Source organism: Aegilops tauschii, chromosome 7 (genome assembly GCF_002575655.3).
Source record: "Aegilops tauschii subsp. strangulata cultivar AL8/78 chromosome 7, Aet v6.0, whole genome shotgun sequence".
Taxonomy (NCBI): domain Eukaryota; kingdom Viridiplantae; phylum Streptophyta; class Magnoliopsida; order Poales; family Poaceae; genus Aegilops; species Aegilops tauschii.
In genome coordinates this window covers 61,909,228-61,980,135 of record NC_053041.3, presented here as the reverse complement: position 1 = coordinate 61,980,135, position 70,908 = coordinate 61,909,228, and the positions used below count along the sequence as shown (strand labels likewise).

General features: G+C 46.0%; 5 protein-coding genes and 1 long non-coding RNA gene across 11 annotated transcripts; 2 read left to right on the top strand and 4 right to left on the bottom strand.

The window, feature by feature from the left end:
- Positions 1-37,000: 37,000 nt before the first annotated feature.
- On the bottom strand, positions 37,001-37,558 carry LOC141026815 (uncharacterized). Its single transcript, XM_073503669.1, has one exon. It carries the CDS (start codon positions 37,556-37,558, stop codon positions 37,001-37,003), a length of 558 nt encoding a protein of 185 aa, XP_073359770.1.
- Positions 37,559-40,759: 3,201 nt separating this feature from the next.
- Positions 40,760-44,494, bottom strand: LOC109765550 (nucleosome assembly protein 1;1). Of its 2 annotated transcripts, XM_020324332.3 has the most exons (12): positions 44,281-44,494; positions 44,159-44,202; positions 43,911-44,006; positions 42,729-42,821; positions 42,532-42,622; positions 42,401-42,462; positions 42,135-42,319; positions 41,840-42,017; positions 41,704-41,747; positions 41,336-41,543; positions 41,214-41,231; positions 40,760-41,119 (listed from the first exon to the last, which is right to left on the bottom strand). In XM_020324332.3, the coding sequence occupies exons 1-12, from the start codon at positions 44,345-44,347 to the stop codon at positions 41,057-41,059; spliced, it is 1,149 nt and encodes a 382-aa protein (XP_020179921.1). In that variant the 5' UTR covers positions 44,348-44,494; the 3' UTR covers positions 40,760-41,056. The 2 variants fall into 2 exon arrangements, with proteins under 2 accessions (XP_020179921.1, XP_020179920.1); XM_020324331.3 differs by having other exon boundaries at positions 42,401-42,622.
- Positions 44,495-47,432: 2,938 nt separating this feature from the next.
- LOC109765554 (uncharacterized) lies at positions 47,433-49,034 on the top strand. The gene is made up of 2 exons (XR_002233423.4): positions 47,433-47,700; positions 48,456-49,034. It is a non-coding gene; the product is annotated as an uncharacterized lncRNA (long non-coding RNA).
- A 613-nt stretch (positions 49,035-49,647) lies between these two features.
- Positions 49,648-60,451, top strand: LOC109765552 (pentatricopeptide repeat-containing protein At2g22410, mitochondrial). 5 transcript variants are annotated; one of them, XM_040395323.3, is made up of 6 exons: positions 49,648-52,022; positions 52,094-52,188; positions 52,331-52,424; positions 56,971-57,123; positions 58,957-59,377; positions 59,875-60,451. In XM_040395323.3, the coding sequence occupies exon 1, from the start codon at positions 49,756-49,758 to the stop codon at positions 51,871-51,873; it is 2,118 nt and encodes a 705-aa protein (XP_040251257.1). In that variant the 5' UTR covers positions 49,648-49,755; the 3' UTR covers positions 51,874-52,022; positions 52,094-52,188; positions 52,331-52,424; positions 56,971-57,123; positions 58,957-59,377; positions 59,875-60,451. The 5 variants fall into 5 exon arrangements, with proteins under 5 accessions (XP_040251257.1, XP_073362061.1, XP_040251259.1 ...); XM_073505960.1 differs by lacking the exon at positions 56,971-57,123; XM_040395325.3 differs by having other exon boundaries at positions 49,648-52,188; positions 59,942-60,451.
- Positions 52,826-58,960, bottom strand: LOC109765551 (disease resistance protein Pik-2). Its single transcript, XM_020324333.4, has 3 exons — positions 56,923-58,960; positions 55,588-56,346; positions 52,826-55,007 (listed from the first exon to the last, which is right to left on the bottom strand). Exons 1-3 carry the CDS (start codon positions 57,997-57,999, stop codon positions 53,010-53,012), a joined length of 3,834 nt encoding a protein of 1,277 aa, XP_020179922.1. The 5' UTR covers positions 58,000-58,960; the 3' UTR covers positions 52,826-53,009.
- A 356-nt stretch (positions 60,452-60,807) lies between the features above and the next one.
- LOC109765553 (nucleotide pyrophosphatase/phosphodiesterase) lies at positions 60,808-63,822 on the bottom strand. The gene is made up of 6 exons (XM_020324337.4): positions 63,531-63,822; positions 63,016-63,107; positions 62,848-62,914; positions 62,631-62,750; positions 61,763-62,547; positions 60,808-61,651 (listed from the first exon to the last, which is right to left on the bottom strand). Exons 1-6 carry the CDS (start codon positions 63,714-63,716, stop codon positions 61,036-61,038), a joined length of 1,866 nt encoding a protein of 621 aa, XP_020179926.1. The 5' UTR covers positions 63,717-63,822; the 3' UTR covers positions 60,808-61,035.
- Between the last annotated feature and the right edge of the window lie 7,086 nt (positions 63,823-70,908).

The window sequence follows — 70,908 nt, the reverse complement described above, 5'->3', positions numbered from 1 at the left end:
CGAGGGCCTTCGCAAGCTCGGACCCTTGCATCTTGGAGTCACGCTCCAAGGACTCGTATTTCTTGACAAAATCCTGGAGCTCTTGCTGAACCTCGCCGACTCGGGCCTCTTGCTTCTCGCGCTCGATGTGCTCCTTGGCTGCTTTCTCTTCGGCCTCGGACAGCGCCTTCTTCAGGGCCGCCACTTCGGTCCTGGCCCCTAGCAAAATTCATGACGATCCTATGATCTAACAACCACCTTCTTTTTTATCGATATACAGACGGGGTATCACTTACCTTTGTTCTCTTCGAGCTGCCTCTTGGTAAGGCCGAGCTCTTCCTCGGACCGGTCAAGGTCCCGCTTCAGTGTGAAGACCTCCGCCGTACGAGCGGCAGCGGCCAGCAGCGAAGCCTGCTTATTCACATAGACACATTCTGATTAGACTCCTGCGATTATTATTTGATCCTCTGTTCAGCTTTCCTTTGCGAACACCAAACAGAGCATCAGGGGCTACTGTCTATGCTGTAACATTTTCTCATAATTTGATTACTTACCTCAAAGCCTGTTAGGAGGCTGGCGCAGGCTTCAGTCAGTCCACTTTTGGCAGACCGAACCTTCTCGACCACCGCACTCATGATAGTGCGGTGCTCTTCGTCAATGGAAGCGCCACAGAGCACCTCTAGCAAATTGTCCGATGCCTCTGGATGGACAAAGGCCATCGGCATAGACGGCTCGCCCCCCTTTGCGGGGGGTCGCCTGACAGAATCCGGAACCACTGGAGGTTCCGGCGCAGTATTGGCTGGGGGCTAAACTTGCTGCCCCCGTCATTAGAGCCCATGGGAGTCTTGCCCCCCATGCACCCAGCGTCTGGGATGTCGCCTTGGGGCGCCTCCAGAACTACCTCCCCATGGTTCGGTGCCCTTTGAGACAACACCTCGACGTCGTCCGTAGGGCGGGGGGAGGAGGCGGTCGGGAGTGAATCATTGTTCATCTCCGACTGGCCCAAAGATTCATCCGAAGAGGATACGTCGATATGGGCTTTGGATGGACTGCATGATCATGTTCGGCATGATAAGAAGCAATAAAACGAAATATACCAGAACTATTATGGTATCCGGATACTTACGACTTCGCCAGGGGCTTGTCCCTGGGTAACCACTCCTCGTCGCTGAAAGCGGCCGCTGTGGAGTAGTCCGGAAGGAGGGTCCTTCCCTTCTTGGACCCTTCGGCCTCCCCAGATGGGGCGGCCTTGTCTCCCTCGGCTGGGGGGGAGAACTTTCCTCTTCCTCCTCCTCATTTTCATGGGAGGAGGGCGCCTCGGTGTTATCGGACGATGAGTCCGATACAACCTTGCGCCGGAGACCTTTCCTGGTCCCCGCGGCCTTCTTCTTGGCCTTCTTCTCCGGCGCCTCATAGGGCGCCGGAACCAGCATCTCCGTCAGGAGAGCCCTTGCTGGATCTTCGGGCAGTGGGGCCGGACAATCGATCCGCTCCGTTGTCGCGACCCAGTCCTGTTAAATGGCGTGGAGGCTCAGATCCCTCACATGATTATACTGGGGAAAGGAACATCTTATGAGATATAAGGAGCTTACCGGATTGGCAGGGCGCTTTGCGCTGAGTCCGCGATCCTCGGTAAGGGGAGGAGGTACCTCGGCGGACTTGAACAGCACCTTCCAGATGTCTTGGTGCGTCGTGTCGAAAAGCTCTCGTAGCGTCTGGTGCTTAGCTGGGTCGAACTCCCACATATTGAATGCCCGTCTTTGACACGGGAGGATCCGGCGGAAGAGCATGACCTGGACCACGTTGACAAGCTTGATTTTCTTGCTTATCATGTTTTTAACACAGTTCTGGAGTCCGGTCAGCTCCACCGATGAGCCCCAGGATAGGCCCTTCTCTTTCCAGGAGGTGAGCCGCATGGGGATGCCGGATCGAAATTCGGGGGCCGCCACCCAGTTGGTGTCGCGCGGCTCGGTGATGTAGAACCACCCCGATTGCCACCCCTTCACGGTCTCCACATAGGAGCCTTCAAGCCAGGTGACGTTGGGCATTTTGCCCACCATAGCGCCTCCGCACTCCGCTTGCTGGCCGACCACCACCTTCGGTTTCACGTTGAAGGTCTTCAGCCACAGGCCGAAGTGGGGCTTCATGCGAAGGAAGGCCTCGCACACGATGATAAACACCGAGATATTGAGGATGAAATTGGGGGCCAGATCATGGAAGTCCAGCCCGTAGTAGAACATGAGCCCGCGAACAAATGGGTGGAGGGGAAATCCCAGCCCGCGGACGAAGTGGGTAAGGAATACAACCCTCTCGTGGGGTTCTAGAGTAGGGACGATCTACCCCGCGTCTGGGAGCCGGTGCGCGATGTCTACGGCCAGGTATCCGGCTTCCCGGAGCTTCGTAATGTTCTCCTTCGTAACGGAGGAGACCATCCACTTGCCTCCGCTCCGGACATGTTTGGAGTGGTTTTGCGGAGGAAATGCGAACTTGGGCGCTGGAGCTCGAGTGCGCGAGAATAGATGGGCAGGGAAGAAGAAGGCGTGGGTGAAAAAGAGGAGTCCTTGTCCCTTTATAAGGGCGGTAGAAACTGTGCGCCTCCCCACTTGCCTGGTAAACTCGCTTATTCCCCAAGCGCCGTGATTGATGGCGCGGTTGGGTTACCCACACCCGTATTGATGAGAATCTCGTGATAAGGGGACACGATCTCTGCTTCGACAAGACGTGCCAGGAAAACTGCCTCGCAACATGTGCAGTAGCTGGTTGAGAAAAACGGTTCGAATAATGACCGGGCCATGGCGTGATGTCACGCTATGAAAGTTGTCAGAAGATTAGATTTGTGGAATATTATACTCTCTACGGTGGTATGTGGAATTTGTTTTGCAGAGCCGGACACGATCCTTGTGTTCAAAATCTTCTATGGAGTATTCGGAGGAGGAACCCGCCTTGCAATGCCGAAGACAATCTGCGCGCCGAACTTATCATCATTGAAGCCTGGTTCAGGGGCTACTGAGGGAGTCCTGGATTAGGGGTCCTCGGACAGCCGGACTATATACTCTGGCCGGACTGTTGGACTATGAAGATACAAGATTGAAGACTCCGTCCCGTGTCCGGGTGGGACTCTCCTTTGCGTGGAAGGCAAGCTTGGCAATTCGGATATGTAGATCTCCTCCCTTGTAACCGAGTCTGTGTAACCCTAGCCCCTTCCGATGTCTATATAAACCGGAGGGTTTAGTCCGTAGGACAACAACAATCATAATCATAGGCTAGCTTCTAGGGTTTAGCCTCTACGATCTCGTGGTAGATCAACTCTTGTAATACTCATATCATCAAGATCAATCAAGCAGGAAGTAGGGTATTACCTCCATCGAGAGGGCCCGAACCTGGGTAAACATTGTGTCCCCCGCCTCCTGTTACCATCCGCCTTAGACGCACAGTTCGGGACCCCTACCCGAGATCCGCCGGTTTTGACACCGACAACGGCATCTTTTCAATAGCATCAACTTTATCTTTGTCAACTTCAATACCTCTTTCAGAAATTTTATGCCCCAAGACAATACCTTCATTAACCATAAAGTGGCACTTCTCCCAATTCAAGACAAGATTAGTTTCTTCACATCTCTGCAAAACTCGATCAAGGTTGCTCAAGCAATCATCAAAAGAAGTTCCATATACGGAGAAATCATCCATGAAAACCTCAACAATCTTTTCACAAAAATCAGATAATATAGCCATCATGCATCTTTGAAAGGTAGTAGGTGCGTTACATAAACCAAAAGGCATACGTCTATAAGCAAAGGTACCGAAAGGACAAGTAAAAGTGGTCTTTTCTTGATCCTCTTTGGACACAGGTATTTGAGAGAAACCAGAATAACCATCTAGAAAGCAAAAATGTGTATGTTTGGATAGTCTTTCTAGCATTTGATCAATAAAAGGTAAAGGGTAATGATCCTTTTTAGCTTTATTTAGTTTACGGAAATCAATTACCATTCTATAACCTGTAACAATTCTTTGTGGGATCAATTCATCTTTATCATTAGAAACAACAGTGATACCTCCCTTCTTAGGGACACAATGGACAGGGCTTACCCACTGACTATCAGCAACGGGATAGATTATACCTGCCTCTAGAAGCTTTAGTATTTCTTTCCTTACCACTTCTTTCATCTTAGGATTTAACCGTCGTTGGTGATCAACAACTGGTTTAGCGTCTTTCTCCAATTTTATTTTGTGTTGGCATAGAGTGGGACTAATGCCCTTAAGATCATCAAGAGTATATCCAATAGCAGTGCGGTGCTTCGTCAGAGTTTTCAATAATTTCTTTTCTTCATGCTCTAAAAGGTTAGCACTAATAATAACAGGATATATCTTCTTTTCATCAAGATAAGCATATTTAAGAGTATCAGGTAATGGTTTAAGCTCATACACGGGATCACCCTTGGGTGGAGGAGGATCCCCTAGGATTTCAATAGGCAAGTTGTGTTTCAAAATAGGTCCCTGTTTAAAGAATACTTCATCTATTTCCCTTCTTTCATTCATAAACATATCATTTTCATGGTCTAGCAAATATTGTTCTAAAGGATCATCAGGAGGCACGGCAATAGAAGCAAGACCAATAATTTCATCTTTACTAGGCAATTCCTCGTCATGGGGTTGTTTACGAAATTTAGCAAAATTAAACTCATGAGACATATCCCCCAAACCAATAGTAACAACATCCTTTTCGCAGTCTATCCTAGCATTAACAGTATTCAAGAAGGGTCTACCAAATATAATGGGACAAAAGTTATCTTGTGGGGAACCAAGAACAAGAAAATCAGCAGGATATTTAACTTTCCCACACAAGACTTCAACATCTCTAACAATCCCAACTGGTGAAATAGTATCTCTATTGGCAAGCTTAATTGTAACATCAATTTCCTCTAACACAGGTGCAATATCATGCATAATTTCTTTGTATAAGGAATGAGGTATTGCACTTGCACTGGCACCCATATCACATAAGCCATGATAACAATGATCTTCTATTTTAACAGAAATAACAGGCATGCCTACAACAGGTCTATGTTTATTTTTAGTATCAGGTCTAGCAATTCTAGCAGTTTCCTCACAGAAGTAAATAACATGCCCATCAATATTATCAGCCAAGAGATCTTTAACCATAGCAATACTAGGTTCAACTTTAATTTGCTCAGGGGGTTTGGGTGTCTTAATGTTACTTTTATTGACCACAGTTGAAGCTTTAGCATGATCCTTTATTCTAACAGGGAAAGGTGGTTTCTCAATATAAGCAGTAGGAACAATAGGATCATTATAAGTGATAGTCTTTTCTTCAACTTTAATAGGTGCAACTATTTTTACTTCAATGGCAGGATTATATTTAAACCACTTCTCCTTAGGGAGATCAACATGAGTAGCAAAGGATTCACAGAAAGAAGCTACTATCTCAGAGTCAAGTCCATATTTAGTGCTAAATTCACGGGAAACATCGGTATCCATAAAAGATTTAACACAGTCAAACTTAGGTGTTATACCTTACTCCTTACCTTCGTCGAGATCCCAATCTTCAGAGTTGCGTTTAATTCTTTCCAATAGGTCCCATTTGAATTCAATAGTCTTCATCATAAAAGAGCCAGTACAAGAAGTATCGAGCATGGAGCGATTATTGAGAGAAAGCCGAGCATAAATTTTTTGAATAATCATTTATCTTGAGAGCTCATGATTGGGGCATGAATATAACATTGACTTAAGCCTCCCCCAAGCTTGAGCGATGCTTTCTCCTTCGCGAGGCCAAAAATTATATATATAATTACGATCACGATGAACAAGATGCATAGGATAAAACTTCTGATGAAATTCCAATTCCAATCGGTTGTAGTTCCATGATCCCATATCATCACATTGCCTAAACCATGTCAATGCATCTCCCTTCAAATATAAAGGGAAGACCTTCTTCTTGATAACATCCTCGGGCATACCTGCAAGCTTAAATAATCCACAAACTTCATCCACATATATTAAGTGTAAATCGGGATGCAATGTTCCATCTCCTGCAAAAGGATTAGCTAGCAGTTTCTCAATCATACCTGAAGGAATTTCAAAGTAAACATTTTCAGTAGGTTCAGTAGGTTGAGGAGCAACTCTTTGCTCTACTGGTCGGGGTGAAGATACCCCGAACAAGCCCCTCAGAGGATTCTTTCCATAGTAACAAGTGAAAGTAAATTTCAGCACACTATATAAATTTTTCCTTACCAAATTCCACCTACCAAAGGTGCTTCACTCCCCGGCAACGGCACCATAAAAGAGTCTTGATGACCCACAAGTATAGGGGATCTATCGTAGTCCTTTCGATAAGTAAGAGTATCGAACTCAACGAGGAGCAGAAGGAAATGATAAGCGGTTTTCAGTAAGGTATTCTCCGCAAGCACTGAAATTATCGGTAACAGAGAGTTTTATGATAAGGTAATTTGTAACGGGTAACAAGTAATGAAAGTAAATAAGGTGCAGCAAGATGGCCCAATCCTTTTTGTAGCAAAGGACAAGCCTGGACAAACTCTTATATAAACAAAAACGCTCCCGAGGACACATGGGAATTATCGTCAAGCTAATTTTCATCACACTCATATGATTCGCGTTCGTTACTTTGATAATTTGGTATGTGGGTGGACCGGTGCTTGGGTGTTGCTCTTTCTTGGACAAGCATCCCACTTATGATTAACCCCTATTGCAAGCATCCGCAACTACAAAATAAGTACTAAGGTAAACCTAACCATAGCATGAAACATATGGATCCAAATCAGCCCCTTACGAAGCAACTCATAAACTAGGGTTTAAGCTTCTGTCACTCTAGCAATCCATCATCTACTTATTACTTCCCAATGCCTTCCTCTAGGCCCAAACAATGGTGAAGTGTCATGTAGTCTACGTTCACATAACACCACTAGAGGAAAGACAACATACATCTCATCAAAATATCAAACGAATACCAAATTCACATGACTACTTATAGCAAGACTTCTCCCATGTCCTCAGGAACAAACGTAACTACTTACAAATCATATTCATGTTCATAATCAGAGGGGTATTAATATGCATAAAGGATCTGAACATATGATCTTCCACCAAATAAACCAACTAGCGTCAACTACAAGGAGTAATCAACACTACTAGCAACCCACAGGTACCAATCTGAGGTTTTGGGACAAAGATTGGATACACGAGATGAACTAGGGTTTGAGAGGAGATGGTGCTGGTGAAGATGTTGATGGAGATTGACCCCCTCCCGATGAGAGGATCGTTGGTGATGACGATGGTGATGATTTTGTTGGGGAACGTAGTAATTTCAAAAAAATTCCTACGCACACGCAAGATCATGGTGATGCATAGCAATGAGAGGGGAGAGTGTTGTCCACGTACCCACGTAGACCAACAGCGGAAGCGTTATCACAACGCGGTTGATGTAGTCGTACGTCTTCACGATCCGACCGATCAAGTACCGAACGCACGGCACCTCCGAAGTTCTACACACGTTCAGCTCGATGACGTCCCTCGAACTCCGATCCAGCCAAGTGTTGAGGGAGAGTTTCGTCAGCACGACGGCGTGGTGACGATGATGATGTTCTACCGACGCAGGGCTTCGCCTAAGCTCCGCAACGGTATTATCGAGGTGTAATATGGTGGAGGGGGGCACCGCACACGGCTAAGAGATCTCAAGGATCAATTGTTGTGTCTCTGGGGTGCCCCCCTGCCCCCGTATATAAAGGAGCAAGGGGGAGGCAGCCGGCCAAGGGGAGAGGCGCGCCATAGGGGGGAGTCCTACTCCCACCGGGAGTAGGACTCCTCCTTTCCTTGTGGGAGTAGGAGAAGGGAAGGGGGAAGGAGAAAGAAGGAAGGGTGTGCCCCCCTTCCCTAGTCCAATTCGGACCAGACCATGGGGAGGGGTGCGGCCACCTTTTGAGGCCTTTCTCTCCTTTCCCGTATGGCCCATTAAGGCCCAATACGAATTCCCGTAACTCTCCGGTACTCCGAAAAATACCTGAATCACTCGGAACCTTTCCGAAGTCCGAATATAGTCGTCCAATATATCGATTTTTACGTCTCGACCATTTCGAGACTCCTCGTCATATCCCCGATCTCATCCGGGACTCCGAACTCCTTCGGTACATCAAAACTCAATAAAATGGTCATCGTAACGTTAAGCGTGCGGACCCTACGGGTTCGAGAACTATGTAGACATGACCGAGACACGTCTCCGGTCAATAACCAATAGCGGGACCTGGATGCCCATATTGGCTCCCACATATTCTACGAAGATCTTTATCGGTCAGACCGCATAACAACATACGTTGTTCCCTTTGTCACCGGTATGTTACTTGCCCGAGATTTGATCGTCGGTATCTCGATACCTAGTTCAATCTCGTTACCGGCAAGTCTCTTTACTCGTTCCGTAATACATCATCCCGCAACTAACTCATTAGTCACAATGCTTGCAAGGCTTATAGTGATGTGCATTACCGAGTGGGCCCAGAGATACCTCTCCGACAATCGGAGTGACAAATTCTAATCTCGAAATACGTCAACCCAACAATTACCTTTGGAGACACCTGTAGAGCACCTTTATAATCACCCATTTACGTTGTGACGTTTGGTAGCACACAAAGTGTTCCTCCGGTAAACGGGAGTTGCATAATCTCATAGTCATATGAACATGTATAAGTCATGAAGAAAGCAATAGCAACATACTAAACGATCGAGTGCTAAGCTAACGGAATGGGTCAAGTCAATCACGTCATTCTCCTAATGAGGTGATCTCGTTAATCAAATGACAACTTATGTCTATGGCTAGGAAACATAACCATCTTTGATTAACGAGCTAGTCAAGTAGAGGCATACTAGTGACACTCTGTTTGTCTATATATTCACACATGTATTATGTTTCCGGTTAATACAATTCTAGCATGAATAATAAACATTTATCATGATAAAGGAAATAAATAATAACTTTATTATTGCCTCTAGGGCATATTTCCTTCAGTCTCCCACTTGCACTAGAGTCAATAATCTAGTTCACATCGCCATGTGATTTAACATCAATAGTTCACATCACCATGTGATTAACACCCATAGTTCACATCGTCATGTGACCAACACCCAAAGGGTTTACTAGAGTCAGTAATCTAGTTCACATCACTATGTGATTAACACCCAAAGAGTACTACGGTGTGATCATGTTTTGCTTGTGAGATAATTTTAGTCAACGGGTCTGTCACATTCAGATCCGTAAGTATTTTGCAAATTTCTATGTCTACAATGCTCTGCACGGAGCTACTCTAGCTAATTGCTCCCACTTTCAATATGTATCTAGATCGAGACTTAGAGTCATCTAGATTAGTGTCAAAACTTGCATCGACGTAACCCTTTACGACGAACCTTTTGTCACTTCCATAATCGAGAAACATATCCTTATTCCACTAAGGATAATTTTGACCGTTGTCCAGTGATCTACTCCTAGATCACTATTGTACTCCCTTGCCAAAATCAGTGTAGGGTATACAATAGATCTGGTACACAGCATGGCATACTTTATAGAACCTATGGCCAAGGCATAGGGAATGACTTTCATTCTCTTTCTATCTTTTGCCGTGGTCGGGCTTTGAGTCTTACTCAATTTCACACCTTGTAACACAGGCAAGAACTCTTTCTTTGACTGTTCTATTTTTGAACTACTTCAAAATCTTGTTAAGGTATGTACTCATTGAAAAACTTATCAAGCGTCTTCATCTATCTCTATAGATCTTGATGCTCAATATGTAAGCAGCTTCACCGAGGTCTTTCTTTGAAAAACTCCTTTCAAACACTCCTTTATGCTTTGCAGAATAATTCTACATTATTTCCAATCAACAATATGTCATTCACATATACTTATCAGAAATGTTGTAGTGCTCCCACTCACTTTCTTGTAAATACAGGCTTCATTGCAAGTCTGTATAAAACTATATCCTTTGATCAACTTATCAAAGCGTATATTCCAACTCCGAGATGCTTGCACCAGTCCATAGATGGATCGCTAGAGCTTGCATATTTTGTTAGCACTTTTAGGATTGACAAAACCTCCTGGTTACATCATATACAACTCTTCTTTAATAAATCCATTAAGGAATGTAGTTTTGTTTATCCATTTGCTAGATTTCATAAAATGCAGCAATTGTTAACATGATTCAGACAGACTTAAGCATAGATACGAGTGAGAAACTCTCTCATCGTAGTCAACACCTTGAACTTGTCGAAAACCTTTTGCGACAATTCTAGCTTTGTAGATAGTAACACTACTATCAGCGTCTGTCTTCCTCTTGAAGATCCATTTAATCTCAATGGCTCGCCGACCATTGGGCAAGTCAATCAAAGTCCATACTTTGTTCTCATATATGGATCATCTCAGATTTCATGGCCTCAAGCCATTTTGCGGAATCTGGGCTCATCAGCGCTTCCTCATAGTTCGTAGGTTCGTCATGGTCAAATAACATGACCTCCAGAATAGGATTACCGTACCACTTTGGTGCGGATCTTACTCTGGTTGACCTACAAGGTTTAGTAACAACTTCATCTGAAGTTTCATGATCATCATCATTAACTTCCTCACTCATTGGTATAGACGTCACAGGAACCGTTTCTTGTGATGAACTACTTTCCAATAAGGGAGCAGGTACAGTTACCTCATCAAGTTCTACTTTCCTCCCACTCACTTCTTTCGAGAGAAACTCCTTCTCTAGAAAGGATCCATACTAAGCAACGAATGTCTTGCCTTCGGATCTGTGATAGAAGGTGTACCCAAATGTCTCCTTTGGGTATCCTATGAAGACACATTTCTCCGATTTGGGTTTTGAGCTTATCAGGATGAAACTTTTTCACATAAGCATCGCAACCCCAAAATTTTAAGAAACGACAACTTTGGTTTCTTGCCAAACCACAGTTCATAAGGCGTCGTCTCAACGGATTTTGATGGTGCCCTATTTAACGTGAATGTAGCTGTCTCTAATGCATAAGCCCAAAACGATAGTGGTAAATTGGTAAGAGACATCATAGATTGCACTATATCCAATAAAGTACGTTAATGACGTTTGGACACACCATTATGTTGTGGTGTTCCAGGTGGCGTGATGTAGTGACACTATTTCACATTGTTTTAACTGAAGGCCAAACTCGTAACTCAAATATTTTATCTCTGCGATCATATCGTAGAAACTTTTATTTTCTTGTTACGATGATTCTCCACTTCACTCTGAAATTCTTTGAACTTTTCAAATGTTTCAGACTTGTGTTTCATCAAGTAGATATACCCATATCTGCTCAAATCATCTGTGAAGGTCAGAAAATAATGATACCTGCTATTAGCCTCAATATTCATCGGACCACATACATCTGTATGTATGATTTCCAACAAATCTGTTGCTCTCTCCATAGTTCCGGAGAACGGCATTTCAGTCATCTTGCCCATGAGGCACGGTACACAAGCATCAAGTGATTCATAATCAATTGATTCCAAAATCCCATCAGTATGGAGTTTCTTCACGCGCTTTACACCAATATGACCTAAACGGCAGTACCACAAATAAGTTGCACTATCATTATTAACTTCGCATCTTTTGGCTTCAATATTATGAATATGTGCATCACTACGACCGAGACCAACAAACCATTTCATTGGTGTGTATGACCATAGAAGGTTTTTATTCATGTAAACAGAACAACAATTGTTCTCTAACTTAAATGAATAACCGTATTGCAAAAAACATGATCAAATCATATTCATGCTCAACGCAAACACCAAATAACAATTATTTAGTTTCAACACTAATCCCGAAAGTACAGGGAGTGTGCGATGATGATCATATCAATCTTGGAACTACTTCCAACATACATCGTCACCTCGCCTTTTACTAGTCTCTGCTTATTCTGCTACTCCCGTTTTCGAGTTACTACTCTTTAGCAACTGAACCAGTATCAAATACTAAGGGGTTGCTATAAACACTAGTAAGTACACATCAATAACATGTATATCCAATATACCTTTGTTCACTTTGCCATCCTTCTTATCCACCAAATACTTGGGGCAGTTCCACCTCCAGTGACCAGTCCCTTTGCAGTAGAAGCACTTAGTCTCAGGCTTAGGTACAGACTTGGGCTTCTTCACTTGAGTAGCAACTTGCTTGCCATTCTTTTTGAAGTTCCCCTTCTTCCCTTTGCCCTTTTCTTGAAACTAGTGGTCTCGTCAACCATCAACACTTGAAGTGGTCTCGTCAACCATCAACACTTGATGTTTTTCTTGATTTCTACCTTCGTCGATTTCAGCATCACGAAGAGCTCGGGAATTACTTTCGTCATCCCTTGCATACTATAGTTCATCATGAAGTTCTACTAACTTGGTGATGGTGACTAGAGAATTCTGTCAATCACTATTTTATCTTGGAAGATAAACTCCCACTTGATTCAAGCGATTGTATTACCCAGACAATCTGAGCACATGCTCACTAGTTGAGCGATTCTCCTCCATCTTTTAGCTATAGAACTTGTTGGAGACTTCATATCTCTCAACTCGGGTATTTGCTTGAAATATTAACTTCAACTCCTGGAACATCTCATATGGTCCATGACGTTCAAAACGTCTTTGAAGTCCCGATTCTAAGCCGTTAAGCATGGTGCACTAAACTATCAAGTAGTCATCATATTGAGCTAGCCAAACGTTCATAACGTCTGCATCTGCTCCTGCAATAGGTCTGTCACCTAGCGGTGCATCAAGGACATAATTTTTCTGTGCAGCAATGAGGATAATCCTCAGATCACGGATCCAATCCGCATCTTTGCTACTAACATCTTTCAACATAATTTTTCTCTAGGAACATATCAAAAATAAACACAGGGAAGCAACAACGTGAGCTATTGATCTACAACATAATTTGCAAAATACTATCAGGACTATGTTCATGATAAATTCAAGTTCAATTAATCATATTACTTAAGAACTCCCACTTAGATAGACATCCCTCTAATCCTCTAAGTGATCACGTGATCCAAATAAACTAAACCATGTCCGATCATCATGTGAGATGGAGTAGTTTCAATGGTGAACATCACTATGTTGATCATATCTACTATATGATTCACGCTCGACCTTTCGGTCTCCGTGTTCCGAGGCCATATCTGTTATATGCTAGGCTCATCAAGTTTAACCTGAGTATTCCGCGTGTGCAACTGTTTTGCACCCGTTGTATTCCAACGTAGAGCCTATCACACCCGATCATCACGTGGTGTCTCAGCACGAAGAACTTTCGCAACGGTGCATACTAGTGAAGGATCATCTTATAATGCTACCGTAAAACAAAGCAAGATAAGATGCATAAAGGATTAACATCACATGCAATCAATATAAGTGATATGATATGGCCATCATCAACTTGTGCTTGTGATCTCCATCTCCGAAGCACCGTCATGATCACCATCATCACCGGCGCGACACCTTGATCTCCATCGTAGCATCGTTGTCGTCTCGTCAATCTTATGCTTCTACGACTGTCGCTACCGCTTAGTGATAAAGTAAAGCATTACATGGCGATTGCATTGCATACAATAAAACGACAACCATATGGCTCCTGCCAGTTGCCGATAACTCGGTTACAAAACATGATCATCTCATACAAAAAATTATATCACATCATGTCTTGACCATATCACATCACAACATGCCCTACAAAAACAAGTTAGACGTCCTCTACTTTGTTGTTGCAAGTTTTACGTGGCTGCTTCGGGCTTAGCAAGAACCATTCTTACCGACGCATCAAAACCACAACGATAGTTTGTCAAGTTGGTGCTGTTTTAACCTTCGCAAGGACCGGGCGTAGCCACACTCGGTTCAACTAAAGTGAGAGAGACAGACACCCGCCAGTCACCTTTAAGCAACGAGTGCTCGCAACGGAGAAACCAGTCTCGCGTAAGCGTACGCGTAATGTCGGTCCGGGCCGCTTCATCTCACAATACCGCTGGTAAGCAGTATGACTTATATCGCCCACAACTCACTTGTGTTCTACTCGTGCATAGCATCAACGCATAAAACCAGGCTCGGATGCCACTGTTGGGGAACGTAGTAATTTCAAAAAAAAACCTACGCACACGCAAGATCATGGTGATGCATAGCAACGAGAGGGGAGAGTGTTGTCCACGTACCCTCGTAGACCGACTGCGGAAGCGTTATCACAACGCGGTTGATGTAGTCGTACGTCTTCACGATCCGACCGATCAAGTACCGAACGCACGGCACCTCCGAAGTTCTACACACGTTCAGCTCGATGACGTCCCTCGAACTCCGATCCAACCGAGTGTTGAGGGAGAGTTTCGTCAGCACGACGGCGTGGTGACGATGATGATGTTCTACCGACGCAGGGCTTCGCCTAAGCTCCGCAACGGTATTATCGAGGTGTAATATGGTGGAGGGGGGCACCGCACACGGCTAAGAGATCTCAAGGATCAATTGTTGTGTCTCTGGGGTGCCCCCCTGCCCCCGTATATAAAGGAGCAAGGGGGAGGCAGCCGGCCAAGGGGAGAGGCGCGCCATAGGGGGGAGTCCTACTCCCACCGGGAGTAGGACTCCTCCTTTCCTTGTGGGAGTAGGAGAAGGGAAGGGGGAAGGAGAAAGAAGGAAGGGTGTGCCCCCCTTCCCTAGTCCAATTCTGACCAGACCATGGGGAGGGGTGCGGCCACCTTTTGAGGCCTTTCTCTCCTTTCCCGTATGGCCCATTAAGGCCCAATACGAATTCCCGTAACTCTCCGGTACTCCGAAAAATACCCGAATCACTCGGAACCTTTCCGAAGTCCGAATATAGTCGTCCAATATATCGATTTTTACGTCTCGACTATTTCGAGACTCCTCGTCATATCCCCGATCTCATCCGGGACTCCGAACTCCTTCGGTACATCAAAACTCAATAAAACTGTCATCGTAACGTTAAGCATGCGGACCCTACGGGTTCGAGAACTATGTAGACATGACCGAGACACGTCTCCGGTCAATAACCAATAGCGGGACCTGGATGCCCATATTGGCTCCCACATATTCTACGAAGATCTTTATCGGTCAGACCGCATAACAACATACGTTGTTCCCTTTGTCACCGGTATGTTACTTGCCCGAGATTTGATCGTCGGTATCTCGATACCTAGTTCAATCTCGTTACCGGCAAGTCTCTTTACTCGTTCCGTAATACATCATCCCGCAACTAACTCATTAGTCACAATGCTTGCAAGGCTTATAGTGATGTGCATTACCGAGTGGGCCCAGAGATACCTCTCCGACAATCGGAGTGACAAATCCTAATCTCGAAATACGCCAACCCAACAATTACCTTTGGAGACACCTGTAGAGCACCTTTATAATCACCCATTTACGTTGTGACGTTTGGTAGCACACAAAGTGTTCCTCCGGTAAACGGGAGTTGCATAATCTCATAGTCATAGGAACATGTATAAGTCATGAAGAAAGCAATAGCAACATACTAAACGATCGAGTGCTAAGCTAACGGAATGGTCAAGTCAATCAGTTCATTATCCTAATGAGGTGATCTCGTTAATCAAATGACAACTTATGTCTATGGCTAGGAAACATAACCATCTTTGATTAACGAGCTAGTCAAGTAGAGGCATACTAGTGACACTCTGTTTGTCTATGTATTCACACATGTATTATGTTTCCGGTTAATACAATTCTAGCATGAATAATAAACATTTATCATGATATAAGGAAATAAATAATAACTTTATTATTGCCTCTAGGGCATATTTCCTTCAGATTTCCCCCTCCCGGAGGGAAGTTTCCCCGACAGAACAGCTCTGCCGGAGCCCTAGATTGGTTCCGCCTCGTGGCGGCGGAGTTTCTTCCCGAAAGCTTGCTTATCATTTTTTCCAGGGTAAAAGACTTCATATAGCAGAAGATGGGCACCAGAGGCCTGCCAGGGGGCCCACAAGGCAGGGGGCGCGCCCAGGGGGGTAGGGCGCGCCCCCACCCTCGTGGCCAGGGTGTGGGCCCCCTCTGGTACTTTCTTCGCTCAGTATTTTTTATTAATTCCAAAAATGACTTCCATGAAGTTTCAGGACTTTTGGAGCTGTGCAGAATAGGTCTCTAATATTTGCTCCTTTTCCAGCCCAGAATTCCAGCTGCCGGCATTCTCCCTCTTCATGTAAACCTTGTAAAATAAGAGAGAATAGGCATAAGTATTGTGACATAACGTGTAATAACAGCCCATAATGCGATAAATATCGATGTAAAAGCATGATGCAAAATGGACGTATCAATAATTAACAAGCATAGTGGAGATTTCAGCTTCCGGTATTTTTCTCTTATTGGTGATGATGTCTTTCATATACTTTGCATAAGGAGGCATTTTCAGGATATCAGTCAAGTGAGTACGCAAAAAGACTGGCCTCAGCATTTCAGCAAAGCGTTCAAATTCTTCATCATCTTTCTTTTTAGTTGACTTGGGTGGAAAAGACATAGGTTTTTGAACCCACGGTTCTGTTTCTTTACCGTGTTTTCTAGGAATGAATTTTCTTTCATCATACCTTTTATTCTTAGGTTGTGGGTTATCAAGATCAACAGCTGGTTCTATCTCAGCATCATTATCTGGTTCTTTTTCATTATTTGGTTGAGAGTGCATGAACCTCATCATTATCTTTTTCATTATCACTGGGTGAGTGTTCATTACCAGATTGAGTTTCAGCATCTGAAATAGAAGTTTCATTATCATTATCAGGAGGTTTTTCTATTTCAGGTTCACTAGAAGCATGCAAAGTCCTATCATTTTTCTTCTTCTTTTTCTTTCTAGAAGGACTAGGTGCACTAGTGTTATTTCTTTGTGAATCTTGTTCAATTCTTTTTGGGTGTCCCTCAGGATAAAGTGGTTCCTGGGTCATTTTACCTCCTCTAGTTGCAGCTCTAACAGCAAAGTCATGTTTATTATTATTCATTTCATCAAGCAATTCTCTTTGAGATTTAGCAACTTGTTCTAACTGAGTTTGAACCATAGAAGCATGCTTTCCAACACCTCTAACATCATTTGAGATTGTAAATAACAAGTCACTCAAGCGAGCAATCATATCAGAATTATATTTCAATTGTTTCATAACATTTGCATTGAAGTGATCTTGTTTTCTAATGTAATTTTCAAACTCATAAAGGCATTGGCTAGGATGCATATTGTGAGGATTGTCATTATCATTGAACTTCATTAGAGAATTTACCTCTACCACCTTAGGCAGTGGTGGTGTATTAAGCCCATGTATTTCTTCAATAGGAGGTAAAATTTTAACATCCTCAGCTTTAATACCTTTTTCCATCATAGATTTCTTTGCCTCTTGCATATCTTCAGGACTGAGATATAATATACCCCTCTTCTTCGGAGTGGGTTTAGGCGATGGTTCAGGAATAGTCCAATCATCATAATTTTTCAATATATTATTCAATAACTCTTCAGCTTGTCCAAGAGTTCGTTCCCCTAAAACACAACCAGTACAACTATCTAGGAAGTCCCTAGAAGCATCGGTTAGTCCATTATAGAAGATATCAAGTATTTCATTTTTCTTAAGAGGATGATCAGGCAAAGCATTAAGTAACTGGCAAAACCTCCCCCAAGCTTTTGGGAGACTCTCTTCTTTAGTTTGCACAAAGTTAAATATTTCCTGTAAGGCAGCTTGTTTCTTATGAGCAGGAAAATATTTTTCAGAGAAGTAATAAATCATATCCTGGGGACTATGCACACAACCAGGAGCAAGAGTATTGTACCAAGCTTTAGCATCACCCTTTAAAGAGAAAGGAAATAATTTGAGAATAAAGTAATAGCGAGTTTTCTCATCATGAGTAAAAAGGGTGGCTATATCATTCAACTTAGTAAGATGTGCCACAGCAGTTTCAGTCTCATAACCATGGAAAGGATCAGATTCAACCAAAGTAATTAACTCTGGGTCGACAGAGAATTCATAATCCTTATCATCAATAAAGATAGGTGAAGAAGCAAACTTAGGATCACATTTCATTCTAGCATTCAGAGATTTTTCTTTATACTTGCATAATAATTTCTCTAGATCATCTCTATCTCTGCAAGCAAGTATATCTCTAGTTGTCTCCTCATTCATAACATAACCTTCCGGTACCTTAGGCAATTCATATCTAGGAAGGGTAGTTCTAGCAGGTGTTTCAGGAGTTTCAGTTTCAATCTCATCATCAGATTCAACAACATCATGTTGTATTACTCTAGCAATTTGTTCATCAAGAAATTCACCAAGTGGCACATCATCATTATCAAGCAAGGTACTAGCATCATCATAAGCATCATTCATAGTAGAAGTAGCATCATCAATAACTTGCGACATATTAGAATTGATAGCATGTGGTGGTGTTGCAAGTTTACTTATAACAGAAGGTGAATCTAAAGCAGAACTGGATGGCAGTTCCTTACCTCCCCTCGTCTTAGTGTAGCGACCCGACCCGAATGGATCAAGTCTCTGTGCTTAAGTGTCATCCCTGGATCGGTATGCTGACACACACAGTACTCGAGGATTTATAACAGAGGTAAATCACATGTATAAAATAACGTAAATACTATTACCTCAATCCAAAATAGCGGAAGTAACAAGGTTGTGGATTCCCATCAACACCAACGGCAAAGTTGAGTGTAGAAATCGTAACCCTAACGTATCACTTACTCGTCGTAAGAATCCGGCAACATGAAACGTTGCAGCCCGAAAACGGGTCAGCACATGGAATATGCTGGCAAATTCACACCATAGAGAAATGATGAACAAAGGCTATCACTACATGCATATATGGCTGGTGGAAAAGCTCTATGGTTATAATGTTTTTGCGAAAAGCCAATTTTTCCCTACTTCAAAGGAATTAATTTTATTTAACTATCATGGTGGTTGTGAAACATTGAGATGGTTGACAGCATCTCAATCCCAATTAAGAACGTGATTAAACCCAAATCAAATTTAAATTAAGTAACATGATGAGATCAACGGGATAATCCAAAAACTAGACACTCAAGTTGTCCATAACCGGGGACACGGCTAATCATGATTAGTTTGTACACTCTGCAGAGGTTTGTGCACTTTTCCCCACAAGACTCGATCGCCTCCGCTTGATTCTCGCACTGCATGATGTTTGAGAAACGGATGACCGAGACACAGTCTTTCAGGAACAATCACTCTTTACTCCGGGTGGACCGGTACACCTACTTTCCCCTACATCTGCTAGCCCACCTCTTCAAGAGATCATGTACCCTACTCAACTATGCTAGAGCCCATAATAGCTTGTGGCTGCACACGGAAGTTTCTAGCATGAATAATCTTATGATCCCTTTGAGCCTGGGTGGTGGTCCTTATACAAACAGACAACACTGGATTCTCCAGGTGCCTCAATCCACCCAGATGTGAGTTTTAGTTGCCACCTTAAGTAAACCATTATTAACAATCTCACATCTGTCATGAAGATCTCTCAAAAACCAATCCACGTCTACGAGCATAGCATGGCAATATAATAACAACGTAGAAGTAACTCCCAAGGGTTTGATAAAAGAATAGGTAATAGGTGCTACCTCAACTACTTCCCAATTCCCACAATTTAATTTGATCCTAATCATGCAATGTTTGAGGAATAGAACTAATGCAATAAAAACTGGGTATGGAAAGTATATGATCAAAGTGTTACTTGCCTGCTATGTTGATGAAGATGATTCGCACTCAAAACTCTTGATAGATCTACTCGTCACACTCCGTCAATCTATCGTAAGCAAGCAATGGTAACCACACATAAGCAATCACTCAAAAGATCAGAAAGAACGAAGAAGACGATTCGGGAAACATCAAAACCAAGCAATTAACTCTTGCAACATAAAACAATTTCTAACAGTACCAAAATTATGTGAATTTGGCCTTATCAGAAAGTTTAGGTCAAGAGCTTCGGTTTGCAAAAAGAATCAACTCAAACGGAGTTACGGAACTTAAGTTATGAACAAAAAAAGTTTGAATTCAAATCTGATCTAATTCAAATTTTAAAATTTCAAAAACATGTTTGAGTTGGATTACTGGTTAGAGGAGATCATAACGAAGAAGTGGGCGTTGGTTTCGTTGGATTTGGACAAACGAGTAAAAAGTTATAGTCGTTTGAAGATCATGGGCTAATCTGTAAATAAATTATTCACAGATGGGTCCCTGGCCGAAAATAACAGAAAAAGAAAAAGCTAAATAGTGAACGTTCGTTTATAGGATCTAAACAGTGGACGTTCGTTGTTTAGTAAAACCTAAAAAAACAGATCTAGTCTAGGGTTTTTTTTTAAAAAACCGAACTTGAAAAAAAAACCGGATTGGACCGGCGGGTTATACCGGTTCAGCAGCGGTCCGGCGCCGGCGGGGAAATTCCGGCGAGGCGGGGCAGTGGCGACGGCGAGCTCCGGCAGGGCGCGGCCTCCGGCGAGCGGTGCGGCGTTGGCGGGGAGCGGCGCGGGGCGGTGGAGGCAGCAGCGCGGGCGGCGCGGCGAGGGGAGGCGGCGGCGGCGGCGACAGAAAGCGGCGGCGGCGGCGGCGTCGATCTGCGGCGGCGCGGCGAGGAGAGGAGAGACAGGGCCCGGGGCTGCGGGATTTATAGGAGGAGGGGGAAGGCGGTGGCGTGGAGGAGGGGCCAAGCGCGGGCGAGGCCGGGTCGGGCACGGCGGCGGCGATGCGTGCTCGCTCGGGACTCCGTCCCAAGCTGGAAGACGAGGCGGTGGGCCGGCTGGGCCGTGGCTTGGCTGGGAGCTGGGCCGGTCCAGTTCGGTCCGCGGGGAAAAGTTTTTTTTTAAACACAAACAAACAAAATAAATAAAACAAAGGAAATAAAAAATATTATATAGGCATATAATATATCAAAATTTTCAAAAAAAGATTTTCTACAACATGAACATTTTTGTAAAGTCAAATAAAATCCACACAAATTTGAATAAATCAAACAGTGCTACTGCCTTAATAAAATCCAATAAAAATCATTTTAAAAATACCAAAATGATTTCAAATTTATTTCTCTCCAATTTTCTGATGTAGGGAATCATGTTACCCTATTTTCTGTATATTTTTATTTTGGAGAAAAATAATTTGAATAAGACTCAAATAACTCCAATATTGAAAATAATTTCAATGGGACTTTGAATTTAATCCTTTGAAACTCCCAACTCATATTTCATATGTTTTGAAGAAGTCATTTTATCTTCTCTCGTGAAAATCATTGAGTTGCTTGAAGTTTCTGAATTGGAAATATTTTCAAATGATATTCAAATATTTTCAACATCCCTTTTCATTTAAATAAATGGAAGAAGTCATGTCATCTTCTCTCGAGGGTTTTGTGATGAAAGGAATTTGAATTCATGGAGATCATAAAAGCAAAATGAAAGTTTGGGAAAGTCCTTTTATTCCCTCTCATTTAACTTTCAAAAGATTTCGAATTCACTCACTTTCAGTCAATCAATCAAACAATCAATCCAATCTATCTATTTATTATAACATTCCAAAATTTAGAATTTTGGGATGTTACACTTAGAGGGAAAAATCTTGGTCTTAGCATCCTTCAGATTCTTCATAGTGATGAATTGATAATAATCCCAAGTGATTCAACAAATATAGCTATGCTCCCCAGCAACGGCACCAGAAAAAGGTCTTGATAACCCACAAGTATAGGGGATCGCAACAGTTTTCGAGGGTAGAGTATTCAACCCAAATTTATAGATTTGACACAAGGGGAGCCAAAGAATATTTGAAGGTATTAGTGTTGGAAATATGCCCTAGAGGCAATAATAAATTTGTTATTATTATATTTCCTTGTTCATGATAATCGTTTATTGTCCATGCTAGAATTGTATTGATAGGAAACTAAGATACATGTGTGGATACATAGACAACACCATGTCCCTAGTAAGCCTCTAGTTGACTAGCTCGTTGATCAATAGATGGTTACCGTTTCCAGACCATGGACATTGGATGTCGTTGATAACGGGATCACATCATTAGGAGAATGATGTGATGGACAAGACCCAATCCTAAGCATAGCATAAAAGATCGTGTAGTTCGTTTGCTAGAGCTTTTCCAATGTCAAGTATCATTTCCTTAGACCATGAGATCGTGCAACTCCCGGATACCGTAGGAGTGCTTTGGGTGTACCAAACGCCACAACATAACTGGGTGACTATAAAGGTGCATTACGGGTATCTCCGAAAGTGTCTGTTGGGTTGGCACGGATCGAGACTGGGATTTGTCACTCCGTATGACGGAGAGGTATCTCTGGGCCCACTCGGTAATGCATCATCATAATGAGCTCAATGTGACTAAGGAGTTAGCCACGGGATCATGCATTACGGTACGAGTAAAGTGACTTGCCGGTAACGAGATTGAACAAGGTATTGGGATACCGACGATCGAATCTCAGGCAAGTAACGTACCGATTGACAAAGGGAATTGTATACGGGATTGATTGAATCCTCGACATCGTGGTTCATCCGATGAGATCATCATGGAACATGTGGGAGCCAACATGGGTATCCAGATCCCGCTGTTGGTTATTGACCGGAGAGGCGTCTCGGTCATGTCTGCATGTCTCCCGAACCCGTAGGGTCTACACACTTAAGGTTCGGTGACGCTAGGGTTGTAGAGATATGAGTATGCGGAAACCCGAAAGTTGTTCGGAGTCCCGGATGAGATCCCGGACGTCACGAGGAGTTCTGTAATGGTCCGGAGGTGAAGAATTATATATAGGAAGTCAAGTTTCGGCCACCGGGAAAGTTTCGGGGGTCACCGGTATTGTACCGGGACCACCGGAAGGGTCCCGGGGGTCCACCGGGTGGGGCCACCTATCCCGGAGGGCCCCATGGGCTGAAGTGGGAAGGGAACCATCCCTTAGTGGGCTGGGGCGCGCCCCATGGGCCTCCCCCCTGCGCCTAGGGTTGGAAACCCTAGGGTGGGGGGGCGCCCCACTTGCCTTGGGGGGTAAGTTTCCCCCTGGCCGCCCCCCCCCCCCCCTTGCAGATGGGATCCAGGCCGGCGCCCCCCCTCCCAGGGGGCCTATATATAGTGGGGGGAGGGAGGGCAGCAGTATGACAGCCCCTGGCGCCTCCCTCTCCCCCTGCAACACCTCTCCCTCTCGCAGAAGCTTGGCGAAGCCCTGCCGAGACCCCGCTACTTCCACCACCACGCCGTCGTGCTGCTGGATCTCCATCAACCTCTCCTTCCCCCTTGCTGGATCAAGAAGGAGGAGACGTCGCTGCTCCGTACGTGTGTTGAACGCGGAGGTGCCGTCCGTTCAGCACTCGGTCATCGGTGATTTGGATCACGGCGAGTACGACTCCATCAACCCCGTTCATTGGAACGCTTCCGCTCACGATCTACAAGGGTATGTAGATGCACTCCTTTCCCCTCGTTGCTAGTATACTCCATAGATGGATCTTGGTGATGCGTAGAAAAATTTTAAATTCTGCTACGATCCCCAACAGTGGCATCATGAGCCAGGCCTATGCGTAGTTACTATGCACGAGTAGAACACAAAGCAGTTGTGGGCGTAGATGTTGCCAATTCTTCTTGCCGCTACTAGTCTTATCTTGTTTCGGCGGTATTGTGGGATGAAGCGGCCCGGACCTACCTTACACGTACACTTACGTGAGACAGGTTCCACCGACTGACATGCACTAGTTGCATAAGGTGGCTAGCGGGTGTCTGTCTCTCCCACTTTAGTCGGATCGGATTCGATGAAAAGGGTCCTTATGAAGGGTAAATAGAAATTTGCATATCGCGTTGTGGCTTTTGCGTAGGTAAGAAACGTTCTTGCTAGAAACCCATAGCAGCCACGTAAAACATGCAACAACAATTAGAGGACGTCTAACTTGTTTTTGCAGGGTATGCTATGTGATGTGATATGGCCAAAAAGGATGTGATGAATGATATATGTGATGTATGAGATTGATCATGTTCTTGTAATAGGAATCACGACTTGCATGTCGATGAGAATGACAACCGGCAGGAGCAATAGGAGTTGTCTTAATTTATTGTATGACCTCCGTGTCAATGAAAACGCCATGTAATTACATTACTTTATTGCTAACCGTTAGCCATAGTAGTAGAAGTAATAGTTGGCGAGACAACTTCATGAAGACACAATGATGGAGATCATGATGATGGAGATCATGGTGTCATGCCGGTGACGAAGGTGATCATGCCGCGCCTCAAAGATGGAGATCAAAGGCGCAAGATGATATTGGCCATATCACGTCACTTTATGATTTGCATGTGATGTTTATCATGTTTACATCTTATTTGCTTAGAACGACGGTAGCATAAATAAGATGACCCCTCACTAAAATTTCAAGAGACGTGTTCCCCCTAACTGTGCACCGTTGCGAAGGTTCGTTGTTTCGAAGCACCACGTGTCGGGTGTGATAGATTCTAACGTTCGAATACAACAGGTGTTGACGAGCCTAGCATGTACAGACATGGCCTCGGAACACATGCAGAACACTTAGGTTGACTTGACGAGCCTAGCATGTACAGACATGGCCTCGGAACACAAGAGACCGAAAGGTCGAACATGAGTCGTATAGTAGATACGATCAACATGGAGATGTTCACCGATGATGACTAGTCCGTCTCACGTGATGATCGGACACGGCCTAGTTTGACTCGGATCATGTATCACTTAGATGACTAGAGGGATGTCTATCTGAGTGGGAGTTCATTAATCAGATGAACTCAATTATCATGAACATAGTCAAAAGGTCTTTGCAAATTATGTCATAGCTTGCGCTTTAGTTCTACTGGTTAAGATATGTTCCTAGAGAAAATTTAGTTGAAAGTTGATAGTAGCAATTATGCGGACTGGGTTCGTGAACTGAGTATTGTCCTCGTTCCTGCACAGAAGGCTTATGTCCTTAATGCACCGCTCGGTGTGCTGAACCTCTGCGTCGTCTGTAGATGTTGCGAAACATCTGACATACACATTTTGATGACTGCGTGATAGTTCAGTGCGTAATGCTAACGGTTTAGAATTGTGGCACCAAAGACGGTTTTTGAAACGTCGCAGAACATATGAGATGTTCCGAAGACTGAAATTGGGATTTCGGACTAGTGCCCACGTCAAGAGGTATGAGACCTCTGACAAGTTTCTTAAGCCTGCAAACTGAGGGAGAAAATCTCAATCGTTGAGCATGTGCTCAGATTGTCTGAGTACCACAATCGCTTGAATCGAGTGGGAGTTAATCTTCCAGATGAGATAGTGATGGTTCTCCATAGTCACTGCCACCAAGCTATTAGAGCTTCGTGATGAACTATAACATATCAGGGATAGATATGATGATCCTTGAGCAACTCGCGATGTTTGACACCGTGAAAGTAGAAATCAAGAAGGAGCATCAATTGTTGATGGTTAGTAAAACCACTAGTTTCTAGAAGGGCAAGAAGGGATACTTCATGATACAGCAAATCATTTGCTGCTCTAGCAAAGAATCCCAAAGTTAAACCCAAACCCGAGACTAAGTGCTCCTGTAATGAGGGGAACGGTCACTGAAGCAGAACTATCCTAGATACTTGGTAGATGAGAAGGCAGGCAAGGTCGACAGAAGTATATGGGATATACATTAAATGAATGTGTACTTTACTAGTACTCCTAGCAGCACCAGGGTATTAGATACCGGTTCGGTTGCTAAGTGTTAGTAACTCGAAATAAAAGCTGCGGAATAAACGGAGACTAGCTAAAGGTAAGATGACGATATGTGTTGGAAGTGTTTCCAAGGTTGATGTGATCAAGCATCGCATGCTCCCTCTACCATCGAGATTTGGTGTTTGCGTTGAGCATGATTGGATTATGTTTATCGCAATACGGTTATTCATTTAAGGAGAATAATGGTTACTCTTTTTATTTGAATAATACCTTCAATGGTCTTGCACCTAAAATGAATCTCGGTCATAGTGATACACATGTTCGTGCCAAAAGATATAAAATAGTAATGATAGTTCCACATACTTGTGGCACTGCCATTTGAGTCATATTGGTATAGAACGCATGAAGAAGCTCCATGTAGATGGATCTTTGGACTCACTCGTTTTTGAAAAGATTGAGACATGCGAACCATGTCTATTGGTATATATGCATGAAGAAACTCCATGCAAATGGATCGTTTGTACTCACTTGATTTTGAATCACTTGAGACATGCAAATCATACCACATGGGCAAGATGACTGAAAGGCCTCGTTTTCAGTAAGATGGAACAAGAGAGCAACTTATTGGAAGTAATACATTTTGATGTATGCAGTCCAATGAGTGCTGAGGCATGCAGTGGGTATCGTTATGTTCTTACTTCACAGATGATTTGAGTAGATGCTGAGAATATTTACTTGATGAAACACAAGTCTGAATTATTGAAAGGTTCAAGTAATTTTAGAGTGAAGTTGAAGATCGTCGTGACAAGAGGATAAAATGTCTATGATATGATCATAGAGATATCTGAGTTACGAGTTTGGCACACAATTAAGACATTGTGGAAAGTGTTTCACAATTAATACCGCCTGGAACACCACAGTGTGATGGTGTGTCCGAACATCATAACTGCACCCTATTGGATATGGTGCATACCATGATGTCTCTTATCAAATTACAACTATCGTTTATGGGTTAGGCATTAGAGATAACCGCATTCACTTTAAAAGGGGCACCACGCAATTCCGTTGAGACGACACTGTTTAGAGAAACCTAAGTTGTCGTTTCTTAAAAGATTGGGGCTGCGATGCTTATGTGAAAGAGTTTCAAGCTGATAAGCTCGAACCCAAAGCGGATAAATGCATCTTCATAGAAAACCCAAAACAGCTGGGTATACCTCCTATTTCAGATCTGGAAGCAAAAGTAATTGCTTCTAGAAACGAGTCCTTTCTCGAGGAAAGGTTTCTCTCGAAAGAATTGAGTGGGAGATGGTGGAGACTTGATAAGGTTATTGAACCGTCACTTCAACTAGTGTGTAGCAGGGCACAGGAAGTTGTTCATGTGGCACCTTCACCAATTGAAGTGGAAGCTTATGATAGTGATCATGAAACTTCGGATCAAGTCACTACCAAACCTCGTAGGTCGACAAGGATATGTACTACTCCTGAGTGGTACGGTAATCCTGTCCAAGATATCATGTTGTTAGACAATACTGAACCTACGAGCTATGGAGAAGCGATGGTGGGCCCATATTTCGACAAATGGTCAGAAACCATGAAATCCGAGATAGGATCCATGTATCAGAACAAAGCATGGACTTTGGCGAACTTGCCCGATGATCGGCAAGCCATTGAGATAAATGGATCTTTAAGAAGAAGACGGACATGGACGGTAATGTTACCGTCTATAAAGCTCGACTTGTGGCAAAGAGTATTTTCACAAGTTCAAGGAGTTGACTACGATGAGATTCTCTCATCCGTAGCGATGCTTAAGTCCGTCGGAATCATGTTAGCATTAGCTGCATTTATGAAATCTGGCAGATGGATGTCAAAACAAGTTTCCTTACCAGTTTTCGTAAGGAAAGGTTGTATGTGATACAATCAGAAAGGTTTTGTCGATCCTAAGGATGCTAAAAGGTATGCTAGCTCCAGCGATCCTTCCATGGACTAGAGCAAGCATCTCGGAGTCAGAATATACGCTTTGATGGAGTGATCAAAGTTTTTGGGTTTATACAAAGTTTGTTAGAAACTTGTATTTACAATAAAGTGAGTGGGAGCACTACAACATTTCTGATAAGTATATGTGAATGACATATTGTTGATCCGAAATGATGTAAAATTTCTGGAAAGCATAAAGGGTTGTTTGAAAGGAGTTTTTCAAAGGAAGACCTGGATAAAGCTGCTTACATATTGGGCATCAAGATCTATAGAGATAGATCAAGACGTCTGATGATACTTTCAAAGAACGCACACCTTGACATGATTTTGAAAGAGTTCAAAACAGATCAGCAAAGAAGGAGTTCTTGGCTGTGTTGCAAGGTGTGAGTATTGAGTAAGACTCAAGACCTGACCACAGCAGAAGAGAGAGAAAGGACGAAGGTCGTCCCCTATGCTTTAGACGTAGGCTCTACAGTATGCTATGTTGTGTACCGCACATGAAGTGTACCTTGCCATGAGTTGGTCAAGGGGTATAATAGTGATCCGGGAATGGATCACATGACAGCGGTCGAACTTATCCTTAGTATCTAGCGGACTAAGGAATTTTCTCGATTATGGAGGTGAAAAGGAGTTCGTCGTAAAGGGTTACGTCGATGCGAACTTTGACACTAATCCGGATGACTCTGAGTAGTAAACCGGATTCGTATAGTAGAGCAGTTATTTGAAATGGCTCCAAGCAGCGCGTGGTAGCATCCACAAGATGACATAGATATTCGTAAAGCACACACGGGTCTGAAAGGTTCAGACCCGTTGACTAATAACCTCTCTCACAAGCATGACATGATCAAACCAGAACTCATTGAGTGTTAATCACATAATGATGTGAACTAGATTGTTGACTCTAGTAAACTCTTTGGATGTTGGTCACATGGTGATGTGACCTGTGAGTGTTAATCACATGGTGATGTGAACTAGATTATTGACTCTAGTGCAAGTGGGAGACTGTTGGAAATATGCCCTAGAGGCAATAATAAATTGGTTATTATTATATTTCCTTGTTCATGATAATCGTTTATTGTCCATGCTAGAATTGTATTGATAGGAAACTCAGATACATGTGTGGATACATAGACAACACCATGTCCCTAGTAAGCCTCTAGTTGACTAGCTCGTTGATCAATAGATGGTTACGGTTTCCTGACCATGGACATTGGATGTCGTTGATAACGGGATCACATCATTAGGAGAATGATGTGATGGACAAGACCCAATCCTAAGCATAGCATAAAAGATCGTGTAGTTCGTTTGCTAGAGCTTTTCCAATGTCAAGTATCATTTCCTTAGACCATGAGATCGTGCAACTCCCGGATACCGTAGGAGTGCTTTGGGTGTACCAAACGTCACAACGTAACTAGGTGACTATAAAGGTGCATTACGGGTATCTCCGAAAGTGTCTGTTGGGTTGGCACGGATCGAGACTGGGATTTGTCACTCCGTATGACGGAGAGGTATCTCTGGGCCCACTCGGTAATGCATCATCATAATGAGATCAATGTGACTAAGGAGTTAGCCACGGGATCATGCATTACGGTACGAGTAAAGTGACTTGCCGGTAACGAGATTGAAGAAGGTATTGGGATACCGACGATCGAATCTCGGGCAAGTAACGTACCGATTGACAAAGGGAATTGTATACGGGATTGATTGAATCCTCGACATCGTGGTTCATCCGATGAGATCATCGTGGAACATGTGGGATCCAACATGGGTATCCAGATCCCGCTGTTGGTTATTGACCGGAGAGGCGTCTCGATCATGTCTGCATGTCTCCCGAACCCGTAGGGTCTACACACTTAAGGTTCGGTGACGCTAGGGTTGTAGAGATATGAGTATGCGGAAACCCGAAAGTTGTTCGGAGTCCCGGATGAGATCCCGGACGTCACGAGGAGTTCCGGAATGGTCCGGAGGTGAAGAATTATATATAGGAAGTCAAGTTTCGGCCACCTGGAAAGTTTCGGGGGTCACCGGTATTGTACCGGGACCACCGGAAGGGTCCCGGGGGTCCACCGGGTGGGGCCACCTATCCCGGAGGGCCCCATGGGCTGAAGTGGGAAGGGAACCAGCCCTTAGTGGGCTGGGGCGCGCCCCATGGGCCTCCCCCCTGCGCCTAGGGTTGGAAACCCTAGGGTGGGGGCGCGCCCCACTTGCCTTGGGGGGTAAGTTTCCCCCTGGCCGAGACCCCGCTACTTCCACCACCACGCCGTCGTGCTGCTGGATCTCCATCAACCTCTCCTTCCCCCTTGCTGGATCAAGAAGGAGGAGACGTCGCTGCTCCGTACGTGTGTTGAACGCGGAGGTGCCGTCCGTTCGGCACTCGGTCATCGGTGATTTGGATCACGGCGAGTACGACTCCATCAACCCCGTTCATTGGAACGCTTCCGCTCGCGATCTACAAGGGTATGTAGATGCACTCCTTTCCCCTCGTTGCTAGTATACTCCATAGATGGATCTTGGTGATGCGTAGAAAAATTTTAAATTCTGCTATGATCCCCAACAATTAGCAGCTGGGTTGTCAAGTCAACCACACCTGGAGATAAATTATCTGCAACAAAGTGATCAGTAGCAAAGTAGTATGATAGTTTTGATAGTAGTGACAGCAGTACCAGTAACGGTAACAGTGATAGCAGTAATTTTGTAGCAAGTGTAATAGTGACGATAGCAGTAGTAACTTAGCAAGAACAATATAAGATAAATTCGTAGGTATTGGATCGGTGACTTGTTGGATGATATTCATCGTGAGACAGTTATAACCTAGGGCGATACGACACTAGCTCCATGCTACCTCTTGAGCATGCGTTGGTTTTCCCTTGAAGAGGAAAGGGTGATGCAGCAAAGTAGCGTAAGTATTTCCCTCAGTTTTTGAGAACCAAGGTATCAATCCAGTAGGAGACTACACGCAAATCCCTCGTACCTGCACAAACAATCAAGAACCTTGCAACTAACGCGATAAAGGGGTTGTCAATCCCTTCACGACCACTTGCAAAACTGAGATCTGATAAAGATAATAAGATAAATATTTTTGGTATTTTTGTTGTATAGATTGGAAAGTAAAGATTGCAAAATAAACAGCGGCAGAGATAGCAAATTGATAGGAAAATAATATGATGGAAGATAGACCCGGGGGCCATAGGTTTCACTAGTGGCTTCTCTCAAGATAGCAAATTCTACGGTGGGTGAACAAATTACTGTCGAGCAATTGATAGAAAAGCGCATAGTTATGAGAATATAAGAATTCAGAGAAGAATCAAATATTGTTCATAGATAATCTTGATCATAAACCCACAATTCATCGGATCTCGACAAACACACTGCAAAAATAATTACATCGAATAGATCTCCAAGAAGATCAAGGAGAACTTTGTATTGAGATCCAAAGAGAGAGAAGAAGCCATCTAGCTAATAACTATGGACCCGAAGGTCTGTGGTAAACTACTCACACATCAACGGAGAGGCTATGGTGTTGATGTAGAAGCCCTCCGTGATCGATTCCCCCTCCGGCGGAGCGCCGGAAAAGGCCCCAAGATGGGATCTCACGGGTACAGAAGGTTGCGGCGGTGGAAATAGGGTTTCGTGGTGCTCCCGGATGTTTTCAGGGTATATGAGTATATATAGGCGAAAGAAGTGGGTCGGTGGAGCCACGAGGGTGGGGGCGCGCCTACCCCCCTGGGCGCGCCCTCCTACCTCGTGGCCGCCTCGTTGCTTCCATGACGTCCACTCCAAGTCTCCTGGATTGCGTTTGTTCCAAAAATGATCCTCGCTAAGGTTTCATTCCGTTTGGATTCCGTTTGATATTCCTTTTCTACGAAACACTGAAATAGGAAAAAAAACAGCAATTTGCACTGGGCCTTCGGTTAATAGGTTAGTCCCAAAAATAATATTAAAGTGCATAATAAAGCCCATTAAACATCCAAAACAGATAATATAATAGCATGGAACAATAAAAAATTATAGATACGTTGGAGACATATCACTCCAGTTCGTCAATATAATGTAGGCATGTATTCCGTAAATAGTCATACATGCTTATGGAAAGAACTTGCATGACATCTTTTGTCCTACCCTCCTGTGGCAGCGGGGTCCATATTGGAAACTAAGGGATATTAAGGCCTCCTTTTAATAGAAAACCAGAACAAAGCATTAACACATAGTGAATACATGAACTCCTCAAACTACGGTCATCACCGGGAGTGGTCCCGGCTATTGTCACTCCGGGGTTGCCGGATCATAACACGTAGTAGGTGACTATAACTTGCAAGATCGGATCTAAAACATGGATATAATTATGATAACATAAACGGTTCATATCTGAGTTCATGGCACCCGGGCCCAAAGTGACAAGCATTAAGCATAGCAAAGTCATAGCAACATCAATCTTAGAACATAGTGGATACTAGGGATCAAGCCCTAACAACACTAACTCGATTACATGATGAATCTCATCCAACTCCTCACCGACCAGCGAGCCTACGAAGGAATTACTCACTCCCGGTGGGGAGCATCATGGAATTGGCGATGGAGAAGGGTTGGTGATGACGAAGAACGAAGATCCCCCTCTCCGGAGCCCCAAACGGACTCTAGATCTGGCCTCCCGATGAAGAACAGGAGGTGACGGCGGCTCCGTCTCATGGATCGCGATAATTCTTTCTTCCTGATTTTTTTCTGGAAAAATAGGATTTTATAGCGTCGGTTTTAGGGTCTGCGGGGCCACCAGGTGGGGACAACCCACCTGGGCACGCCAGGAGAGGGGGGCGCGCCCTGGTGGGTTGTGCCCACCCAGGGGCTGATACGTCTCCAACGTATCTATAATTTTTGATTGTTCCATGCTATTATATTATCTGTTTTGGATGTTTAATGGGCTTTAATATACCTTTTTATATTATTTTTGGGACTAACCTATTAACCGGAAGCCCAGTGCAAATTGCTGTTTTTTGCCTATTTCAGTGTTTCGCAGAAAAGTAATATCAAATGGAATCCAAGCGGAATGAAACCTTCGCGAGGATTTTTTTTTTGGAACAAACGCAATCCAGGAGACTTGGAGTGGAGGTCAAGAAAGCCACAAGGCGGCCACAAGGCAGGAGGGCGCGCCCCCCACCCTCGTGGGCCCCTCGCAGCTCCACCGACCTACTTCCTTCGCCTATATATACTCTTATACCCTGAAACCTTCGGGGAGAGCATGGAACAATCAAAATTATAGATACGTTGGAGACGTATCACTCCAGTTCGTCAATATAATGTAGGCATGTATTCCGTAAATAGTCATGCATGCTTATGGAAAGAACTTGCATGACATCTTTTGTCCTACCCTCCCGTGGCAGCGGGGTCCATATTGGAAACTAAGGGATATTAAGGCCTCCTTTTAATAGAGAACCGGAACAAAGCATTAACACATAGTGAATACATGAACTCATCAAACTACGGTCATCACCGGGAGTGGTTCCGGCTGTTGTCACTCCAGGGTTGCCGGATAATAACACGTAGTAGGTGACTATAACTTGCAAGATCAGATCTAAAACATGGATCTAATAATGATAACATAAACGGTTCAGATCTTAGTTCATGGCACCCGGGCCCAAAGTGACAAGCATTAAGCATAGCAGAGTCATAGCAACATCAATCTTAGAACATAGTGGATACTAGGGATCAAGCCCTAACAAAATTAACTCGATTACATGATGAATCTCATCCAACTCCTCACCAACCAGCGAGCCTACGAAGGAATTACTCACTCCCGGTGGGGAGCATCATGGAATTGGCGATGGAGAAGGGTTGGTGATAACAAAGAACGAAGATCCCCCTCTCCGGGGCCCCAAACGGACTCCAGATATGCCCTCCCGATGAAGAACAGGAGGTGACGGCGGCTCCGTCTCGTGGATCACGATAACTCTTTCTCCCTGATTTTTTCCCCAAAAATAGGATTTTATAGCGTCGGTTTTAGGGTCTGCGGGGCCACCAGGTGGGGACAACCCACCTGGGCGCGCCAGGAGAGGGGGGCGTGCCCTGGTGGGTTGTGCCCACCTAGGGGGCCCTCTCCGGTAGGTCTTGGCTCCAAAAATTCTTATTTATTATATAAAAATTCCTTGCAAAGTTTCGTTTCATTCTGAGAACTTTTATTTCTGCACAAAAACAACACCAGTCGGGGGTTAGTTTCATTCAAATCATGCAAATTAGAGTCCAAAACAAGAGGAAAAGCGTTAGGAAAAGTAGATACGTTGGAGACGTATCATGTAAGCACAATCAAGAGTAGGCAAGCAAACAATCAAGTTTCTAGGTAATCCTCTAGTGGTAAGATTGACAGTTCTAAGATTACGGATCATGTCAAGAGACTCATTGGGAGTAGGATGCAAAGGATCAACAAGGGGCGCACAAGCGGTAGTAATGTACTTGTTCAAGTGATATTCATTGAAAATCTCAAGTATCTCATTTTTCCACTCATGAAAGAACTCTCCATCAAGTATAGGCACTCTACGTCTAAGACTCCCCAATGTAGACTCATCCATCTTCCTCCAATGGTGATTAAACCAAAGCAATGGAGACCAAAGCTCTGATACCAATTGAAAGGATCGAAGAAGAGATGTCTAGAGGGGGGGTGATTAGATCCTCAACAAAGAAAATTAGCAGTTGTTAAATTCTTCAAGTTAAGGTGGAGTTTTAGCACAAGTTTAAACATTCACAATACATTCCAAGCAAGCATGGCAAGAGTATATGAGCAGCGGAAAGTAAAGCATGCAAGTTGCAAGAAAGTAAAGGGGTGGGATTGGAGTGTGGAAACGCAATTGGAGACACGGAGATTTTTTGGCGTGGTTCCGATAGGTGGTGCTATCGTACATCCACGTTGATGGAGACTTCAACCCACGAAGGGTAACGGTTGCGCGAGTCCACGGAGGGCTCCACCCACGAAGGGTCCACAAAGAAGCAACCTTGTCTATCCCACCATGGCCATCGCCCACGAAGGACTTGCCTCACTATGGTAGATCTTCACGAAGTAGGCGATCTCCTTGGCCGTACAAACTCCTTGGTTCAACTCCACAATCTTGACGGAGGCTCCTAAGTGACACCTAACCAATCTAGGAGACACCACTCTCCAAAAGATAATAGATGGTGTGTTGATGATGAACTCCTTGCTCTTGTGCTTCAAATGATAGTCTCCCCAACACTCAACTCTCTCTCATAGATTTGGATTTGGTGGAAAGATGATTTGAGTGGAAAGCAACTTGGGGAAGGCTAGAGATCAAGATTCTTGTGGTTGGATTGGAATATCTTGGTCTCAACACATGAGTAGGTGGTTCTCTCTCAGAAAATGAATGCTGAAAGTGTAGGCACGTTCTGATGGCTCTCTCCACGAATGGAGGAAGGGTGGAGGGGTACATATAGCCTCCACACAAAATCTAGCCGTTACACACATTCACCAAACTCGGTGGGAACGAATTGAGAAACTCGGTCAGGCCAATTTGGTTCAAAATGTGAACGTTAGAGTTTTCGGCGGGACTGATATGATCAACTCGGTGGGACCGATGTGCTAGGGTTAGGGTAAAACCTCAACTCGGTTTGACCGATTACACAAACTCGGTGAGACCGATTTTGGTAATAAGCAAAACAGGGAGTTGGTCAAGCAAACTCGGTGGGACCGACTGCATATCTCGGTGAGACCGAAATAATTGCAACAGGCACTAGAGAGTTTGCAAGCCCATCTCGGTGAGACTAAGATCCCATCGGTGAGATCGAACTGATTAGGGTTTCTGGCAGTGGCTATGTCAAGTGAACTCGGTGGTGCCGGATAGATCAAATCGGTGGGGCCGAGTTTGACTTTAGGTTTGGGACATATGTGGATATGAGAAGGTGGTTGAGGGCTTTGGAGCATATCACTAAGCACTTTGAGCAAGCAAGCCATTAAGCAACACCTCATCCTCTTTTAATAGTATTGGCTTTCCTATGGACTCAATGTGATCTTGGATCACTAAAATGAAAATGAGTAGCCTTGAGCTTTAGCCAAACTTTGTCCTTAGCATCTTGAAGGGGTTCCACATCCTCTTGTCCATGCCACTCCACTGTTAAACTCATCTGAAGTATACTAGATAAAAGTATTAGTCCAACAAGAGATATGTTGATATTAATTACCAAAATCAACCAGGGAGCACTTGTGCTTTCAATTATTCAGAGCATTGATGCATAATAAACCATCGCAACAACATGTGTATAAATGACAAAACAAAATCACGGTACAAACATGAAGTAGGAGTAGATAATATACCTTGACATCACTGAAATTTGAGCTCCTAAATTCCCCTAGGAACCTGCGTAGTTCAAACAAATCATACTTCAGCAACACACAAATTTGAGCTCTTAAATTCGAGGCATTGCACTGCATTTGAGGAGGTACAGTGAACACCAAAAAAATCGAGTTCCCCTTAGGACACCACAAAAATTCGAGCTCCACATGGGAGGGGATGGCGCCACTCGCGCCGTCGTTCCACTACCATCGACGTTCCCCTGCGGATGACATATTCCCGCCGCAAATCCCTGATAGAATCTAGGGTTTGAGGGCCTCGACGGAGGAGGTCGGGCCATGGCTGGAAAAAATGGAAGAGGATAAGGGGGTGGATGGGAGGAAGAGGAGGGAGAGGACGGATGGGCCGGGAGAGATAGAGGAAGGCCGGAGAACTTACCGCCGCCGTCGGCTGCTTCAGGGGAGTCAGGAGGGAGATGTGTTCGCGAGCGAGAGGAGCTCGTCCAGCGAACAGGTACGGGGGGTGGGGTGGGGTGCGGGGCGTTTCCAAGCCTCTCCGAGCTCGTCCGCTCGGAAACTTAGCGCGAGGGGCGGACACGAGCGAGTGGATCGCTTGGAATTGGGCCAACTTTTCCGAGCCCAAATTATGTACCACCCCAAACAACAGAATTTTGCCTGGCAATTCCAAGCTAATTTTCCTACATCCAAACAGGGTGTTGGTGTGGCAAGTACACAAGTTATGAGTAAGAGAGGTCATGCTTTTTTTGTAACCTAAGACGTTAGGCCAACTCCAACGCATGACCCCAAAGGGACATCCGTTTCATCTGCTTTTCGTCCGTTTGGGGGTGGCAATGGGGCCGTGTCCACCTGGATTTCTGGATGCAGCGGCCGTGCGCCCAACGCGCGGCCGCATTTTGGCCGCATCTCGTCCGTTCAACTAGCACACTAAAATGATGCATATCAAATGGTTCAAATCAAACATAGCAAATTGTTATACATCCAAAATAGTCATACAACCCAATCGAAATTTGTTTGCATGAAAATAAATTGAAATGATACATCTACTGGTTGCCAATGTGAGTCCACATGTGCTCAACCAAGTCATCCTGGAGCTGGACATGAGTATGCCAATCACGCAATTCCCGATGAAACTTGACAAACTGTTCAAAGGTTGCAGGAGGTGCATGCTCAGACTCAACATTTTCACCTTGGAAATCAAACCCTTGGTCGTAGATGCTATCATCGCGCTCATCGTCCACGATCATGTTGTGCATGATCACACAAGCAGTCATCACCTCCCAAAGCTTCTTCGTGCTCCATGTCAATGCAGGGTTACGAACGTTAGCGCACCGAGACTGAAGCACACCGAGAGCACGCTCCACATCCTTCCTAGCACTCTCCTGCATTTGGGCAAACCTCTGTCTCTTCTCTCCTTGCGGGTTGGGTATGGTCTTCACAAGAGTGGACCACTGAGGATAGATACCATCAGCTAGGTAATATCCCTCGTTGTAATGGTGGACATTGACCTCAAAGTTGACCTCCGGGGAGTGGCCTTCTGCAAGCCTTGCAAACACCGGAAACTGCTGAAGAACACTAATATCATTCTGAGAACCAGCCATGCCAAAGAAAGAATGCCATATCCAGAGATCTTATGAAGCCACAACTTCAAGTATAACAGTGGCACCTTTCACCCACCCTTGTACTGCCCCTGACAAGCAAATGGACGGTTCTTCCACTTCCAGTGCATACATTCTATACTACCAAGCATGCCCGGAAAGCCCCTCTCGGCATTGATCGCCAACAACCTCTCTGTATCAGCGACAGTTGGCTCTTTGAGGTACTCAGGGCCGAACACTTCCACCACGGCCGTGCAAAAACTATGCATTGAGAGGAGACATGTGGACTCACTCATCAAACATACTCATCCACAAAGATCACCAGGAATTCCATATGCAAGCATGCGGATAGGCGCAATGCATTTCTGATATGAAGAGAAACCAAGCTTGCTTAGGGCATCCTCTTTGCACTCAAAGTATGGGTCATGCGCGACCACTCCCTCGCGAATACGATAGAACACATGCCTTCTCATTCGGAATCGGCAACGAAATTGATGTGGCCTGAAGTTGCACCATCCTTAAAGTAATCGGCATAGAGAAGGGTGTGGCCTTTCTCCCTATTGCGGTTGAAGGCCGGAACATGGCTGGTGATTGATCCCATGTACCGAGGCCGCTTCCTACTAATGTGTTCATGTACGACCAACGCAGCAGCCAGCTCTTCATCATCCGAGGATGAATCATCCGATGAGCAAATGAAGTTGTGAAAGAAAAACTCATCACCGCTATCCATTGTACCTTGTGAGCAATCCAGCGAATGCCTTGCGGTCGTGCTGGGGGCGCGACTGGATAGTGCACGTCCTGCTCCCCTCGCGGGCAGCAAAGCAAGGTTTTGGGGGTCGGTGGTGCTGGAGGGCACCTTGCGGCAAAGAACGGCCGGAGGGAGGAGGTTGGGGACGACGGTCCTAGTATCTGAAAGGATCGATATGGTTGACTAGAGTGGGGTGAATAGGCAACTACCATTTTTTAACTTCTCTTCACAAATTAGGTTTAGCAACAATTAGGTTGTCTAGATGTGCAACTAGGTGAGCAACCTATATGATGGGAGTAATAACAACGACAAGAGCAAGCCAAGAATACAACACAAGTAAGGCTTGCATAAAGTAAAGGTAAGAGATAACCACAAGTGGAGCCGGTGAAGGCAAGGATGTGTTGCCGAAGTTCCTTCCCTTTGAGGGGAAGTACTTCTCCGTGGGAGCGGTGCGGAGGCACAATGCTCCCCAAGAAGCTAATAGGGCCACCGTATTCTCCTCACGCCCTCACACCATGCGAGATGCCGTGATTCCACTAGTGGTGCCCTTGAAGGTGGCAACCGGACCTTTACAAACAAGGTTGGGGCTCTCTCCACAACCGAATTGGAGGCTCCCAACGAAACCACGGAGCTTCACCACAATGGAATGTGGCTCCGAGGTGACCTCAACCATCTAGAGTGCTCAAACACCCAAGAGTAACAAAATCCACACAAGAAAGTATGGGGGAATCAAATTTCCTTTCGTGGAAGTGTAGATCGAGGTCTCCTTCAATCCATAGCAAATCAATGAGTTTGAGTGGCTAGGGAGAGAGATCGGGCAAGAAAGCTTGAAGGGCATTAATGGAGGAGAGAGAGAGGCAAGAGGTAAGGAGATAGTGGAAGAGACCCCTTTATATAGGCACCCCCATTTTCCAACCGTTACAGCAGTTTTTACACTGCAGCGGTACAACCGCTCATGACCCCGGTACAACCGGGATTCACGGGTAAGCTACAGAAACCCTAACAAGCGGTACAACCGGTCGCATGAGCGGTAGTACCGGTTAACAAAGAGTAACCGGACCAACCGCTCGCCTACCGCTCAAAAACCGCCTTTGAAACAGAAGGGAGTCACCCCTATGGGAGGTGGTCGAGCGGTAGTTGCACCGGAACTACCGCCTGGCCCTAGAACCGGATGTGGCTAAGTCCCGAGCGATAGAACTGCTCCGAACACCGGTAGTACCGGTTAGCAGAGCATAACCGGGACAACCAGGCCACCACCGCCCAAGGACCGCCCCATCATAGAAGCAAATCCGGTGGTTGGGCGGTACCCGCCGGTACAACCGCCCGTGGAGCAACTCCTGGGTTTACCCAGAGTAGAGGTCGTACCACCGCCCTGGGGCAACAATACAACAGTTGGGCATGTACCTGGGAGGTGCAACCCCAGGGTATCACCCCTTGGCCGGTGGTTGAGCCGGTATAACAGGGCAGGCGGTACAACCGCCCTAGTGGGCAGTACAACCGCTAGGAGGTGAAAACACTGGTTCAGAAGGGAACAAGGGGACCTCTCTCTACTCAAACGGAAGGGAAAGGTGGGTGAAGAGAAGTGTGTACGTGCATTGATTCACCCAATACCTTCCGATGTGGATTCCCTCTTAATAGTACGGGTTTCCTACGGCCAAAGAAATAAACACGCAGGAAACGTCGTCTTGATCTTTTTCGTCTAGAGGGAATGCCTAACCGACTTGTACCTAAACATAGAGTACCTAAAGAACTTGGCACACGATTAGACCATAAGGAGAGTTGTCATGATCACCCAAAACATAAAGATGGGAAATGCCCTAACAATATCTCTCCCACCGGCACCAAGGAGAACGCCCGCCAAATGCTTTTCGGAACGCCGGTGCGGAGACAACTATGTCATGGCATGGTGCTGGTTGGGATGGCCCTTGTGGAAGGCGACGCGGACGGGGAGGGCGGTGGCGGCGGCAATGTCGAGGGAGGGGGGAGGGAAGTAGAGGAAAAGAAGGGGGGTGTCTGTCTCCCCGACAAGGCCTGCTTTGTTTGTTTACCCCCAAAGGGACGCGGGCGGGCCATTTGGGGTCGTGCGTTGGAGTTGGCCTTATGCTTCGCCGTGGAGAGGCGATTTGCTCCTTTTTTTTCTCAAAATTCTCTATTTCGTTCATGTCAATAAAAGTGAAATCCGTTACTGCTGTTTAGATTTGCAAGGGCAAATGAGTGATGTAAGTGCTTTACGTCAACTTCAATAAGATATGTGTATGTTATCCTATATGAATCTAGCCGACCACTACAAGGGGAACATAAAAACCAACACCCTGGAAAATGACTTGGGAACTAACAAGATCAAAGTGCTTCCCTCCGACTGAGTTATCTCTAATGCAATCTACGAACATTCTGTATACTGTAGAACACTACAGCCATGTAGATCGCCAACCTAGCATATCACAATAAACACGATATAATGGCATAAATATAATACTAAAAGGCTCTATTACGAGTTCAAATATAATTACACAATCTTAGGGTATCCTTCGACTGCATATAGCTAGAGACCATAATAAGAATAACACGCTAACATGACCGTCCCAAACCATCCATCCACACCAGCACAATCACCTCGCCACCAGATACAAAACCATGCCTACGGTAAATATCCACACCAGACGTCTCACCCGTGCACAACACAACCAGCATAAAAGCTCCTCCACCCTGGGCAGTTCAATGGAAAATACTGCAACAACTGCATCCACAAAGTTCTACTGCTGCTTGCACTCGGTCGGTTGCTCAGCGTTCCCTTGTGCGCCACCCTTCGCAGGTCCCTGGCGGACGATGTACCATGCATTGTAAGATGATGATATCATTGCTAAACTGGAACCAGGCAAGTGTTTGAGATTATTAGTGTAGAGTTTGTACCTTCGGTTTGCCCGCCACCTGCCCAGTCAAATACAAAAGAAATGTGTTAACAAGGCCAGTTGAACAGAGTGATGTTGCAGAGAGCAGAGATAGGTACTTCTATGGCTGCAAGATAAGATTACCTTCTTCGTTGGCTTGCTTAGCTCTTCCTCGTCTTCATCATCGTCTTCGTCCTCGTCCTCATCCTCCTCGTCATCTTCTTCATCATCATCATCCTCATCGTCGTCATCCTCGTCACCATCTTCCATATCATCAAAATCCTCAGCTTGCACAGCCTCACCAGTAAACCAAGAAACAGCATGAGGGATGATCTTGTCCCTTATGGTAGACCTACAAGTCAAATTCCAACAGCAGCACGAAATCAGCAAGAGGGGCACTATGCTAGGCCATAATATACAGCTCAATGTGCAGAAATGGAATGGAATTATATGCAGGGCAAGGATCTCTGGTTCCCATTTAAAAAATTCAGCAGATGATGAACAGCACTTACCCAATGTCATAATCATGCTCCATTTGACCCTGAAGCTCATCAGCCTACATCACAGATTGGAAGAATAAGTTTAGTATGAATTGTGAACAAAGCATAGTGTGCTCTCTGTGAATCAAACAATAAATCTTGAACATACGGCTTCTTCATCAATGTCCTCATCATCATCAGGTACTTGTGGGGGGCTGAAAAAGTTGAAGAAGCTCTCGCACTCTTCAGTTTTAGTAATAGGCTTGGTGTTCTTTGAACCTTTCTTGGGTTTCTTCTTTAGAATCTTCTGTGTCACATTTTTCCCAGGATACCACTCAATTTCAGTCCTGCAGTACACATGATGTGTGAGGCTAATAATGGATGCACACACAGTTTATCATTTATAATGGAACATGAGAACCCTATACATGAAAACAACAACTAATAGGTAAAGAAATACCAACCCAATTGCTTTCTCCAAAATTGGGTCATCCTCATCAACCATATGATAGGATTTTGTTAGGACAGAGTTCTTGAAGAAAGGGTTTGTATCAAAGAAAAACTCAAGCTTGAAACCCTTAGGGTCATCAATTCTAGACCACTTGATATCCTTTAGATATTTCAAAACAGGCTCATCACGCTCTTGGATCTAGAATTAAGCAAGTATACAGTCAGAAATGCATTAAGGGAGCTAAAAGAACACCTAAAAATACAGCACACTGCGAATTACCTCCTCAGTCAGCACGTCATTTGTTTTCAAAGCAGTGAGCCAAAAATCTGGGACTCCTTTAGCTGAAAAAGAGGTTAACAGCACATCAGAATGGTGATCTCTAAGAGGAAGTGCAAACTTTGATTTCATACCATCTGAATCTCCCCCCTCAGCAGCATTTTCACTGGTAGGTTCTTTAGCAACACCATCAACCTCCACAACTCCATTTACAATGTCATACCTCTGAAACAACGCAAAACAATGGAACAATTTGCACATAAGGAAATGGACAGAAGTTATATCTTTTCATATATTAGCCTGAAATGTTATAAACATGGAATAAGCATACCTTAGCATACAATGGTTCATACAGCTTCTGGTACTTGGCTTCAAGGGCAGCCCGTTCCTCAAAAAACTTCGTCTCAATCTCATCATGTTGGCTCTGAAGTATTACACGGATAAATGTTAATTCTCTGGGGCAACCAAATATCATACAATGAAATAGGAAATTTACTCAAGACATTGATCTACTCTGATCCAACAAAACATGCATAGAAATGGAACTTTTCAAAGATTCACCATGGATAACTGATATGATACAGGACAAACTGGAAGCAATAAGGTTGACTGCACACACAAAAACGCTAGGAAATTGGAACAATACAAATGATGTAGCTTGTCTAAAGTTGGTCCAACCAATGTCGTTATACATGCTAGCACCAAAAAATGCTAACAGAGTTTGAATCATTTGATCCTACATCTCAACCTAGCAAATATTTACAGTTCCAAACCTGCAAACATAAAGCAAACTCCTAGAAGGCCTCATATAAAATACAAAAGCTTGGCTCGCTTTACCATGAGGCAAAACATTGCATTAGGTTCTTCAGCTCAGCACTGAAATTTGAATGGCAAATTCAGAATGTTGTTTGGGTCAAACAAGAATTTCCATGAAGCTAATTCTAGGCTGTAGGCAATGCGATAGTCTTAAAGTAGATACTCATGGCAGCGGAATAGGACATAATGTCTCTATTCAGTATTGAACTCCACAAGTACTTTTTCAGTTCATAATCCATATCCTGGCTTATTCTGTGTTTGCCGTCCTGATGACTTGGGATTCACATTCCTTGCCTCACTCGTAAACACATAAGTAGGTCTAATCTACAAACCGACATAGTTCTTCTGCCAAAGAATAACATCCATCTTTGTAAGCAAATGGCAAGGAACCGAGTAGTTTCGTTTCCATATCAGAACTTAACTAGCCTGATCAACACAACCGATCAACGAGTAATTGTGATCCCCTAAAAGGGAGTACAGAAACTAAAACTACTGGACTAAAAACAAATTAGCTAGCATATAACAGAACAAAGGAATTTAGTCCTTACAAATCAATGGCACCTAATACAAATAAAATCACTGTATTCATTTCAGATCAGCATTTCACCACATGAAGTACTCCCGCACAGGAGCATCAGCAAACCAATCGCAACAGGAATGCTAAAATTTAAGGCAGGGGAAAGAATTCCATCTCAACCTGAATGCCCCTCAGAAACTCAACACGCGTCCTGACATTGGGCGAGAGCGACTCGAGAACGTCCGCGTGCTGCCCCGCCAAGCTCTGCAGCTTGTCCTGCAGTCAAAACAGATCGGAGAAATGAGCAGCCGCGGTAACTGGACCCAAATCACGCCAGAAACCATCAGAGCCCACACGCAGGACGACCAAGCGCGCCGGAATCGAACGGGAAATGGCATGCCTCTGGGCCGAACAGCGAGTAACCGTACCTTCAGGGCATTGACGAGGCCGACGCGGTCCTCGGCGCTGAGGGCTGCAGGGAAAGCACGGATCGATTAGGGGGGCGGAACGGCGAGGGGGAAGGGGGCGAGTCAGGGGAAGAGGAGGTTACCGGCGGCGGCGGCGGGGAGGGAGCTGTTGAGGTCGGAGAGGTCGAGGTTCTCCTTCTCGCCGCCCATGGTCGGAGGTCCGGTGGGGCCTGGTTGGACTTCGCCGCCGCGCCGCCGGGGAGAGGAGGGAGGAAGCCCTAAGGAGAGCGGGAGTTGGGCGGCGAGGAGGCGGGGAGAGAGCAACTAAAACCCTAGCCCCGGGGTATAAGAAGGGGGAGGTGGGTGCGTTTTGCGTTTTGCACCCCCGGTGTGTCTGCAACTAGAAGACGGGTCGTCGAGAGGGTTCGGAAATTCGCATGGGGTTCTGGACTTTTTTGCAAAACATTAGAGCTAACACTCCACTGTGCATAAGGCAACTCCAATGTTGTTGCCAACGTTCTTCATCAAAATGGCCACCAATATCAGGACACTTTTTAGCGTCTAATTAGTGACATCAAATGTCCTCGGACCAGTTTGGACCACAAAAATCCTCTTAGCCTTAAAAAAGAAAACTTCAACGTTGTTCATCAAAATGCCCGTCAATGTCCGCCACTTTTTGCCACCTAATGAGAGACATCGAATGTCCTTGGACCATTCTGGACCACAAAAATTCCCGTATGCCAGAAGCAAACAGGGGAAGCTTTGAGGGAGTATGGACAATCGTGTTGACCTGCTGTCGGTTGGACTACATGTCCTCACGACACACGTGTTTTTCCTCTAGGTTCGCCTCACTCACCCCCGTTGTCCGAATTTGGTGACTCTGTGCTAGCGGGCATTGGGTGTGTCTGTTTTGATGCACCACGTTAGAGTTGCCTTTGCTCTTACTGACTAGGGTTTCAAATTTGACGTCCTACCGTTTAACCGAATCTTGCAAGAAAATATATAACTCTTTGCAATATCACCTAAGATATTGTGAACTTTCCACGAACGCCACAAAAATGGAGCAACTTCCCTCGAATTTGTACATCTTCCTACAACTCAGATGCCATCATAGTGATCACATCGTATGTAAACTAGGTTGATTGTGTGATCCGCTATGCCCGAGGGATGAGTGTTTGATTGCTGATTTGGGCATTGAAGTCGCTACGAGCCCCAAAGGTTTGAAGATGTTTTTTATAAGTTAGATGAATGTGATCATTCTTTTGTTTCGCTATGTTTCAAGCAAGTAGTAGTGTCCATCTTGACAAAAAAGGTAATATCACATTCTATGTCATAACAGAATGTTTTTTTAACAATATATCACAACAATGTGATGTACTTGTAGTAGTTAAAATCATAAAACAACCGCATTACAAAATGATCTTTAGGTGGACAGCTCAGAATGACAAGAACATAGGGAACATACTTGGAACCGACTAATAAATTAAGTGAATGCATTAATTGTGGAGACAATTGACCACCACCAACAACTACAAAAACAGAAGTCATGGTATTGGACACTAAAATAGTTCCTTAATCTTTGACAACACACATGACCTGCCATGCGAAGTCAAGTTCACGTGACACTCGAGTTAGTGTTGCTTGACACGTTGTTGCCATAGAGCGTGCCATAACATGTGGGGACGGGGGGAGGAGTACACATGTATACTATTCATTTTGAAGATGCTATTTACAAACTAAGATTTTCTCAAAAACAAACAAAACATAGAAGTCTTTAGGGAACACTTTAGGGCGTGCCTTGTCAAAAACTCAAATTTTCTTACCGCATAAATGTATAGAAGACTGGTCACATTTTTACTTCTCCGGATCTCAAAGCAGGCCACATATGGAACAAATGACTAGGACAACTCAAGCACCCATCCACAACAAGCACACATGCATTCCCATTTTATACCGAGATAAAGAAAGGAGCGAAGCTAATGGGATAAACATTCGGATTTGTGTCCGCGCATGCTCTGTAAATTTTCTTCCAAAAAGAGAAAAATGTGCGAGCAAAGAATAGTACAAATTTCAATGCTCTAAAAAGAACATGACAAAACTTACTTTTTAGCGAAAGGCACAACATTTTTTTCATCTTATGAAATTCCGCATATACCCACAAAAACAACATATACATACAAAGCTTTTTTCCCTTTTTAAAATAATTATAAATTTATTTTGACATGTGGAAGCATATGCCAACGAGCCGTTTTCAAGTTCCGACAAAGATCAACTCCTCATCCAAACACAAGCATCGTCTTCTCCCGACACCTTTCTTGCCGACCTCTCGACCCGGCCGACCCAAAGATCTCATTTGATCTGCCGCCGCCTTCCCTACAGCCGCCGTCCCACCATGTCTTAGCGCAAGACACCGCCTACTCAATTTTGCCATTAGAAGTTTCAACTTCTTATGAGTGGGAATATCTCCAAATATGTAAACTATGACATCTATTTAGTTTATGTGTGTGCTAAAAATGCCAATCGACATGAGAAACGCTCGATCAAAGTCCATTGACTAGGGTGAAGTGATCAAAGTACCCCTGGACTCTACTTGTCGGCGCTCTGCTATAAGCCGCGGTCCTAATTAGAGAAAAAAATAACGCCCCGTGAAGATTCGATCACCCGCGCCGCCGCGCGAAGCTATTTCTGTTTCTAATTTTATTCTATGTGGGCTGAAAACTAGGACCCACATGTTAAAGTGAGGTGCAGAGGGAACACTGACAAGTGGAGTCCAGGGGTATCTTGGTCACTTCACCCCGGTTAATGCCCTTTGACCGAACAGTAATAATATCGAGTGGCATTTTTTAGCACAAGCTTAAAGAAAGGACGTCATTATGATTAGTTAAATCTTTGGTGACAAAATTTAGTACCGTGAGGGCATGTACAATGGTGCTATCTTAGGAGTGCCATGTAGGATAAATGATGAGGTGGAGGGGAGAGAACTCATAAGAAAAGACTTGTCTTCTCTTATTTAAGAGAAGACAAGAGATGATCTCTTAGCACAATATGTCTCACCATATTTTTAGGAATAGCTAGTTATTGAAGATAAGGCTAAGAGATGACCCATTTTAAACATTTTTTTAATCATCTCTAAATTACATGCAAGACTTAAAATAAGACTATCTTATCAACCATTTTACATGCCCTGACCCAACTAATGACAAAACCGATAAAAACCCGGTTTATCTACACGCGGAAGCATATGCCCACGAGCCCTTCTGAATATCCAAAAAAGAGAAAAAACCCAACTCTTCAAGCCACACACACCACAAGCCCGTCCTCTCCCCGCACCCTTCTTCCCTCTTCCTCCTGCTGACCTCCCGACCCAAAGATCTCCTCTGATCTGCCGCCGCCTCCCCTACAGCCGCCGCCGCGCCGTGCCTTAGCGCCAGCCACCGCCGACCCTTCGCCCCCCCCCCCTACCCCACCCCCTCGTACTCGCGCCCATCGCCGCTCCCGGTTGCCCTCATCGTCACATCGCGTCCCCGCCGTCTCCGCCCCCGCCGCAGTCTTTGGGTTCTGAGGTATGTGCTTGTCCTCCTCATCCAGTGATTAGTCGAACCCCACTTGACCCCCGCAATTTCTGGGTGCGCCGGTGCACGGCCGGCATACCATCCAGATCCACCCCTGGCTAGTTTACACGGGCCAGTTCTACTGAGATTGATATCTGAATGAGCCACGTGTGAGAATGATGCATTCAGAAGTTGTGGCACTATCCTGTCGAGCATGTGTTTTTGTTAAGTTTTATCTGCATGATGTTGTGCTAGCAGAGTTGTGGTCAATCTAAGGGGGTGCTTGGTGCGTTTGACATAACTGTTTATCCCACTGGAGTATACTCCACAGGAGGCTCCGCGATAATCTTTAGGCCAAAAACGAGATAATTCTGTTTAGGCATTTAAGCAGTGGTTTGGTTAGTTCTGCATCATTGGTTATCCTGTGATTTCATTCAGCTATTCACAGCATGTGTAGGTGTTTAAGAGGCCATGTGTACAAAAACGTCTTATGTTTAGAGTTTAGCCTACAAAAACGTCTTATATCTAACCTACAAAAACATCTTATGTTTTGAGACGGAGGCAGTAGACTATACCATCAGTTTTTCTTCTTCTTTTATCCATGTACAAGATTGAAAAATACAGCCACATCTAACTTCCTCAAAATGTACTCCCTCCGTTTCTAAATACAAGCCTTTTTAGAGATTTCAATAAGGACTACATACGGATGTATATAGACGTATTTTAGACTGTGCTGAAGTTGCTCATTTATGCATTAACTGCTCCAGGAACATACCATGGAGATCAGGCCAATGGTAGCCCTGCGTGCTGCCCTAGTAGGCGGGGTAGCTGCATTCGCAAAGATCGCCGGGGCGATGAAAGCTGCAGGCGGCGTGAAGGTTGGTGCGGCGGCTGCAGCCATGACAGCCGCCGCGACGGCTGCCGTATCCGGAAAAGATGCGGGTAATGATAACCAAAAGCCGGGGGCAAAATGATACAACCTGCCATGGATTTGCTGGAGAAGCAGTGTTCTAAAATGCTTCTCCATAGCGTGTAGACCAGCATTCAGCAGTTTATCAGTGCTGAAGAGCTGCGGAAGCTAATCGTGGCCTTCGGGAGGAGACTGCATTCACAATAAATAAGTTTTGCCAGCGCAATTCCCATGATACATGTGTTTTTGTAACTCAGGGTATAAGAATTATGATATCCTGATTTTCTTCTTCTTCTTGATTGTTTTGCTCCCATGATACATTATAATCAGTGCTGAAGTGCCCTGAAACTAGTGTCAGGTACCAAATTGCTGTGTCTAAACGGTTCCTCAGTAAACGGTTCTATTAAGCACATGTTCAGCATTTGCTCGCGACCTATGTTTGTATCTGTTTCACTGTTTGGCTATGTTGCTCACTTGCAATGGTAAATTCCTGAGCAGCTGATTCTAAGCAAAAGCTTCCTTTCAGCATTGCTTGCAATCTGTATGTGTCATCTGCTTTGCTGTCTGGTGATGTTGGTGCCTATCCAGGGCTCGCACGATGGTGCGACGTCACGCTCCGCTCCTGTTACACAATGATTTTCCTTTTTCATCCTGAGGGAAGGCTGAGACAAGGCCAGTGTGTTACATAATCTGTTGCACAAACCAAATGCTACTAATATCATGTTTTTTGTTGCTGTTGAGAAAAACAGTATGTACTGTGATTATTTAAGGGCTGCCGCAGCAACAAGCAGTGATTTCTTTTGGGCATAGCATCAGTTAGAGAGGAGGGGAGGATGCTGTTTGGTTATTAGGGTGATTGGAATTGAAGCCCATTTCCAGCTGAAAAAAAAGCTGAGCTAGAATTGGAGACGAATTGGAATTCCATTTTTTTTTTGAGCAAAATTGGAATTCCAGCTGAACTGAAGCACTGAAGCACACAAGACCATTTCCAGCTGAGCTAGAATTGGAAGAAAAATTGGAATTCCAGAGTTGGAAATCCAGCTGAACTGAAGCACACAAGCCCATTTCCAGTTGAGCTAGAAGTGGAATTGAAGCCCATAACCGTCTCCGCTCGCAAGGAGGTCGCGGCGACTCCCGCCGTTGTACCGCTCCCCAAAATGGCGTCTCCTCCCCTCCCCTCCCCTACTCAACCTCGCCCACCCACCCGCCGAGGTAGCTCCGGCGACGGCCTCTTCTCCCCCGCCGGCGAACCCATAGAAACCTCGTGCTCCCGCGAAGCTGTGATGCGCCATCACGCTCCGCCCGCGCGGCCTCCTCAGCCTTCCCCGGGCCCAGGGACGCCACCGCCGCCGCCCCGGCCGGCGTGGAACACCAACCGCAACCTGGTGGTGACCCACCCGCTGCTCGCCCTCCTCGAGTCCTGCGCCTCCTTCCCGCGCTTCCTCCAGCTGCACGCGCTGCTCACCGTCTCCGGCCTCGCCGCGGGCCGCTTCCCGGCGTCCCGCCTCCTCGCCTTCTGCGCCCTCTCCACGCCGCCCCGCGTCGACCACGCCGCCGCCATCCTCGCCCGCGCCCCCGCCCCCGGCCCCAACGCCTACATGCTCGCCACCATGATGCGCGCCTTCCTCCGCGCCCGCCTCCCGCGCCGCGCCCTCGCGCTCTTCCGCCGCGTCGTCCGCCAAGCCCTCCCCGCCGACGCGCGCACGCTCGTCTTCGCGCTCAAGGCCGCCGCGGCCGCCGAGCACGGGCCGTCGTCCGCGGGCGGGGAGGGCGTCCACTGCGTCGCCCTCAAGTGGGGGTTCGTTGGCCGGAGCGTGCTCGTCGGGAACGCGCTGGTGCACTTCTACGCGGACCACGGGTCGCTGGCGCGTGCGCGGAGGGTGTTCGACGAAATGTCCGAGAGGGACGTCGTTTCCTGGACGACCATGGTGGACGGGTATGCGCGGAGGGGGTTGGCTGACGATGCCTGGCGCGTGTTTTGCAGGATGGTGGTGGCGGGGGGCCAGCAGCCGAATGAGGTGACGCTGGTTGCGGCGCTGTCGGCGATCGGGCAGATGGGATTGCTGGCACTGGGGAGGAGGGTGCATCGGTATGTTGCAGAGGGTGGTTTAGGTGGAAGCATTAGCTTGGCGAATGCGCTGATCGATATGTTCAGGAAATTCGGGTGCAAGTCCTCTGCCAGGGAGGTTTTTGACGGCATGGCGGTCAAGGATGTGTACTCCTGGACGACCATGGTTAACGTTTATGCCAAGTGCGGTCACTTGGAGAGTGCAGCTCAACTGTTCGAGGATATGCCTAGGAGGAACGCAGTTTCTTGGAGTTGCATGATCGCTGCTTACTCACAGGCAAATCAGCCTGAGGAAGCAGTGAGGTTGTTTAAAAAGATGATTGAAGAAAATGTTGAGCCGATTAATGCTACCCTTGTAAGCGTGCTTCCGGCCTGTGCTCAGTTAGGTTGCCTGGATCTTGGTAGGTGGATATATGATAACTACATTGTCAGTGGTAAGGTTGTACTTACCGTGAATTTAGGTAATGCATTCATTGACATGTATGCAAAATGTGGAGATTTGGATGCAGCATCAAGATTGTTTGCTGAGATGGGAGAGAGAAATGTAGTGAGTTGGAATTCGATGGTCATGGCCCATGCTGTGCACGGTCAGTCTGAACAAGTCCTTCATCTCTTTGAGCAGTTGAAAGGAACAGGTATTGTGCCTGATGAGATCACATTCCTTGGGCTACTTTCTGCATGCAGTCATAGTGGGTTGGTTTCAGAAGGGCGTCGGTATTTTAAAGAAATGAAAATGGGCTATCAGATTGAACCCAAAGCAGAACACTATGCATGCATGATTGATCTTTTGGGGAAAAGTGGACTTCTTGAAGAGGCACTCGAAGTTGCAAAGGGTATGCCAATGGAAGCTGGCGAGGCCGGTTGGGGTGCTCTTTTGAATGCATGCAGAGTGCATGGCAATGTAGAGATTGGTGAATGTGCTGCAGATAAGCTAGTAAAACTCGATCCATCGGACAGTGGAATATATGTACTTATGTGCCAAATATATGCAAGTAAAAGTAAATGGGATCAGGTGAAGATGCTGAGGATGTTGATGAGAGATAGAGGGGTAAAAAAGAACCCTGGATGTAGTTCTATTGAGGTGGATGGAAAATGTCATGAGTTTTTGGCGGCAGATGTTTTACATGTTCATTCAGAAGATATTTATGCAGCATTGAAGAACATTTATATCCATTTAAAACTGGAAGGTTATGTTCCTCTGACTTGACATGAGTGTGGCTGTAGATAGAAAACGAAAACTTAGCAGCAGACAGCATTTCATATATATAAAGCTCATCTCTGTGCAATCATGCTGTACATAGTTTCTTCAATGACCTGCTGTGATACATTCAGTTCATTCGATGGCCCAAGAACGAGGTGAATTTCTATTGTCTTAAAAAAGAAATTAATGGACAGAAAAATAAGGGCCATTCTGATTTGTTATGCAGTACGTACATAGGTTTGGCCAGATTTTGTCATGTGGAGAAAATGTTATACTGTTGAGTAACTCAATTGACCCCTGACTATTTCTGACCACCAAACTGTAAGTTCTCACGGCCATTTCTTAGCTCTGTTTTTATCATGTGCTCCCTCCGTTCCATAATTCATGTCGTGGTTTTAGTTCAACAGAGGGAGTAGATTCTCTAATAAAGTAATTATTATAATTGCTATGCAAACATGTGCAGATAGCCAGCTGTAAAGCTTTTCCATGGTGAAACATATTCCTTCCATTCTAGTATCCAAAATGCGCTTTGGAAAGGCTTTCTCAACATTATTAAGGTAAAAAGTTTCATTGACATTCTGTTACTATATCGGTTATCAAGGATGGAAATCATGAATGTAGTGAAATTTACCACTGACCATACTCCAGGTCCAGGAATGTACTTATAAAGCTATGCTTGTATTGTGGAAGTGGAAGCATGCATGCCAGAACTAGGGGAACCATTCAGTTTCTTATATATTTTTCTGGGACATGAGAGTAAATTACGAAAAATTAGGCATAAATTATTCTTACTCTGTATGGCCTAAGATATGTTAATATGAGTAATTTCCTCGTACTAGTCTTTCATATAGTGCACTCCTACCCACCAGTGGGACTAGAAACATTCTAAGGGACATAAATAAACAAATATACTTTCTCACATATGGGACCTAACACAAATAAACAAACACACTATGTCTTTCATATGAGACCCAATGGAGTAGATATTTTAGTCGCAGTCTCGCGGAAGGAGTAAACTAGACATTTTCTGTAATAAGCAAATTAAAGAAGTCAAATTAAGCAACCCAGTGGCAGAGGCTAAAATGACCTTAACTAATGGTGATCAAAACAGGTGAGCAGAATCAGAGTTTCCAGAGTTTAGCTCAGTCCATCTTGAGAAAAGGCCGATTCTGATTCAACTCAAGCTGGGACCGCAAGTTCCGTACAAAGTAGTGTTCATAGTTGCCACCCTCTAGCAGAACTTTCTTGAGACTCCCCAGAGATGCTAGCCCAGAAAACAGCCAAACACTGGAAGCTTCTTCAAACTGATCATCATTTTCTTTTGAAATAACATCATTCTTACCATGGTCAGGCTGATCGTAGTACTGCAGCAGCTCGAGCTTAGGGGTTGCTCCCTTTTCAAACTGTACAGATTTGAGCTTACCTGGAGAACTCAGCTCCAGCACCATCAAGCTTGGGAACGATGCACCCGGACAGAAACGGAGACGGACCTCTTCGCCCTCAAGTGACTCCTTCCGCAGACGAAGGATGGCTAGGTTTGGTAGGCTCCCAAGGACTTTTATGGCGGCATCATGGTCTGATATCCTGGAGCTCCGCAGCTTGAGCTTGGCCAGGTTTTGTAGCAGCCCACCATTTATCCATGCCGGCAGTCTGACCAGGTTACCGTACAGCTTGAGGCTCTCAAGGTTTTTTGGAGGCATAGAGAGGTCATCCAAGCAGCCATATAAACCGGGCTTCCCCTCAGATTGCATGAGCAATGTTTCCAGGGAGCTGAGACTAGAAATGGCTGAACATAGTTCTCCACTGTTGGTCTCGTTGATGCCGGTCACTCCCAGCTTGCGCAGCCCGGTGAGCCTCGCTACCTCTCGCACGGCAGCCTTCCTCCTCGAGATGTTGACGACACCCAGCGTGTGCAGGGCTTTCAGCCTGTGGATCCCTCTGGGCACTGCAACACCGCGTCGGCTCCGGCGTGTCACCTGCATTGGCAGATAGGAGCAGCAGCATGCGGTGCAGACATCACGTCTGTTGGTGTCCCCATCGATGTCCATGCACTCCTTCAGAAGGTGAGGGTCACAGCATGCCACACAAAATCCTACCGAGGAGGAAGTCAAGATGCATAGCTTGTTCCTCATTATCCTCGGCACCTCTTCTGGATACTCTTCATACACACAATCATCGTTGCTCCCAACGCCCCTGGCACGAACGTGTTGTAGCTTTCTGAGCTTGATGATGGTCTTTGGCAGCTTGATTATGTTTGTACCCATGACATCTAGTGTTTGGAGCTGCCTCAGGTTACCCAAAGAACCTGGCAGGTGATAAATTCCATGACAACCTCTCAGGGAAAGGTATCTCAAGTGGAAAAGCTTCCCAATGTGCTTGAGATGATGATCAACCAGACCTGAAGTGCCTTCCAAGTCCAGCACCCGCAGCAACCTCATCTTGTCAGAAATGAAGAATGGCTTCCACTTCCCAAAAATTGTTATTGATCGGACACGAGACAGGTCCACCGTGCACTCGAATTCACTTTGGGTTCCCTTCCAATTGCTGCTGACAGAGAGGTGACGTGTCGTGCCTTGGTTGTTTAAGCTGCAACCTTCCTCCAATCTGAAAACAAGATTTTCCTCCGCTGACTTTGAGATGCTGATGTCACGAATAATATCATGGACTTGGCAAGAGTCAATCTTTTTTCTGCTGTGGCTTGATAGTTGGGATGGCAGGATCATGCTCCTGCTTATAAGGTCCATGAAGTAGCTCTCCGCCACTTCATGCGCAGACTTGCCGCGTACCTCTCTTGAGTAACCCTCTGCTATCCACCGCCGGACCAAACGTGTTAGACTAATCTTGCAGTCTTCAGGAAATATTGCCAGATACAAGAAGCAAGCTTTGAGATGATATGGTAAACCATTGTAGCTTTTGATAAGGACTGTTCTTATGGTGTCAAGCTCTGGAATCATCTCCAACTCAGAACTAAGATTCTCATTCAATTTTCTCCACTCCATGGTAGTCTTTGGTTGGTTTGCCAAGAAGCCACCAATGGCAACTATTGCAAGAGGAAGTCCATTGCACTTCTTCAGGATTTGTTCTGCTTGTTCAACCAGCTCAGGATACTGCCGATGCAGATATTCATTCTCCTTAAATACCTGAAATTTTAACAACCAAGTACTTAGCACTCTACAAAACAAATTAGATATGAAATAGTCATCCTAGCTAGCTATTTATGTGTTGGAGTAAACATATGTGGTCTCAGCTTATAATCACAATTATGTTTCAGAATTAGAAGTAGGGAAGATGGTCGTGCACTCTGTAAGTATCCCAGCCATATCTATCATCCTCATTATTCTTCATATTGTCCTACTCCTGACCCTATGTTGATATACATAGGGCATAGTTTGATCATAATGAGCTGAAGTTTGACTATATTTCCTTATATGCACAAAATCACCATCATAGAAAAATGCTTTTGGATACGAATACATGTGTCAGTGTTGCATAATCCACATGTTGTACTGAATGCTGGTCAAAGATAAATCTAGCTAGGACGGTCAAACTGCGCTGCTACTATATAAATCAACATACAAAGCATTACTATAAACGGATGGTATAATTTTAACGTTTTGGAATGTGGATTTAGGCCTATTTGTAAGTTAGAGTAAGTAGTGCCGTGCTAAATAGAAAATTTGAGTCAAACAAAATGGAGCACTACCATTACTCTTGAAGTACCTTTTTTGTGAAGAGGCCAAGTGCATGCTCCTTGTTTAGACTTTTGAGCCTGTATACATTTTCTTGTTTCTTTGAACAATAATTGGCAATACTCACTTCCCTTGTGGTGACTATGATTCGGCTTGCATTTTCTGTCTGAGGTAAGCTTCCACTTATCAAGTCCCATTCAGTGGTAGATGACAAGTCATCAAAAACAATCAAGTACCTCTTTTCTTTCAGAAGCCTTTCCAGCTCAGCCTTCAGCTCCTTAAGTGACCATGCCAATGTTTTTTTCTCACTACCCAATGAATACATCGCACCGTTCTCTTCAGATGTTTCTACAACTAGTTGGGTAACTAATCTCTCAAGGAGTTCCTCATGATTGAAAGGTTCCATGACAGTGACACACGCTCGCTTTTTAAATGCACTGCCTAGCTCTTGGCTCTGGTAGATATCTTTGACTAGGGCAGTTTTCCCAAGACCACCCATTCCCCACACTGAGATCACCCGAAATTCTTCTCTTGGTGCATCTAAAATTAGTTGGAGGATGTCAGTTGTTTCTGTCTCCCTCCCAACAACCTGAGATTCCTCCAAAGCGGCCGTCCTCGACATGATACGGGTGAGGCTCCTTCTGGGCATAGTGTTTTTTTCACCAGCGGAATCTATAGCCTGATCACCAGCTGTTATCTCACTGTTGGGCACTATAGAGCTATTAGTAGTGGCAATGGATGTATTTGAGCTCGACTCTGGTTTCATTGAATATGTTCCACCTTGAGGACTCTGAACACAAGCAAAAATCATTTTGTAAGATAATAAGCAAACACTTATTAGGTAGTATATATGTTTCAGAGCATTATTTGATTAGCAATACTGTTTTCAGTTTTGCAGTCTTGAATGATATATGCAGGGGTCTCGGACCGGCTATCTAGTTAATCTTTCTACAAGACTACAACTTATGAGAATAACTGCCTTGACTGCCTAGCCAATCAATTAAACCAATACTTTTTCTAATTCACGGTTACTTAAAATTTCAGAAATCTCAATCATCTAAAATTGCAGTCTTGAAAATACAGAACTCTAGCAAGATTTCGATATATTTTTCCCTTTCGTAAATTATACCTGGAATAGGTGGGGGTAATGATGTTTGAATGTATACAACAGTTAATAAAAATGAGATTTTCAGACAAAAATGATACAAAGTACTCCCTCCGTAAACTAATATAAGAGCGTTTAGAATACTAAAATAGTTATCTAAACACTCTTATATTAGTTTACAGAGGGAGTAGATGACAGTATGTGGCCTTCAATCAAAATTAATAATGTAACACAAATTTTCTTATGAACATTGAGTATTACCTTGTCGTAGAAAACGTAGAGAGTCTGATCAGCGGATAATTGTTTCAGCTCCGAGACTCGGCATTTTTTACCTACGCATAAGCTCGCAACTTCAACTTGCTGTGTGGCTACAATGATCCGGTTCCCATTATTGTTGAGGGGAAAGTAAGTTTTGATCCAGTTCCAATCTTCTATGGTACACAGGTCATTAAGAACAATCAGGTAACTCTTGCTATTTACATGCTCGTTGAACTCGTCAACCAAATCTTCTTGCTTTATTGTCAGCATCTTTTTGAGAACATAAGCCCCTACAGTGGTTGCTCTTTCTTGACAGCTTTGACCCCCAGCTGCCAGTTCTGGAAAAGAACATCCATAGAACTGCCTCATAATGTTCCGCATGAACATGATCGGATCAAAAGGATGTGTAAGCTTGATCCAGGCACGACATTCAAACTTGTCTGCATCATCATACACCTTCTGTATCACAGACGCCTGCCCAAGAACACCACATGTTCCCCACACGGCGATGACTCCAAGGTCCTTGCCCTCCCTGTTGATAAGTTGGGCAAGGTCCACTCTCGGCCTGTCCCGCTTCATGGCACGCCTCGCCTCGTCGATGCCGAACATCGTCGCGCTGCCTGCGAAGTTTTGGTCGGCGGCGGTGGTGACATGCTTGGAGTCAGCAGCAGCGGCAGGGCTCCTGATGAGGCGGTACCTCAAGTTCCTCTGGCTGACATCCTCGACCTTCTCCCGCAGGTCCTTCATCTGCTTAGCCACATGGCGCCGGTCAAGCAGTGTCCTGAGGAAACGCCACCAGGATGGCTTCTCGAGGCGGACAGCCAGGTCCTGGAGGCAGTCCTCGACGTCGTAGCCCAGGTCACGGACCTGCTTCACCCAGGTCCCGACCACCTTGCCGTCGTCCTGCTCGCCGTGCGCGACCATCAAGAAGGACTGCATCATGTCGAGCTCGTCCCTGATGAAGGCCTGGTCGCGCTGTACCCCCAGCTGCAGCGCCACCTCCGCCGCGATGGCGGACTGGGCGTAGCCGAGCGCCCCCTTCACCGCGGACTTGCCCACGCTCAACACTGTCGCCTCCATTGATCCCAACTGTTTCTGTGTGGATCTGAGACTATAGTGGTCAGTGTAAAATCGACCAAGCAGCAGCTGCTGATGTGTGTAGCCAAAGGACGGATCAACAGTGAAGGGCTGGTGGGTTTAATCAACGCCTCATCAAGCCCATGCTGGCTTCAAGACAACAAGAAGAAGAACGATGCATGAATTGAGGGGGTTGTTGGTACCGGGGCTAAGCATGCCAGCTCATTTGCCCAACTACCGCGCTAAATGTTCCAAATGATTAAGGGTTTTAAGGCTGGTCCTGAACTGCTACGTCCTGCATGTGTAGATAAAAATAGGTGACAGCTGAACTGCTAAAGCCTTTGGTCTTCTGCACGGGCTTCGGTTGGCAGAGCAATTTGGATGCAACCGATTCGGACTGTGTCGATGTGAATGAAGTGATGCTGACCAGCGAACGGTCTTTTGGTTCAGCAGCAACAATCTTTGATGAATGCACCTTGATGGAAAGCAAGCTTCGTGCATTTCCCAATAGGAGGTTTATTCTGTAGCTGACGAGAGCTGGAGTTGATGTGAACGTTTGGCCTGATCCCTCTCTTGGTTAATGATCCAACAATTTTTTATGGTGAATAAAGCATTGTTTAGCTAGAAGATGCCTGGGCGGGGCAATAAGTTAGTAACAATAAATTAATCTGAATGACTAGCTAGTGCATGATGATGCCTGGGCAGGCAAAGACAGATGCGTGGATTTCTTTTATTAGAAGTGGGGATAAGCACAATGACCTCTCACCAAGAGGAGGGACAAGGGGGATATTCAATATACTAGTATTTGTTTCTACAGCTTGTTTTTAAAGTTGTTTATGGTTGCATGTGTGCCTGATCATCTTCACCCATCAGTAGTTTAAATTTTAGTGCTCACTTTGCGTCTCAACAGAAAATTTATAGCCATGCTTTATAGTTTTACCGAGAAGTATTTTTTTGCAGATGCATGTGGCTGGAGCAGTTCTGCGATGGAGCTCGTTGATTGGGGGCGCATGCTTTCTCCATGGAAAATGGTCCGCCCTTCCCCGCATGGATGGCGAGAGGAGCAGGTGGGAGAATGAATAGAGGGAGGTGCATGCATCTGCGGTCTGTTTGAGCATGAAGAATTCAAAGGGATCGCTCGTTCAACAGCTTCTCCCAAGCTTGGCCCCCACCCACCCCAAGAGAAGAAAAGAAAAAGACTTGAGAGGCCTCCCTGTGACTAGCTCATACTCCCACGGGCCCTCTCCGTGTTGACTCAAAACATTCCTCCCCATCTTCCTTGCGAGGTCCAAGGCGAGGCGTCCTGGGGAGCTGATCGCGCTCTCCCTCGAGCCAGCCGGCAGCTCCGCGGCTGCTTTTTCTTCCTGATTTCCTGGTCGAGGTATGGATCGTACCTAAGAATCTCTCCCTCTAGCAGCCAGCAGCTAGCTAGATAGTATTTGGTTGTTTTGTTGGATCTGCTCTAGCACTTGAAAGAGGTTCATCCTGCGAGCTCGTCCATAGCAGAGTTTGTGGTCAGGAATTTTGTTTCCTGTGTACCCAAGTCTTGAGATATTTGGTTGTGTTCTTGGATCTAGTCTGGCACTTGAAAGAAAGGTTCACCCTGCGAGCTCATCCATAGCAGAGTTCGTAGTCGGGAATTTTGTTTCCTGTGCACAAGTCTTAGGCTGGTGAAGAGGGGTGATATATACAGGATATTCGAAGTTCCGAACACTACAACTCTGAAACAAATCTTTTCTAGTCTAGAAATGATTTCAGTCTGCCGTTCCTTGGTCAATTGTCTATATCTTCAGCTATCTTGTGAGTACAAATGGCCACTGCACATGATAAACATCTTAAGCCTCTTCTCTGCTGACTCTACATCGATGCTCTAAACAGGCACTCGAAGAAATAACATGCGTAACAACAGGAGATCGCTGCTGAATTAGCTCATTTTCTGAAACAGCTGCCCCAGGAACGCACCATGGCTTTCAGGTCGAAGTTGGTGGGGGCGGCGGCGTTTGCAAAGATGGCCGGGGCTATGAAGCTCACGGGAGGCCTCAAGGTCGGCGCGGTTGCTGCAGCCGTAGTAGCTGCAACCACGGCTGCGATTTCCGGGAAGGACACGAACAAATGCAATCGCAGGCCGAGAACAGATGATGATATATAGATGTCCTAATGAATTGTTCGAAGTGGAGTAGCACTACTTATTTGGAGATGTCCAATGGATCAACATGTTAGCTCTGGGCGATCGCCATCATTTTGCTTGCACTTTGTCCGCGGCTGCAGATTCAGCTACCTTGTTTGCTTCTTTTTTCTTTCTTCTTTCGTTAATGTTTATATGTTGGAACTTGTAACAATCAGAAAATGCCACGCCCAGGACTCGTGTTGACGTGAGCATGATCAAGGAGGTCAGACACAAGCGCTCCCTTGGTATCTACTCCCTCGGTCCCATATTATAAGATATTACAACCGATATGACGGAGGGAGTAGTTTTTCTGCTGCCTTGGTATCGTTCTTTATAACTTCTCTGCGTAGCATCGCAATTCGTCCTGCCGTGCTCCTTCCTGCAGCTCGGCATGCGATTGCATTTGTTCGCGTGATCATGTCTATCTTTCCCAGATATGTCAGCCGTGGTTGCAGTTACTACAGCCGCAGCAGCTCCACCGACCTTCAGGCCTCCCGTGAGTTTCATAGCCCCCGCCGTCTCTGCAAATGCCGCCGCCCCCCGCCCATGCATCTTCGACCTGAAATCCATGGTGTGCTCCTGGGGCCGTTGATGCAAAAAAAGAAGAAGCAAATTCTGCGTATATTTATTTCTAGAGAATATGCTATGACAGCCCGGCTTTTTATTGAAGCGACATAATCACTGGGAACACCAGCGTCACACAGTGTTGTTCAACTACAGCAACAGTAACAGAAAACCTCCACACTCTAGCGCAACAGACTGCGAAGAACAGAGACCACAACATGCGCACACCATGAAAATACAAGAAAATACAGGGCCAACTCCCTTTATTAGCCGCTGGTTGGCTGGCTGGCTCCATGGCGGCTCGACGGTCAGGTAGCGAGGGTGGTGGGGAAGCAACTGTCGTGCACGCAGCCGAGCACGTCGCGGTAGTCCCTGTGGATGGTGAAGTTGTCATACACCTCGCCATCACTGCTCCTCTTGTACTCGAAGAGAAGCGAGGAGTGGTTGAAGGCCGTGAGCTTGGTGAAGCCGTAGTCCCGGTCCCTGAACACGCTCCACTTGGGGACGGCGCTGGTGTAGCCGTTGAGGTGGCTGCCGCCGCCGCCCGCCACCACGAAGATGGTCCCGTTCATGGTGCCCGAGTAGCGGCTCCGCTCGTTGCTCACGCACTGGTTCTGGTAGAGCGGGCAGGTGCGCTCGTAGTTGTGCACGTGGCCGAAGATGGCCAGGTCGACGCGGTGCCGCTGCCACAGCTTCTGCAGGCTCTCCCGCCCCTTGGGCTCCTCGAAGGAGCCCTGCTCGGCGTACCACTTGTTGGAGGAGTATCCCAGCACCCGGTGCGCCGCGAAGACGAGCCACGGCTGGTGCTTCCGGTCCACCGTGGAGAGGCACTCCTCGATGAACTTGTACTGTGGTGTCCCTTCCCGCCAGTCGTGCTCCGAGTCCGCCACGCAGAACCGGAACATCCCGTAGTCCACCTTGTACCTTGAGAGATTGATTATTCATTCAGCCATTCCGTCATTTTCTAGTACTCCCTCCGTCCCATAATATAACAACATTTTTGACACTACACGTAGGAATTGTAAAACTGCGTACCAGAAGTTCGCTCTGTTTTCGGCCGGGTAGTAGTACATGGTCTCGGCGAGCACGCCGCACTCGCCGCCGGAGTCCTCGACGTCGAAGAACCCGCCGGTGTTGGGCCAGTCCCGCTCGTGGTTGCCGCTGGCGATCATGTAGGGCTTCCTGGCGCTGATGGGGGCGACCTGCGCGGTGAACTGGTCCCACTGCGAGATGTAGCCGTTGGCGTAGGGCAGGTCGCCGATGTGGAAGACCATGTCGAAGTTGTCCAGGTCCTTAACCAGCGCGTCCGTCGTGTTGAGCGACCCCGGTTGGTAGTTGGCGTACTCGTTCGACCCGTCCCTCTCCGCCTTCCCCATGTCGCCGAAGACGATGACGCGCTGCAGCGAGCTCTGCCCGGGCGTCGGCGGCGCCCGGAAGGTGTAGGGCTTGCCCCACACCACCGTCCCGTCGGGGAGCTCGTGCCCGACCTTGTAGAAGTACTCCTTGTTGGGCCACAGGCCCCTCATGAACGCCGTGTGGATGAACCCGGGGTCCCTCCACCCGATCGTCCGCGCCGGCGCGCCGCACATGCTGCCGCGGTTGAAGGTTAGCGTGCCGGCGGGGGTGCGGGCGGGGTTCCCGCCGCCGGAGCCGGAGGTGACCATGCCCCACTCCACGAAGGGGTAGGCCTCGCCGACGTCGTAGCCGCTGGTCCAGGTCACGGCCATCTCGTCGTGGGTCTTGCCCTGCGCCAGCCGCGGGAACACCGGCGCCTTGGGGTTCTTGAACGGCGACAGCTTCGTCAACCCCACCAGCTTCGGCTGCAAAAGTTAAAGGCACGACGTTCATTCACGTAGAACTGGCAGTTGAGATCGTAGTACAGGTAGAAGAGCTGGCTACGTACGTTTTCGAGGCCGCCGGTGAAGAGGGCGAAGGAGAAGTCGGAGCGCTGGTTGATGAGCTGGAACTGGATGGTGCCCTTGCCCCAGTAGAGGTAGTTCGCCGAGAAGTTGGCGTACTGATACTGCACTCACACCACACACACACCCCGATCGATTCAGCTCAATCATGGTGAGGTGATGAAATCTCAAGAAAATTTCTTGGTTAGCTGATCAACAGACCTTGATAGGCGCCGTGCAGAGCAGCGGCTCGGTGGGGTACCTCCGTGGGTTAGGGCACGAGCCCGAGCTGCATGTGTACACGAGTCGGAGACACACGATAGCAAATCCGTCATATACATTGGTCGATATATGATATGGTGCCAAGGAGGTGGGAATCATAATAATTACATGAAATCGGAGGGGGAGAAGACGGCGATCCAGTCGTCGGTGGCGGGGTTTTGCCAGCCGTATTCCACAGTTACCGTTGCAGTGTCTCCTTCCTGTCACAGGTAACTCAAAATTCTGAGTTGCTTACAATTTATTTAGTTTTTGTTATCTTGGTTGAGATAGAAACAATCCACACTTTGTTCAGATATCCAAGAACCATCACAAAGTATCTGGCTGTGCGCATCTTGAGACCGGAAGAGATTACATTATTCACAGTGACCATTGCAGTGTCTCCTTCCTGTGAGAGGCAGCTCACAATTTTGAGTTGCTTAGGTATTTTTTAGTTTTTATATCTTGGTTGAGATAGAACATTTGAAACTTTATTCATACCCAAGCACCATCACAAAGTTTCTATCCAGGTTCACTCTGTATAACAATATAACATGTCTTTTGCTTGCTTTTCACTCCTGGATGTAAGAATAAGATCCAACCCATAAACCAGCTAAACAGTTAGCTTTATATACAAAATTACAAACCTGCTGGTCGCCGTCGCCGAGCAGCAGCGCACTCGCGCGCACGTACGCGGAGCCGTGCAGCTCGACGGTGGCCTTGTGGATGGCGATCTTGGACAGCGGCTGGACCCCCACCTCCGGCGAGGAGCTCGCCGTCGCCGCCATGGCCAGCACCGCCGCCAGGACGACGACGTGCGCCATCCCCATCATGCCTCTTCTTCAGCTGTCACTCACTCCTATAGCTAGCTAGGCTGCCACTGCGCGTGTCCAGGGTGGTGACCGTGAGGTGTAGTCCAGCGTACGCCATGCATGGCTGGCCGGCCGGCCTATATATACACGAGGCTGGAGGCGGGAGTCTTTTTTTACAGCAACATCATTTTGTGTTGGAAATTGGTCACTGCTCGATGGTACTACTCGTGGAGCACGCGTTATTATGGTGGCCTCGTGGAGCACGAGCACGTACAGCGCTCGTGCCTCTCCTGCCACGCAAGTTAATTATTTGATTGACATCGAGATGCAGACGCTGTCGATTCTTGGCCAAGTGAGGTGAGAGCGAGATAGTATTGGTGTGAGTTTGTGTCGCGATGAATGCCCATGCAACACAACAAAGAGTGCCGAATGTTCTCTCGTAGAGAGAAACTGATTTTCTACCAAACTCAGTTCAGCGTACTTCTGCTGGAACTAGTGTCCGCTCACGTACATACGTTTAACTGAGTATGAGTGAAACAAAGTTAGTACAAAATTGAGTCACTTATTTTGAGACGGAGGGAGTAGAATATTGGGCTGCCTGTCTCTTAAGGCAAAATATGAAGACACCCTTAAAGCTAGCATGGAATAACACTTACTAGCTGACATGCATGGCAACTAGTTCATCTCATCGAAGAAGTGCGCGCTGAGGTGATGAGAACTGTTGAGGAGGTTGAGGCAAGCTGAAGAGCCTGCTGCTTTGTACAGGACGCTTAGTTGGCTCTGTAAGAGGAAAGGATGCAACAACTAGAGGTGAAGAAAAGAAGTTTTGAGCTGGAAGTGGAAAGACAGCACGAGTTGCTGCAGCAAGCAATCAAAAACAACACTGAGGTGCCGGGATCTCAAACTGATGTTGTTGATGAGCGAAATGTATATCAATGTTAACAATAGAGAAGATGGTTTAGATGACGAGGAACAAGTGAGCTATGATCTTTTTCGACAAAGGGCGGATTCTACTGGCTTACAATGAAGCATCAAGGGGATACAAACACAACGAGCAACACACCCGTCCTCTGCATAGTTAGGATGGACACAGCCAACTCCAACGCACACACATAAAAAACACCGGCAACTAGCAAAGTTAAACAAGACCGACGCTATGCCTTGATGAAAAAAAAACTCTGAAGCAATCAAAACAATGATCAACAATATACAACAACCATATCCGCACCAACAATAACTTGACATCACCGGTACCTTGAGAGGGATTCTCTAACAACAATGCCTTCAGGAGGGGATGACGCTCAAGCGTCCCCCGACCGCCGGCGCAGGATCCAACCACCAAAGGTCAGATCAGTGGTTTTCACCCCAAGAACAAGTCCGAGCAAAATCCTAGCAATGCCTTCAACAAGGTAACGACACAATATCCGAGCAAAATCTTGCGAGTCCGAGCAAAATCCTTCTCGATTAAGTCGGCTCGGAAATTAGATTCTGGGAGGACAAGTGGTAGGAGATGCCACACTCCGGGAACAATACCCGGCTCGATACAACATTGTGCGCCACAAGGGTGATACTATTGCCACGGTAATGGAATCATTTCCACCAAATGTGACGTTCATAAAAGATCTAATTTGTCGGGACCCCGATTCCAAGTCACATCGATCTAGCTGGTAACACCTCATATCACTTTGCGGCCTCACGCACGGTATTCCCACGGGTGTCACCCTACCATGGCCCGGGACCGTTTGCGCCTTTTGGCTCACGTATATGAAAGTGTCGCTAGCATCCATATGACAGAGAACCCGGGCCGACATGGCTAGTCGTGGACCCAAAGCGGCACCAACGTATGGGGACAGGCATACATGAATCAACATCGAACGTGTCGGTCAGCAGCGTGCGAATCCGGGCTGTAGCACTGGGCTAACAGGACTCCGGGAACCCGGGCTGTAGCAGGCTAGGCAGGACTCCGGATGTCACCGCGTGACATTTCCCCGAAGGGACAGACACAGGAACGATATGAAACACATGCCGGCCAGTCAAGTGTCCAGAGCAGTAGTGCTGGGCTAGCAGGACTCCGGTGAACCGGGCTGTAGCGGACTACTATGGCTCAAGGAGGCACTAGACTACATTTCCCCATAAGAGAGGCTGCTAAGGATAGACAACTAGATTGTCGGATCCCACACATACCAAGCATTTCAATCATACACACAATATGCTCGATATGTGCAAGTACAACAAGGCATCACAACAAGACTCTACGACTCAGAGTATTTATTCATTAGGCTCCGAAGAGCCAGATATTACAAACATGGGTCTCATGACCCAACATTCAGAGCATACAAGTCAAAGCATATGCGGAAGCTTAACATGTCTGAGTACAGACATCTACAAAAGAAAAAGGCTGCGAAGCCTGACTATCTACCAGATCCTGCCGAGGGCACAAGATCGTAGCTGAGGTATCAAGCTAAACGTCGAAGTCCACACGGAAATACTAGCGAGACTGACGTCTCTCTGCAAAACATAAAATAAGCAAACGTGAGTACAAATGTACCCAGCAAGACTTACATCAGAACTAGCTACATATGCATCGGTATCAACAAAGAGGGTGGTGGAGTTTAACTGCAGCAAGCCAGCTTTGACTCGGTGGCTATCCTGAGCTACGACTGCAAGTAACTCTTTTGAGGTGGCGCACACGAGTCCACATATTCACCATATCAATACACCACTATGGATCCGCTCCCGTCTCCCTACGAGAACGCCATCCATAGCACTCACGCTTATCTTGCGCATTTTAGAGTATCCACTTTCACTTGTCTATGAACTGTTATAGGCAACCCAGAAGTCCTTTACCGCGGACACGGCTATTCGAATAGATGATGTTAACCCTGCAGGGGTGTACTTCGTCACACACGCTCTCGCCACTTACCACCATGTACACGTCGTGTACCTCGGCAACCTTCAAGCGGAAGCCTGGCGAGGGAGTCGGCCACGACCTGACTAACCACACAAGTCTCTAGTCCAGGTTTATCGCCTATTCGGGTTCCATCCGCAAGGAGATCCGGCCGGGGTGTCGCTCATCAGCTGAAGATGCCACACTCCGGGCTCATCAGAGTATTTATGGCTCAAGGAGGCTGTAGCGGACTACTATGGCTCAAGGAGGCACTAGACTACATTTCCCCATAAGAGAGGCTGCTAAGGATAGACAACTAGATTGTCGGATCCCACACATACCAAGCATTTCAATCATACACACAATATGCTCGATATGTGCAAGTACAACAAGGCATCACAACAAGACTCTACGACTCAGAGTATTTATTCATTAGGCTCCGAAGAGCCAGATATTACAAACATGGGTCTCATGACCCAACATTCAGAGCATACAAGTCAAAGCATATGCGGAAGCTTAACATGTCTGAGTACAGACATCTACAAAAGAAAAAGGCTGCGAAGCCTGACTATCTACCAGATCCTGCCGAGGGCACAAGATCGTAGCTGAGGTATCAAGCTAAACGTCGAAGTCCACACGGAAATACTAGCGAGACTGACGTCTCTCTGCAAAACATAAAATAAGCAAACGTGAGTACAAATGTACCCAGCAAGACTTACATCAGAACTAGCTACATATGCATCGGTATCAACAAAGAGGGTGGTGGAGTTTAACTGCAGCAAGCCAGCTTTGACTCGGTGGCTATCCTGAGCTACGACTGCAAGTAACTCTTTTGAGGTGGCGCACACGAGTCCACATATTCACCATATCAATACACCACTATGGATCCGCTCCCGTCTCCCTACGAGAACGCCATCCATAGCACTCACGCTTATCTTGCGCATTTTAGAGTATCCACTTTCACTTGTCTATGAACTGTTATAGGCAACCCAGAAGTCCTTTACCGCGGACACGGCTATTCGAATAGATGATGTTAACCCTGCAGGGGTGTACTTCGTCACACACGCTCTCGCCACTTACCACCATGTACACGTCGTGTACCTCGGCAACCTTCAAGCGGAAGCCTGGCGAGGGAGTCGGCCACGACCTGACTAACCACACAAGTCTCTAGTCCAGGTTTATCGCCTATTCGGGTTCCATCCGCAAGGAGATCCGGCCGGGGTGTCGCTCACGGCCCCAAACGATGTGTGCAGGGTTCCCGAGCCCACCATCCGGGTGCCACTCGGTACACCAGGCCACGTGTGCCTAGTCTGTCCCAAGCCCACCTGTACCGGGTGCCACTTGGTAGACTACTAACACTACCTACAAACACCAGAAACTAGTTGCAACTCCTGGACAGAGATCAGGTTGATTAATAAGTCGAGAGAGCTTGGAGCGCCCGGAGCCCAGTGTGTGGTAGTAACTGTTCATGGATCACAAACATAGAACTCAGTTCCTGAGGACGGTTTCAATGAGACAACCCACCATGTACTCCTACATGGCCTCTCACCGCTACCTTTACCAAATCGTGTTCACACACTTAGCTCTCACACAGTAGGACATGTTCACAACTTTCCAATTCATTCCCGATGAATCAGACCTGACACAACTCTAAGCAATAGCAGGCATGACAAACAAGCATGAATGAGTAGGCACATTAGGGCTCAAACAACTCCTACTCATGCTAGTGGGTTTCATCTATTTACTGTGACAATGACAGGTCATGCAGAGGAAAGGGGTTCAACTACCGCAGCAAGTAACAGATGAAACGTTGTTGTCCTAATGCAGTAAAAGAGAGCAGGAGCGAGAGAGTGGGATTGTATCGGAATGAGCAAGGGGGGTTTTGCTTGCCTGGCACTTCTGAAGATAGTATAGTTCTTCATCGGTGTCATCGATCGCATCATCGAAGCAACGTCTACCGAGAGGGGACAAATACCGGCAACAGAGAAGAAATACAATCAATGCAATGCACAACATGATGCATGATCATGACATGGCAATATGTTGTGATTTGAGCTAATGCAACTAGCAGCAAGTTAAATGGAGTTGGTTTGAACACTAGGGTCAAATTCAAACTCCATATGTGCTTTCTTAAATGCCACCTATATGATTTGTCCTAAACAGCAAGGTTAAGTTGCTCTAACATGCATGAAACCAGTGCAGATGGATAGATTGGATTTTTCTGATCATTTTTCATATATAATTTGTTTCATTTGGAGCTACGGTTGAATTTCTATGAATTTTAGAAGTTTAGGGCATTTTCTGGAATTCTTGAATTATTTTAAATCCAGAAAATGATTTTCTGCGTCAGCCTGACGTCAGTGTGACGTCAGCAGGTCAACAGCGCTGGCCAGGGTCAAACCTGACGTGTGGGGTCCACACGTCAGTGACACAGGGGTTAATCTGGTTTAACTGTTCTAAACTGAAACTTAACTAGAGTTAGTTAGGGCGTGGGGCCCGTATGTCAGTGACCCAGGGTTCATTAGCTTAGTGCTAATTAGCGGTTAGGCCGTCGTTTAGCCGGCGGCGACAGCACGCACGGCGGAGGCTCACCGGAATTCCTCCTCCGGCGGCCTAAAGCGCGGCGGAGGGCATCTACGCGTTGCTCGTGCTCGTCCGCATCGAGCAGTGCAAGCAGCAGTGGCTAGGGCGGCCCGTAGCGATGGCAATGGCGAAAAGTGCGGTGGCCGGAGCTCGGTGGTGCACGAGCGCAGGGCACGGCTCGCCCTCGAGGGAACCAGGTAGCTAGGCCGCACCTAGGGGGCCCTAGGAGCACGGTGGCCAGCACAGATGGGCGTGGTAAGCTCGGAGGTGAGCGGGAGGTCGGCCATGGCGGACGACGGCCTCGGGAGCTCATGGGCGGTGGCTAGAGGAAGCTAGCGAGAGGGGAAGGTGAGGGGAAAAGCTCAGGGGCTCACGGTGATGTCGGTAGTGTGGTCGGTGGGCTCGGGGACGCGGAGACGGCGGCAAATCGACGGCGGCGATCCTCGGTGGCCGAGGAGGGGAACGGCGGAGCTGGCGGCATCCAGGGCTTCCGCGCCTTCCTTCTTGGTGAGGGAGGAAAAGGGGAACGAGGCGGGGCTTCCTGGCACGTCGGCAAGGCGAGGGGGAGGCGGTGGCCGTAGCAGCAGCAAACGGCGACGACGTCGTGTTCGGTGGTGCTGCGGGGAGGGAGCTAGAGGAGAGGGAGAGAGCTCCAGAGTGAGGGGAGAGTGAGAGGGCCTCGGGCATCTCCAGACGCGGATTAGGACGAAGGGGCGGCCTCCAGCGCGAAGCAGGAGGTGGAGGGCTCCGCGGGTGCGCGCGTGTGTTCGCTCCTGCCTACTGGCAGGAGGAAGACGACGAGCGAGGAGGTAAGTGGGCTGGGCCAGCCAGCTACAGTGCTGGGCCGGTTCATTGGCGCCAGGTAAGTCCTTTCCTCTCTCTCTCGCTTTACTTTTTTCTAATTTTTGCAGATTTGTTTTAATTTGGTTTGCTAACCAAATTATTTTTGCAGCTTCTGGGAATTATTGTGGATGCAAAAAGGTTTATCCTAGAGCTCCACAAAATATTCCAGGATCATTGGAGCAATAAAAATATTTATAGAATTTTTTTGCTCCAACTCAAATACAATTATGATTTAATTCAATGGCCAAAATGTCCTGGAAAAATTATGCATCATCTATGGCAGAGGCTTTCACCTTTTTCCATAAATCATGAACATTTTATAAGGATATTTTGAGTTCATTGAAAATATTTTGGTTGAACCTATTTGAGTTCTTTTTGGTGCTAGGGTTTGATCAATCCCCATTTCAAGTTTAAATGAAATTTAGACATGATGCAGCAACCAAGCTAGTCCAAGTGCATAGCAAGGCTAGGGACGTGACATAATTGGACCCACACTCCAATCATGGAACATCCTGCTCCAGCGGTTGTCCATGGTGCAATTGTCACATGGGCCCGATGTATTCCGATGGAACCTCCATGGGAATGGACAATTCTCAGTGGAGTCCATGTATAGAGTGTTAATCCAGTCTAATGTGTTAGTTGATAATAACAAGAAGATCTGGAAGATGTAGATACCTCTCAAGAATAAAATCTTTACATGGTATCTTCGTCACGGAGTCATTCTTACTAAAGATAACCTTATTAAGAGAAATTGGCATGGAAGTCCGCAATGTGTCTTTTTTCACCATGATGAGACAGTAAAACATGTATTCTTCTAATGCAAATTGGCCCGTTCTATATGATCAGTCATCCAAATAGCTTCTGGCTTGTATCCTCCTTGTAGTGTTGCTAATGTATTTG

Coding starts and splice junctions, on each gene's coding strand:
- LOC141026815 (XM_073503669.1), bottom strand. CDS start 37,558: ATGGCTGGTTCTCAGAATGATATTAGTGTTCTTCAGCAGTTTCCGGTG.
- LOC109765550 (XM_020324331.3), bottom strand. CDS start 44,347: ATGGGCGGCGAGAAGGAGAACCTCGACCTCTCCGACCTCAACAGCTCC. Junction 42,018..42,134: donor ATTTTGGAGAAAGCAATTGG/GTTGGTATTTCT, acceptor TGTGTACTGCAG/GACTGAAATTGAGTGGTATC. Junction 41,544..41,703: donor GAGCATGATTATGACATTGG/GTAAGTGCTGTT, acceptor TTTGACTTGTAG/GTCTACCATAAGGGACAAGA.
- LOC109765552 (XM_073505960.1), top strand. CDS start 49,756: ATGGCGTCTCCTCCCCTCCCCTCCCCTACTCAACCTCGCCCACCCACC.
- LOC109765551 (XM_020324333.4), bottom strand. CDS start 57,999: ATGGAGGCGACAGTGTTGAGCGTGGGCAAGTCCGCGGTGAAGGGGGCG. Junction 56,347..56,922: donor TCTACGTTTTCTACGACAAG/GTAATACTCAAT, acceptor GCTTGTGTTCAG/AGTCCTCAAGGTGGAACATA. Junction 55,008..55,587: donor TTGGCCTCTTCACAAAAAAG/GTACTTCAAGAG, acceptor TTAAAATTTCAG/GTATTTAAGGAGAATGAATA.
- LOC109765553 (XM_020324337.4), bottom strand. CDS start 63,716: ATGATGGGGATGGCGCACGTCGTCGTCCTGGCGGCGGTGCTGGCCATG. Junction 62,751..62,847: donor TCTGCACGGCGCCTATCAAG/GTCTGTTGATCA, acceptor GTGTGAGTGCAG/TATCAGTACGCCAACTTCTC. Junction 61,652..61,762: donor GAAAACAGAGCGAACTTCTG/GTACGCAGTTTT, acceptor CAATCTCTCAAG/GTACAAGGTGGACTACGGGA.